The following is a 72,089-nucleotide window of genomic DNA, read 5'->3' on the forward strand; positions in this document are numbered from 1 at the left end:
ATTGAACCCCAACTTTACAAGTGGTAAAATCAACAAAACTAATTTTCTGGAAAAACCATTTTGATTAAAACAAACTTAAGTGTTTTGAAATCATAATGGGAAAATAGTTTGTTGTAAGGGGGAGTTCTGATTGTTAATGCCAAAGTGAATGGAGAATTGAAACAATTCACAACATTTGTCATTTTACTTGTACAGTTTGTTTTCAAAATTTTTAAATGTGTTTGCATTTTAGGGGGAGTAAAAATTTCAGAAAATCCAAAAACATTAGAAAATTTGAAAAAGTAAAAAACATTTAGAAACTTCAAAAAGAGTTTTGTTGTGAAAAAGAGGAAATGATAGTACATCAGTGGACTATCACAACACGTTAAAGAAATGGAAAGTCAAAAATGTGATAAACGATTTCACTGCGGATGTGTCAGTAGGTTTTTATACATTTAGTAAATTGTTTTCGAGATATAAACCTAAATTCAAATACTTGCTTATCTCGTGGGGAACATCTCTCGGATATATAGGTAACCCCTGAAATCTTGTTTGAAAGATTCCTCTTTCTGAAATACTAGGTCTTTATGCTTGGTGATATCTGGGGTATTATCCCGGGACTTCTGATTTTGCGGAAGTAATGGCCTAGTCCCCGAATAATCCTTTGCATTTGCTTTAATCTTAAAGCTCGCCCTCAGTACATAAAAATGATGAAACATTGCAAAATGCTAATCATGTGCTGTTGAAGAAAAGATTCTCTAAAGGGAACACACCTAAAGTCGAGCCGTCATCTCTCTGCACGAACGGAAGTTCTGACCTGAGCTCTCACGGTTTCGCATTTACCCCTTTATAGATATCATCTAGGTATATTCACATGTAAGACTGAATATTGGGATCTGGATACGAGAGTATATTCAAGAGGTGGGACACTCGAATAAGTTCAAGTTCTTAAAACACTAATCTCGTATCTTGAAACAATTGAAATTTGTGTGAAAATTTAAGTGGATCAGTATACTGACAATCTAGGTGAATTGTTTAGAACTTAAAATGTTTAAAGCTTAACGGTGTTAGTGATTTGTCTCAAAAACTGATATGATCCTCTTACACAAACTCACAAAAATATTGTTTGTAAATATTTCTTTACTGCATTCCATTAAATTCAAAAATCCAAAAAGATTTTAGTGTGTTTTAGCATAAAATTTTGAAAAATTCAAAAAGATTTTCGACAACTGATAGTGGAAAGCTGATTTTCAAAATTCCAAGTGCTAAACATGATAAACTGGTTTGGGAGAGTTTGAAATAAGATGTTATTTTTACAAGTGGTCATTAAACAATATATCTATCTCATAGTAAGAGTGTTATTGTTGAATGATACCTGCAAGAGGTTTCTAAATTTGCAAAATTTTAAATTTGTAAAACTTATGTTTGTGGTAGAGAATGTGCAGGTTTGAAGGTTGAAAATAGCCAGGTTCCGATACCTGAAGATTGTGAATTCCAGACTGCGATCCCAGCATATTGAAAGGGGGAGTCTGAAGACATCGAGAGGGAGTTTGAAGATGCAAAAAGCCAGGCTGTGGTGCAGATCCTGTGGAGATAAGAAAAGAAGAGAAAGAGATTGATTGAGGATGCTTACAATGGAGAATCTTTGGAGAGAGCGAGCAGACTGATAAAGACTGAAGGTTTGACAACCGAAGACTCGACACTGAAGACTCGTCAACATCCGAGGGGGGGTCTGTTGGTGCATACGTCTGTCGACTTCGTCTTGTATTGAGTCTTGTATTGTAATAGTTAGATCAGGGCACGGAAATCGAGAAATGGTTTTATAGGTAATTTTCGCATGAAATGACACTTTGGTCATTTCATATGAAATTAGGTAATTCCGCAAGAAATTGTAATTCCGCATGAAACCTAATCTCGCTTGAGTTAATTTTGTGCGAAATTAGATTTCGCTTGGACTGTTTCAAACGGAATTACTCACCTATAAATACTTGAAGTGCCTGTCTCATTTGAAACGAAATTAGTTCCGACGGCGAAGCTCTGTCAAAGTGTCTACAGCATTGTAAACGATCTAATATCAATCAAAAGACAGTCTAAAGTGATTTCTCGTGCAATTCAGCTGAAATAACACTGATACATCTGTTTCCGCCTTTTGTATTAGTGGAGACCTCTTCTGATCGACTCGTTTGGGTCCCAAAACGATCCTACAGACAATATATCAATTAATATTCTGAGTGATTTTAGAAATGTACTTAGCTAAAAAAGTAAGTAGAGTTGGAGCAGTTAGTAGTGGGGCTATAAATAGTTAAGTCTTAGATTGTAAACACAACATTTGAGAGATTTAGAGGGACTTCACTTGAATATCTTTGTAATAAAATCTCTAGGGTTTGACAAGTTTATCACACCCCGCTTTCCCGGTGGGCCCGGATGTAAGGTTTAAGCGTAACGATTGTATACCAGTTTCACAATGCAGCAGAAGTAGAGAGTAGAAGATAAAGTACAAATATTAATACGCCAAATTATATTCAAACTTAAAATACCACAATTCGGTACATGGTCTCCCAAAGGCAAGATCTAAATAAAATGGTCTTTGAGACATCATAGGTCTTTTGCCTTTGGAGTTGTAAATTCCAAAGCTTTTCACCGTACCTTATCCAGCCTACTGTTGAGGTTTGTCACCTGTAATTTAATCTTTAAAAATACGTTAGCTTTCGCTGGTACATACAGTTAATCGACACGTTTGTAAAACATTTGGAAATCATTTGATAGTCAATAGGATAGTATTCTTGTTACCAGATTTACATGCTTGTCACATTTGGGAACCGGTGTTCAAAACCAGTTTTGATCAATATACACACCATATATTTTGTGCCTGTCAGGTGTATGCCTACACCCCGCACTTAATGGCCATTACGATAAATGAATTGGGACACCCATATACGGTATTATTAACCCCCAAATGCTTTGTTAATCAAGCAATACAAATTAAATCGGATTATCAATATTCAGAAAGTATATGCCTATTGCAATACCCGAACCAAGTGCTTTTATACCATATCCCAAGTTTTTATAATAAAAGTGGTTAAAAGTATTTACCTATACTAGTTGTGCTCACAGCGTATTTGGATCGTAGTAATTGAGAGTTTATTATCCTACGGTGTGATTACTGGAGGGCTCTATTGTCACACCCCCAAAATACCACATGCCGAAACACCGCGGGACGTGTGACGTACCAGGATCCAAGCCACCAATCACATTGAACCATAATAAATATTTAAGCAAAACATCCCATTCATTTCATAATATAATTCCAAGTCATAAGTTAAAATCAAAGTAAACGTTCAGCGGAAGCATAATGTAAATTGTTATTCAATTGTTTCAAAACAAGTGTTCAAAACCAACGAAACAAGTATCCAAGAGTCTCGACCCATGACCACTCCAGCACTCCCAGATAGCAAGTCCATAATCAAGAATCTAACGACCTGCAAGCATGCAGACAAGTGTGTCAGACGATGCTGGTGAGTTCAAAGTTTGTAACACGTTTTAGTTACCAAATATAAGTATAATTCAATGATTTGATGTTGTTATTAATTCGATTACCGCAGATGGCTCTAGATTATTTGCCCAAACCCCAATGCTCTATCATACATTGGTCAAGTGGTTAAGGTAATTAGTTCACGACCGTCCTCCCCGGTACGGTGTGAGGGTGCCAAGCCTAATAGCGCTATCAACTAATAACCCCGTTGCCTCCCCGGCAACCAATCGGTATATGGTGGGACTTAATGATAGAAATGAGTGTAATAACCAACATCCCAATAACCCGACGTTCTTCCCCGGAACGATTACCAGATGTCCCTCCCCCGGACGTATGCTTGGAGAAAGAGCAGTGAACTCACCTTGGTTTGCTCGGTATGTTAATTTACCTGTCCAAGTTGGTCAACCCAAACCCTACCGTGGTTACCAAACGTTATCAGTTACATAGCCAAACAAATCGCGTAATACACATAATAGACAGGTTTGCTATTCACACAATGATTAATGTTAACATGCAGCATATACTCATTTCTCAAGCAAGTCCACCTCTCCTGTGCTTGTTACCAACATAATAATAATAAGGGAGTGTTCAGTTTACACAAGTCTAGGTCCATCCTCAGTTAGTATGGTCATCATGTAACATCAGTATTCCATGAATATAAGTATACATCAACCACGTACATTTCAATATGTTATTGTAACAGTTCTAGTGCACGACGAAAGACCCATATGGCAAAAGACTATCCGACGAAGAACCCTATGATTCGTCGTGAACAGTCCGATGAAAGATCATTATGTTTCGTCGAGATGTGGAGTGACGAAAGACTTCCCAAGTTTCGTCGAGGTCTACTTTCGTCGCCCCTCATCCAGTGATGAAACAGTTTCAACCCCTAGATCTCTAATAACAGTTAACCATTCCATAATTTCAACCGAACATTAATCCTTCTACAATTAAACATCACAGTTACAGGCAATCATTCAGCATTCATATTCATTCTACCCATACCAGGTTCATCAACCACTAACACGTAACATCTACTGATCATATAACATCAGATGCTAATCTACCATGTCATCGACTAATTACACGGATTCGACAGATCACAATACTAACATATAGAGTACACATCATCAGAAACACTGCATCACATGGCATTCAGATCCACAATCTATAACCGGAACCCTAATTCACATAAAGTCATAACAAAACAACCTCAAAATCATAACGCACCATAAATGAGAGAACACTAACCGTGATTTTAAAGTGTTTAGATAAACCGGAATGACAACGCTTTGAGTTCTCTACTGCCGTCGCACAGAGAGTGGGGAAAAGACTTTTAGGGTTAATGTTTACATAACTGTTTACAAGAGAGTTATATAAATAACTTGAGATGTTGGGCCGTGGACTGGGCCGAGGCCCGTTTCTGACGAAACACCCTCCTCGACGAATAACCACCATCTTTCGTCGAGTTGGTGATGGCGAAAAACCCAAGGGTTGACTAACGGCGAAAGACCTCATATTACATCTTAATTAAACTATGTTAAATTATATTACACACCACACATTAAATAACCAAATATTACACATAACTGTAGATCATTCACATAGCTACACTCGACACCACATGAATCAGATTGTAAAACAGGATTAATGAAATCAGTGAGGTGCATGGAAAAGACCTTGAAATCTCGGATTGTCACATCTATAGTCTAGGGTGAATGAAAATAGTATCCATGAGAACTGTTTATGAGTCTTTATAAGTCATTTAGACTTTGACCGGTTAACGTAGATCTGAGCATGGTTCCGCTAGATTAAGCGTTGACCGAATAGAATGTTGGTTATAACCATACGAGCAAGGGGTCTCGTGTATTATGCTCAAATAACCTTACATTCTGATTTGAAAGTGTTTTGAAAATGTTTTGACCTGTTACGACTTGTTTATATGGTTTATGTCATTTTTAAGAGTCGTATGCGTAATTACGGGTTCGAACGATAAAATGAGTTTGTGACAAGTCAAATATGTTAGAACATATTTTTGTTATGTTGTACAAACTGTTTTGGTGTCAAAACATTAGATTATAAGTGCTTAAAAGTTCATTCTTTGATATTTACGTAAAGCTGAGTTTGATTTTTTATAAATTCATGTTTGACATGCCAATATGACCCATTTAGTCGTGATGATCACGTGACATAAATGCAGGGTTTTATACCCTACATTATGAGGACCATTTGGGTGTAATTAATTTGAAAATGGTTGACCAAAGTGGTCAGAATCGAAAGTCAAACAGTATGGTCAAACTGTTGACAATTCTCGACGCTCGGGAATAATTAAACTATGAAACCACTTGCTATGGAAAGAGCTAAAAGAAAAGAACTTACTAGATTTAGAAGACTACTCAATTAATCAAAGGAGAAGCTTGAATGTAGAAAGAAAGAACTCTTCACAAGACTTGTTTGTGTTTTTTAGTTGGTGTGAAGAAAATCGTGGATCAAGGTGGTATTTATGGTGAATAAGGAGTGCATAAGACTTGGACAAGTGTCTAAGGATGCTTAGAATACTGCTTAGTGTCCAATGATGTGTCAAAACCAGGTTAAGGGTGGCAAGAATTGAAGATAAATGTCAAAATGAGGAAGAAGGCTGCTACTAGCGATTTTTCTGATGTGCAGGCACCCCTTGAGGACCGCAAGGACCTTTAGCGCAGTAGATTTTGGAATTTGACCATTTTAACCCCTCAACTTCGTATTTCTCCCTTTTCTGGCGATTTTAACACTTCCTTTTCAACATAGTGAATTATGTCGAGGGTTTCTAGACATGTGTCGTTTTAGGATTCAATTGATAATTATCAGGGTGTCACAAAGTTCATAATACAAGCTTCGATTATATTTAGATCTAATGTGCGTGCCTGGTTGTTTGTTTATCACGTCGTGTTCATCGAATTTCATTTTTTGTATGTTTCGCGATGACGTTAAACAAGAACCAATTACAATTGCTATCAAAAGTTGGTTTGTATTTTAAATACCCAGTTTTCTCTCATGGTCAATAACACGTTGCTTTATCAAGAATAAAAAAAAACATAGCCGATGTTAAATTATGAATATTAGAGAGGGACGACAATGTTACAAGTATACAACCAATTTTATATACAAAAAGATATTACCCATGGCATTATAGCCTAGTGGTATCTTGGAGGTGGGATAAGGCTTATGACCATTAGGTCATGGGTTCGATTCCCACAAAGGGGGTTTTTCCCAGATTTATTGGGTTTCCTCCTGAATTGGTGTATAGGTATTATTGTCTAGTGGAGATGGATATGATCGGGTGGTTCTGCTGGTGGCACGATGATACTCCAGTGGTCCGTCAGTGATCCAAATTTTTGTCGTTCAAAAAAAAAAATACAAAAAGATATTTAGAAATTTGTGAATTTATTGTATTTTTGGGAATTATAATATATATTAAATTTCTCAAGTATTTACATTAATATGTTACCTCAGTTACTTTAAACTTTATATATTTTTTTATTACACCCGCGTATCACACTACTAAATAACCTAGTACAACATTTAAATAGAGCATTCCAAACGGTTTAAAAATTTGATGGAACTAGATTTAACCCACAAAAAAAGTCAATAGTTATCTTTTTTTTTCTGAGTTAATTACTATTTTCGTCCCTGTGGTTTGTCAAAAGTCACTATTTCAGTCCATTGGTTTAAAAATTGCGATTTCAGTTCCTGTGGTTTCACTTTCGTAACCATTTCAATCTACCTCCGTTAACCCCATCCATTTATTCTGTTAAGTACACGTGAATTGACCATAATGCCCTTATTAATAAAAAACAAAAAGATATCTAAATGAGTTAATTACTGTTTTCGTCCCTATGGTTTGTCAAAAATCACTATTTCAGTCCCTGTGGTTTCACTTTCGTAACCATTTCAGTCCAGTCTCCTAACACTGTCTATTTTACCGTTAAGTTTTTAATGAAATACCTAAATTACCCTTGTGTTAATTAAATAAAAAACCATGGAAATTTAAAAGATTGTATTCTAGGACCCACTTGTTAAAACACAACCCCACGCTACCCCACCCCACTCCATCCTTGCTCTCGTTTCCGGCAAAAGTTTCCGGTTATCTTCTTAGGCATCACAACCCCACCCTCTTAATATCTTCCTAGCAGCATCAGTTAACATGATAACTTTGAAAAATAATGCTTACCTAGACATTTTCTCATTCTAAAATCCAAAATTAAAATTTTGGAACCATATATGTAAAAATAGTGCTAGACTTCTACTTCTACCGAAGCCATGGTGGGTCAAACCCTACAATCCAATTTAAGTCCATATGTCATACAACAATAAAATCATATAAATCCAATAATAAAATCATATAAGTCCATATTTAATTAACACAAGGGTAATTTAGGTATTTTATTAAAAACTTAACAGTAAAATAGATGGTGTTAGGAGATTGGACTGGAATGGTTACGAAAGTGAAATCATAGGGACTGAAATCACAAATTTTAAACTAATGGACTGAAATAGTGATCTTTGACAAACCACATGGACGAAAACAGTAATTAACTCATTTAGATATCTTTTCGTTTTTATTAATAAGGGCATTACGGTCAATTCACGTGTACTTAACAGAATAAATGGATGGGGTTAACGGAGGTGGACTGAAATGGTTACGAAAGTGAAACCACGGGGACTGAAATCGTAATTTTTAAACTAATGGACTGAAATAGTGATTTTTGACAAACCACAGGGACGAAAATTGTAATTAACTCTTTTTTTCTCCTCATCTGGAATCCTGGTGACTTTATACACTTCCTAAGATAATAAGCATTCTTCACCCTCTACCCCCCCTCTCTATATATACTACAACAACAACAACAACAACAACCATACCTAGTAAATCCCACAAATAGCAAAGCTACTTATAGGGTCTGGGGAGGGTGGGATGTAGACAGACCTTGCCTCTATCCCTAAGGATAGAGAGGCTGCTTCCAGAGAGACCCTCAGCTCCAAAACGAACCGCATGCCAATACACCAAGTCAAAGAATATAGAAAATAGAAAAAGAAGCCACCAATAGCAAGACCAATACCAAGAAAGTGATAAGAGTGACACAATACAATGTAAATCATGTATAATAGCACGCAACATCATTTGGGCATAACACAAGGAGACAATCACCGGTAAAGTCACTTAAAAGGATAAGAAAACCTATGTCCCTAAAATACACCTAAGACCTTACTATAATATCCTCTAGAGGTCCTGAACCCTAATCCTACGCCTCCACGAAGTCCTATCTTGGACCATGTCCTCAGAAAGATGCAACTCTAGTAAATCATGCCTAATCTGCTCATCCCATGTCAGTTTGGGTCTGCCTCTTCCTCTCCTCCCCTCCCCTCCACAGTAAGAGTTTCCACTACTCTAACTGGTGCCGTCGTTTGCCTCCGCTTCACATGCCCAAACCATCTCAACCTCCCCTCCTTAATCTTATCCGATATACTAGCCACTCCTAATCTCTCCCTAAAAACCTCATTTCTTATCCGATCTAACCTCGTGTGTCCGCACATCCACCTCAGCATCCTCATCTCTGCTACCTCCATCTTGCGCGCTTGTGTCTTCTTAATAGCCCAACAGTCTGTCCCATATAGCATAGCGGGTCTAACTGCTACCCTGTAAAATTTCCCCTTTAGTTTAGTTGGGAACCTCCTATCGCACAATACTCCACTGGCTGCCCTCCATCTACACCAGCCCGCCTGTATGCGATGGGTTACATCACTATCCATGTCACCATCTCTTTGTACAAATGACCCCAAATACTTAAATTTAGTTACCTGCGGGACCAATTGATCCTCAATTGTGATTTGGGTGTCATCGTCATCGGCTGCACCACTGAAATCGCAGTGTAGATACTCAGTCTTGGATCGACTAATCCTTAGGCCCTTTCCCTCTAGAGCTACACGCCACTCCTCTACCCTTGCGTTCAGGCACTGTTTAGTCTCCGAAATCAAGACAATATCGTCTGCAAAAAGCATGCACCACGGAACTGTCTCCTGAATCAACTTGGACAACTCATCCAAGACAACCGCAAAAAGAAAAGGGCTCAACGCAGACCCTTGGTGTAGTCCTACCTCCACAGGAAAGAAGTTTGTATCCCCTACAGGCGCGCAAACACTAGTTTCTATTCTATCGTATATATCCTTAATTATGTCTATATACTTCCTAGGTAGCCCTCGACCCTCCAAACTATCCCAAATCAGTTGTCGTGGGACACTGTCATATGCCTTTTCAAGGTCGATAAACACCATATGTAAATCTTGCTTCTTCGATCTATATTTTTCCATCAATCTTCTTAGAATATGTATCGCTTCTGTAGTTGACCTCCCTTTCATGAAACCAAATTGGTTTACTGAAACCTGAGTTTCTCTTCTAATTCTAGTTTCAATTATCCTCTCCCAGAGTTTCATAGTGTGACTTAGCAGTTTGATTCCTCAATAGTTCCCACAACATTGAGCGTCTCCTTTATTCTTGTATAACGGCACTACGACACTACTCCTCCACTGATCTGCATTTTTCCAGTCTTAAAAATACGATTGAACAAAAGTGTTAACCATCGGACTCCTTCTTCCCCCAAACACTTCCACACCTCAATCGGTATGTTATCCAAACCCACTGCCTTGCCTCTTCCCATCTTCCTAAGTGCCATCCTCACCTCTTCATGTGTGATCCTGCTGCAGTAGCAATTATTCTGTTGTCGCCCTTGAGTCCTGGGATTGCTGCTATCTTGTTGGTATGCCCTACCGTCATTGAAAAAATTATGGAAGTAGGTTTGCCATCTGAGTTTAATGTCATGTGCCTTGGCTAAAACACGTCCATCCTTTCCTTTGATAAACTTTACTACTCCTAAATCTTGTCTTCTTCGCTCCCTCTCTTTGGAAATCTTGAACATATCATGCTCCCCCTCTTTTGTTTCCAAACGTTCATACATTTGTTTATAGGCTGTGTTTTTTGCCTCGGTCACCGCCTTTTTCGCTTCCCTTTTTGCCTTCTTGTATAACTCCCACACCCTCAGCCGCTCCTCCTTATCTGTGCACCTCAAAAGATCTCTAAAACTCTGTTGCTTATCCTTTATTTTGGTATGCACGTCTTCATTCCACCACCAAGACTCCTTATGCCCACTCGTCTTTCCTGTTGTGACCCATAGCGTCTCATTCGCCACTGTAGTGATCGTAGTCGCCATATCCTCCCACATCCGGTTTGCGTCGTCACCTGGTTGCATCGATGTCATCGAGTTAACTTTATCTCTAAACATCATAAGTTTTTCTCCCTTCAGGTTTCCCCAACGGGTCCTGGGTCTGGTTTTCCTTTCCCCCTCGGTTAACCTTACTTTTAGGGCTATGTCTGCTACAAGCAAATGGTGCTGAGTCGCTGCAGTCTTCCTTGGTATAACCTTACAGTTCATCCACATCCGTCGATCTTCCTGCCTCATCAAAAGATAGTCGATTTGCGTGTTACGTCCTCCGCTACTAAAAGTGATCAAATGAGATTCCCTCTTCTTAAAGAACGAGTTTATAATACCTAGGCCATGAGCTGTCGCGAAGTCTAAAAGGTCTCTACCAGGGTCATTCCTATCGCCAAAACCAAAACCCCCATGTACCAACTCAAAGCCATCACTATCCTTACCAATGTGCCCATTAAAATCTCCTCCTATAAAAACTTTCTCCTCCCTGGGTATGGCCCTTACTACTACATCTAGACAATCCCAGAACTCTCTTTTCTCTTGATCTCCTAGTCCCACTTGCGGTGCATAGGCGCATACCACTGTCACTACTTGCTCACCTAATACTAACCTTAACACCATAATTCTGTCGTTGTGTCGTGTCACCTCAATTACATTCTTATGCAATTCTATAGACACCAAAAATCCTACTCCGTTCTTTGCCCCATCAGATCCGGAATACAACAACTTATACCCATTGCGCTCATCTGCTCTCTGTCCTTTCCACCTAGTCTCCTGAAGGCATGCTATCTGTACCCTACGTCTTTTGAGTGCGTCTATCACTTCCAACAATTTACTACTAAGAGTTCCTACGTTCCAAGACGCCACACGTAAACTACACCTTCTAGCTTTACCTTTACCTGCATCTCTCGTCCTTGGACATGATCTCACGTAAAAGTCATTGCTTCTATTGTCTATGATTACAACTAACAACTAACCACAAGATAACAAACAATGGGCAACACAAAGTACACAAAGGGCGAAACTATACAATACGCAACGGCAAGCATACAATGACAATAAATAGCATAGACGACTATGCCCAAGTAATACTTTATAGTGGGCAACTAGGGTATCTAATGATAGCTGTAAATACTAATAATAATAAAAATATAGTGATAATTGTAAAATACTAATAATAATAAAAATATAGTGAGCACCTAGGGTATTTAATGATAATTATAAAATACTAATAATAATAAAAATAAGTATAATAAATCTGCCACTAAAAAGAACTTAACAAGGATAGAGTGCACCTGGGTTGGAAGAAAAATAACGGAGAACCCGCTCCGGAGAATCGATAAGGGAGGCTGTTACTGCTTCCAAACGATGCCTGCTGGAAATATTTTGGTCTGGTCCAAGTTGTTGCCTCCAATTGTCTTAAAAATTGGCGCCAAAAACGTATGGTCTGTATGAGGGAAGTGGTGGTTGCGGTGGTTCCGGCCAAACTGGTGCGGTGGTTCCGGCCAAACTGGTTAGAGCTTCAGGCCGGCGGTTAGCAGGGAGAGACAAAGTGGCAGCGGGTTTTGGGTTTTGAGGCCGGCGGGTGGTCGATATGGCAAGCAGAGAGAGAGAGGGAGAGAGAGAGAGAGAGAGAGAGAGAGAGAGAGAGAGCGAGGGATAAAGAGAGAGGATGAGAGGGGGAGAAAATAGGGGTTTAGCTGGTGGTTGGTTATATCTCCGCCGGCCGGCGTGTTGGTCGGTATGTAGAGAGAGGTAGAGAGAGAGGGGGAGGGGGATAGAGAGAGAGGAGAAGAGGAGGAGGAGGGAAGGAGGAGACCTCACCGGTGGTGTAGGGGTGGGCGGCCAGCCGGCGGTGGTAGCGGCACTGCGGTGGTGTACTCCGGCCGGTGACGGTGGTGGTGTTGTTACCGTTAACAGTGTACGGAGATAAAGTGGTGGTGTAGTGTACGGAGAGAAAGTTGGTACCGTCTCTGACTCTTCTCTCTCTATATATACTAAGTTGTTTAAATGACCACTTCTCTTATTATATCTAAACAACGTCATATACGTGTGTTTCTATTCTTTATGTTAAACTGGTTTTGTATTGAAGCTGCCCATATGTTTTTTTTTTCAAACGACGGCATTTTATAACTGAAAGATAAAATACAACGAAGGGGCCAGCCGGAAGCTGGAAGTCCCGAAAGAGAAACATTAATTGGCATTTAGAAATTTACAATACTTTTGTAGTTTTGTGCATATATTAAAATAGTAAACTAATTACAATCATGTAGTTTTATCCTTTTAAACTCAAAACAAACTCACCAACTCCATAAACAAAATTGATAACATGATAATCATAGTTATTAACGCTCCACCTTTCCTAGTTATTGACTAATCGTGCATATATCATGATTAACCTCACTTAAAGCCATTATATAATATATTACTTGCTCGTGCGAAATTTATTTCACTCCAATTATATAGAAATCATATTAGCAATCACAGCATCAAGTTTAAAGAATAAAATATATATATCTAATCAATATATTAGCATGAAAAAAGTTAAAAAAAAAAACGAATTAGTATAATTATAAATACTTTTATTGAATTAATAAATCGTTTTGCGTATTTGGATGTTTGGCATAGATTTTACTGATTTCTCTCTTGGATGCTTTACAAGGGAACCGAATATTTTGTCTTATTTTACCAGGAATATCACATCATAACATACATTTTTAATATATTCTTAATGTGGGTTGTGAATAAGTTCTGTCAAATATTGTAGTAGTTTCATATCAATTTATATTTGTGTGATTTGGATTGTATATGGGACTTTCATGAACCTTGCAAGGGTCAGGTTTGTCAGATGTACTGATACTGTTGGCACCATAACCAATTTAGAATTCATTTTAATTTTGTCTATACATTTGCTTCATTGTCCATTACATTTTCATCACTTAGCTAAATATTTTAAATTTTTTATTTGTTTATATATTCTTATTTGATCACTTTATCATGCCAAATGCCCATATCAAAACTGAAAGTATGAATTTAGTCATTAAAAAGGTTTATAGAACAAAATTTATGAAAAATACCACAATTTAAAATTTTGTTTTAGATATCGAAAGGTTAAGTCGACCATGTGTATAACATCAAACAAGAACTTAAATACATGTTAGAAACGTTATAAGCAAGTTGATTTGTTAATTCTATAAAAATTATGTATAATTATATAACAATTTTTTATCTTTAGTTTTTCACATGATTATAACAATTATATTTATATATATTGAGATGGAAAAAGGAAAAGCCATGTTATAAGAAAAAAAAACTTTGTTTAAAACTTTAATATCCACTAACTGAACCACCCTACCACCATCATCAAAAAGGAAAAGAACATGTTAATAACCTTTGAATTAGTTCAAGGTCTTTAATTTCCACCCAAACATTTATATTTAGGCTATGTGTAGTCATAAAGCCCTTTTGTGGGCGTTATGCGACACGTGTCGTGCCACGTCACACAGGGGCTTTATGGGGCGTTATATCACTAGAGCCCGTAGTCATAAAGCCCCTACCTCATCATAACCAAAGTGTAAAATGCAGGGACCAAAGTGTAAAATGCAGGGACCAAAGTGTTTTAATGCAGGGACCAAAGTGTAAAATGCAGGGACCAAAGTGGAAAATGCAGAACAAATAAATACCTTCTCACGCCGCGAAAAATCTCACGCCATTTGTTTTTTTTTGGTCATGGCGCCCCGGGGGGCGGTGTTCTTGGCGCCATAGCGGCGCTATGGACCTTTCTCGCGCCCCATTACACATAACCTTATAATGTATTATATTTGAACTCTAATTAAATAGCTTGTTGTAAAAGCTAGGCAATTCCTTTTCAAACAATTCCAAATAAATCTTTCAACATTGTTTTAATTGATGTGGAATTTATTTAATATATTATTTGTTGCATTTTGCACACAATGGTGATGCATATGTTTGTCTAATACCATGAAAATTATTCCAAATATGGGCCTACCAAAAGAGCCCACAAAAGAGTTGGTACATACCTGTATTTTACCAGTATAATATCAGTGTGCTTTTGGAAATTTATAAAAGGGCAACAATATACAAAACTTTATTAATAGAAAAAAAAAACAATATACTTTCAAGAATTAAGAATATTATTCATGAGGTATTACAAAATGTCTTATAAGACCTTTGTTTCTAAGAGGATTCACATCCAAGGAATCATATTATGTGTGTGGTGTTTTTAAAATATGAAAAGTATAAACAATGGTTGTGAGTAGAGGAGAGAGAAAATGTTACTGTTCATCTGTATATTTGGGGAGACACTGTTTCCACCCTATAAATTTTTTAATATATTTTGAAAGTGGTTGTGAGTGGAGGAGAGAGAAAAAGTAATGGTAAAGGTATAAAAAATATTATTTAATTAAAAAGGAGAGAAAAAATGTAGTGTTTTTTAGTGTAATTTAGGGTGAAAATATAGTGAGATGGATGTGAATGCTCTAAGACATTACCTTTGTCTTTAAAATTGCATGCTTTTTTTTTTTTTTAGTTTGGACTTTCTTCTATAAGCTACCGCACTATTCAAATTGGAGAGTCCCGTTGCCCCATTTCGGTCAGACTATGTTGTCTTAACCGGACCCACGTTGGCTTCAGAGTTTTGCTTGGACGTCCCCCCAAGAAACCATACCACCGGGCACCGGCTGCCACTTAACAGTCGTTGTGCCACTAACAAGCGATGGGACGAAAACCCGGGTTAACTCATGATAAAGACTGGCGCCTCTGCAAGGAAGCTATGTTCTATCCTTCATTTCGTTATTTTATAAAGAGTAAATTGCCATTTTAGTCCATGAGTTTTGTCCAAATTTGCCATTTTAGTCCAAATAGTTTTTTTTGCCTCTGCGTCCCTGACTTTTCCCTTTTGTTGCCATTTTGATCACATACACTAACTCCATCCAAAAACTTCATCTTTAACCAGGGGTATTTTGGGGATTTTCATTTTAAATGTTTTCAATTGCCATTTTGATCCAATTCCAAAAAATCAAAAAAATTCCAAAAAATTCTAAAAAATCATAAAAATTCTAAAAAATTCTAAAAAATCCAAAAAATCCGTTTCGGCGCGAACCGTTTTGAACCCGAACCGTTTCTAGCTGAACCGTTTCGAAGCCGAACCGTTTCGAGCTGAACCGTTTTGACGCGAACCGTTTCGACCCGTATCGTTTCGAGCTGAACCGTTTCGACGCGAACCGTTTCGAGCTGAACCGTTTCGAGCTGAACCGTTTCGAGCTGAACCGTTTCGAGCTGAACCGTTTCGAACCGAACCGTTTCGAGCCGAACCGTTTCGAGCTGAATCGTTTCGAGCCGAACCGTTTCGAGCTGAATCGTTTCGACCCGAACCGTTTCGAGCTGAATCGTTTCGACGCGAACCGTGCCTCGAAACGGTACGGGTCGAAACGGTTCAGCTCGAAACGGTACGGGTCGAAACGGTTCAGCTCGAAACGGTTCGGTTCGAAACGGTACGGGTCGAAACGGTACGGGTCGAAACGGTTCGGTTCGAAACGGTTCAGCTAGAAACGGTTCGGTTCGAAACGGTTCGGCTCGAAACGGTTCGGCTCGAAACGGTTCGGCTCGAAACGGTTCGGCTCGAAACGGTTCCGCTAGAAACGGTTCAGCTCGAAACGGTTCCGCTAGAAACGGTTCGCGTCGAAACGGTTCAGCTCGAAACGGTACAGGTCGAAACGGTTCGCGTCGAAACGGTTCGGCTCGAAACGGTTCGGGTCGAAACGGTTCGCGTCGAAACGGCTCAGCTCGAAACGGTACAGGTCGAAACGGTTCGCGTCGAAACGGTTCGGCTCGAAACGGTTCGGGTCGAAACGGTACGGGTCGAAACGGTTCGCGTCGAAACGGCTCAGCTCAAAACGGTACGGGTCGAAACGGTTCGCGTCGAAACGGTTCAGCTCGAAACGGTTCGGGTCGAAACGGTACGGGTCGAAACGGTTCACGTCGAAACGACTCAGCTCGAAACGGTTCGGGTCGAAACGGTTCGGGTCGAAACGGTACGGGTCGAAACGGTTCGCGTCGAAACGGTTCAGCTCGAAACGGTTCGGGTTCGAAACAGTTCGCGCCGAAACGGATTTTTGTATTTTTTTAGAATTTTTTAGAATTTTTATGATTTTTTAGAATTTTTATTATTTTTTAGAATTTTTTGGAATTTTTTTGATTTTTTGGAATTGGATTAAAATGGCAATTGAAAACATTTAAAATGAAAATCCCCAAAATACCTTTGGTTAAAGATGGAGTTTTTGGATGGAGTTAGTGTATGTGATCAAAATGGCAACAAAAGGGAAAAGTCAGGGACCAGAGGCAAAAAAAAAACTATTTGGACTAAAATGACAAATTTGGACAAAACTCAGGGACTAAAATAGCAATTTACTCTTTTATAAATATTATGATAGAGACATCCATATCGATTTATATATAAATAGAGTCAGGAAATGCCGAGGACGGCTCAATCTTTTAAAAAACTAAAATGGATTTAAGATTGTAAATTTTTCGGGAAATAAAAAACATTTAACTTTTGTTTTGTTTTGCAATTTTATTTTGAATAAACTCCCGTTCTACGTAAACAATCGTTACGTTATGGTTAAAGTGATCATCACAAACAATTAGCCTTGGTAAGCAAAAATCAGACAATACCAATACCAGACCACGAAAAAATCAACTACATTTTTTTATAAACTAGTGTGAACACTAGTGTATTTGTGAACTGAGTGAATAAATCCTGGTCATTAATTACATCATCAAATCGTAAAATATACTGATGTATTTTCAACATCAAATCCTGAACAAATCTTGGCCATTGATTTACACTTGTGTATTGATAATCAAGGGCTAGGATTAGTTCACACAGTTCACTATCAAGGGGGTTATTCACAAATTAACCTAACCATATATATATATATTAATTATAGAAGATTTTATTACAAACACTAGTTAAACGTAGATATTATGCATGAACCCCTATATCCTTTTAATATATTATGTATCATATATATCGCAATCAAGTGATCAAGTCTATGAATTAGGGCAATTGTGATCAATTAAAGACAAAACATAATTGCAAATATCAAAGTTACATGATCATCGATCTATGTCTTACAAATGACTTCAGATTTCTGTTATAAAGAAATCCCACTGTAGTAATCAAAATCATCGATATCGGTTGAAAATCTTTAAGGTATGCATAGGTGTTATGTGGCATTTATTGGAATTATTTTTTTTAAAGTAGGATAATATATATATCAATAAACTTTCACCCTAAAAAATTAGTCAATTTTTCTAATAACATTAACTCTTAGGTAACGTTTGGTATGCAGGAATAAGAGGGGGAATGGAATGGACCATTGCGAGGGAATGAAAAAAAAGAGTGTTTGGTTGGTCGATGGAATGGAATCGTCCATTCCAAAATGCATTTATATCTTATCATGTTAAAAAAAGATGTTATGTAATATTATTAAACTTTAATTTGAATATTTAAATATCGTGTATTAGTTAAAGAAGTTATCTATATTAAAATGCCGTGTATTAGTTAGAGAAGTTGTCTTAACACTTAAAGTTATAGTTTTAAATATTGTAGTTTCCTTTTTTAACACATAGTTTATTTATTGTATGATTTTTTTAAATATGCAATATTTTATAGTAAGATGGTATTCGTATCGTCCATGCCATTATAGCCTAGTGGCATTTTTGGGATGAGATAAGACTTAGGACCATTAGGTCCTGGGTTCGATTCCCACAAGGGAGGTTTCTTTCCAGATTTGGGTTTCCTTCTGAATTGGTGTATATGCATTATAGCCTAGTGAAGATGGATAGGCCTGTAAACGAACACGAACATAGGCATGTTCGTGTTCGTTCATTAAGAAATCGGGCATGTTCGTGTTCATTTTTGTTCGTTCGTTTAAAGCCTAAACGAACAGTTCATGAACGTAAACAAAAAAATTTAACTAAACATATTTGAATAAACATGAACAAACATAAATTAACATGATTGAACAAACATAAATGAACACAAATGAACATAATTGAACAAATATAAACAAACACAATTTAATATAAGTGAACACAAACAAACAAGATAATAAATTACAGTTCATTCGAAGACACATCTAAATTAGGGTTCATAGATATACTAATATTAAGTAATTTTTTGATACAAATACTAAGTAAGCGATCAATTACGATCTAATACACATTTTAAAATTTCATTTTCCATTACTAAAAAACTCAATTACTAATTAGTTATATCTATATAAGTAGTTGGAAAACCTAATATTTATATAACGATAACTATTTATGTATTTCGTAAAATTTAAACGAACATAAACGAACGTTCACGAACATAATCTGTCACACCCCGATTTCCACGTGTATCACCGGTGGGCCCGGTGGGGGATTACCGTGACGTAGTTGGCAACAATATAGTCAAACCACACAATGTATAAATGCACAGCGGAAGCATAAAAATAAATATATTTAAACTATTGAATGTAATATTCAAGGATCACAATCGTCGAAATATAATCCACAGGGGATCAAAATAAGATATAAAATATTGTTCAACAGATTATTGGCATCCCAAGCTTGCGAGACTCTAACGATGCTAAGGAGTGACCAGCCTATTACGAGTAGAACCTGCATTAATTTTTTTGGGGAAAAATACGTCAGTTTACACTGGTAAATACATTCAACCGACACTTTTGTAAAATGTTTAATAAAATTGATTTGAATGCACAAGGCACAAACTCTTTATAACTTGGGATAATTTATAATTAAATCTTGTAAAAGAATTACATGTTCACTATGCGTTCGGTCGCCCAGGTCGTGCCGGGTTAAAGGTTAATAGACACGCCACAAAGCATAAAGCCGTGGCGGGAACACCAACGGTTATACCTTTAATAATATAGACACATTACGGGTGTACGCCTACACCCGTGTGTCGGGTCGTGGCCATTTCGTAAAATGATGCCAAGGATATCCGGGACATGGTCATTAAGCTCCCAAAGGCGTAAAGCCAACAAAACCAATTTTTAAACGGGTCACATTGAAATCACCCGACTACTAATGAGTTGGGGTCAATTGCCCGACCAAGCGGTATTTTAAATACCGTAACCCAAGCCCGTATAACGGAAAATAAGTTAAAGTATTTACCTGAGCAAGTAATATCCTTAATAAACAAATGCAAGTTTCTTTTACTGGTCTCCTATTCTGGAACGAAGGTTTAAACAACCTATTAGAATCCTAATGGGTCTTTAATTTAGCCTTAGCTTAGACCGGTCAGTTTCAAAGGATAATTACGGTTTAATCACGTGAAAGGCGAAAACTGGGAATGGAATGTAGTTTGGACCCAACAAGTTTGAAGACTTGTTTTATATGGGTAATATAACCACACTCTGGATTTTGAGGTCAAAACAATAAGGTTTGACCCGTTTCGGCTAGTTTATGTAAACTAGTTACATAAACCGAACCGTGCGCGCAAAAGGCGTAACGGGTAACCGTAAGAGTCCTACACAAGTTTCCTAAGTCAATATGCTTTAAAAAGGTTGTGGTATCAGTAGGATACCTTCCATAATGCCCGTAACGAGTTTAAATCCAATATATGCCCCGTAGGGGTATTTCGGTTATTTTAAGGATTATAAAAGAGGTTTCTGAGTTCTACAGGAAATCTGAGTTTTCCCAACAGTTTATAAAATCCAAAATACTCTATTTATTATTTAAAATCAGTAGCAACTGGAATCGGGTCAAAATACCATGTAGAACTCAAGTTATGTCCGAAAAGGGTATATTCGGTATTTACCGAACCGATGCCATAACCGCGGGTTAGGAGCAGGTTAAAAATAATTAAAAATCTTTAAAAATTCCAAAATATTATTTTACATCAGTGTATAAAAGGTTTGGTGTCGAAATCTGGGTTTAGATAGGCGTTATGCTAATTGTGCCGTTTAGTTACTAAAGTTTCCGTAATTGCGCTATTTAGCATAACTCCTATTCTGGACCTCGGATTGACGTGAAATTTTTAGAGACATGATTAGAAATCAGCAACTAAGGTTATTGTCCTTTCACGTGTCCAAAATTCTCTTTTTAAAGTAAAAAGGGTGTTACGGTAAACTTTTAAGCATTTAACGGAAATGTGCTAAAGACTTGGACAAACAACGAACCGGTCACAGAGGGTTATACCATCATGTAACCTGGTCCTAAGAGAGTCCTAAGGCATATCTAAATCATACCATAACGGGTCAGAACTGAAGTCAAAGCAAAAGTCAAAGTTTTGCGATTTTCGGTTCCTAACCGGGACAAAACAGCAAATGGTCGGATCAAACAATCTTAGACTAGTTAATATACTTATTATCATGTTATATGAGTGTTAAAACAGGTTACACGCTATCTACATTACTGATTATGCATAAAATTGCAAAATAGCATTCTGTTGATTTTTTCTAAGCAAGTTTGACTCGACATTCGGACTAGTTAGAGTGGGAATCAGAGGGTGACCTTTTTGGGGTTTAAAGCCCACATGATTACCAACATATAACTACCTTTGATTCGACAAACCACTGGACCATTTGTGATTTATCGTAAAGTCAATCGTTAATTACGACGGATTGACTTTTAAGCTAAAACTATGTAAAAACTAAACCACAAAGGGTTAGGCATACTTACAGAAGCTTGGTACACGACCAGAGATGTAAGAAGAGTTCTCTTGAGCTCCAGATGTGATCAAGAAAGAAGGTTTGAGGTGTGGTTACAATATGCACAACTTATGGCCTTTTATAGTGAAAATTGGTGCATTAGATCATGACAACAAGGTCTATAATTGATCATGGATGTTCAACAACTGTCCCTGAGTGTTAGGGGACGTGTAGGGGGCGCCCATGCTGCCATAATTGCATCCAAGGTCGGTTAAAACAGCAAACATTGAACCTGTGCACGTTTTCTGCAACTGGGGCCTTGACGCGGCCGCGTGAAGGACCAGGCTACCCTTACGCGGGTCGCCTGGATCCTATTGTCAGCAAACGAATCTGCACATGGCTCGCGGCCCGCGTGAGCTTCCTTGTTTCATCGACGCGGCCCGCCTGAGGCCTGATTTCCAAGATTTTCAAATCTTTTGCCATTATTGCCTTGGCCTTTCGGTTTTGAAGGGGTAACTTTGCGTTTTGGGCCTCGTTTATTTACGAATAAGGGCCTCGTGACTTTTACCCGCGCCGTTAAGTCCCCGGTCAGTTTAATTACTATCCGAAAAGTCTTATCTTTCAATGTTTGACGCTTTTAGCCCTTTTTAACGAATTCGATCATTACTTTCTCGTTTTGAATCGGAACTTCGCGAAATTTATATCGCGCATTCTAGTGAGTATAATTTACCATTACAAAGCCTTGGGTATGCCCAAAGGTCACTCAGAGGTATAACTTAAACATGTTGACACATTTGGCCCCTGTAGTTTGTAATTCCTCACTTTCTTCCATAATTCGTTCCGCACGATCCATGATTCATTCGTTTGAAGGTACGAGCATCATTTAGGGCTACTGTACAGTATATTTATCCCTCGTTGACATTTTTAACCCTCGAATTTGCATACTTTCAATATTTGTCAACTTGGGTCCTTTAATTAGTATTTAATACGACGTGTATACTTATGACACGTGTCAATACATCATTGGACGCAAAATTTCGAGCATCATTTAGGGCTACTGCGAAGTTTCTTAACCTGTCGATCCTCGATCGACACAGGTTTCTCAACGAACTTTAAGCTCTCGTCGATATGTACATCTGTATGCGGTATAACCAGTGATTCGTCAGCGAAGCACTTCTTCAGGTTACAGATGTGGAACACATTGTGGATACCACTGAGCTCTTCCGGTAAGTTTAATTTGTAGGCAACCGATCCGACACGTTCGATTACCTCGAAAGGTCCAATATATCTCGGGCTTAGTTTGCCTTTCTTACCGAATCGCATCACCCCTTTCCAGGGTGATACCTTTAGCAATACCTTGTCGCCTACTTCGAAATTGAAAGGCTTACGCTTCAAATCCGCGTAGCTCTTCTGCCTGTCCCGGGCAGCTTTCAATCGATCGCGAATTTGGACAATCTTGTCTGTTGTTTCAAATATTATATCAGGTCCTGTCATCTGGACATCTCCAACTTCTGCCCAACAAACGGGCGTTCTACACTTTCTACCATATAGGGCTTCAAAAGGTGCAGCCTTAATACTGGTATGGTAGCTGTTGTTATAGGAGAATTCGACTAATGGTAGGTGGTTATCCCAACTGCCACCTAAGTCGATCGCACACGCATGAAGCATGTCTTCTAACGTTTGGATTGTACGCTCACTCTGACCATCTGTCTGAGGATGGTAAGCCGTACTGAAATTCAAACGTGAACCCAAAGATTGCTGGAAGCTTCTCCAAAAGTGTGACGTGTATCTGGCACTCCATGAAGGGCTACAATCTTATCTACAAACAACTGGGCTAATATGTCGGAGCTATGAGTCTCCTTTATGGGTAGGAAATGTGCTGACTTAGTCAGTCTATCTACTATTACCCATATTGTATCGTTTCCCTTCTTTGTCTTTGGTAATTTGGTGATGAAATCCATCGTCACCATTTCCCATTTCCACTCGGGAAGTTCAGGCTGTGTAGCAAGCCTGACGACTTTTGATGTTCAGCCTTTACTTGCGCACAAGTCAAACACTTTGCTATGTAGGTGGCTATAGACTTTTTCAAGCCTATCCACCAAAAGTTTGCCTTCAAATCCTGGTACATTTTGTCAGCACCAGGATGAACGTAATATCGGGAACTGTGGGCTTCCTGAAGGATAACGTCACGAAGACCTCCATAAACAGGAACCCATATCCTCCCATTCAATCTCAGAATTCCGTCTTTGCCATAAGATAACTGCTCTTCAGTTACCCCTAGCTTTTCGTTTGGATAGTTAGCTTCCAACACAGCTTCTTTCTGTGCAGCTAACAATCGTTCATTCAGGCTGTTCTTTATTTCAATGCTCTTGGCATTGATCCTTATTGGCTTCACTCTTTCTTTCCTGCTTAAGGCATCTGCGACTACATTGGCCTTGCCTGGATGGTATCTTATTTCACAATCATAGTCGTTCAGAGTTTCCATCCAACGTCGCTGCCTCATATTCAGATCCTTCTGATTGAACAGATGCTGAAGGCTTTTGTGATCAGAATAGATCACAAATTTAATGCCATAAAGGTAATGCCTCCAGAGCTTTAGTGCAAACACAACGACACCCAAGTAGTTCTTTTCATGCACTTTCAATTGTCGCGAAGCATAGGCAATCACCTTGCCCCTCTGCATAAGCACACAACCCATACCGGTGTGTGATGCATCACAATACACGACAAATTCTTCCATTCCGTCTGGCAATGTCAACACTGGAGCATTGCTCAGCTTTTGTTTGAGAATATCAAAAGCTTCTTGCTGCTTAGGGCCCCAATTATACTTTATTTTCTTTCTAGTTAAAGAAGTTAGGGGTGCAGCAATTCTTGAAAAATTTTCGATGAAGCGTCTGTAGTATCCTGCTAGACCTAGGAAACTGCGAATCTCCGTAGGTGTCTTCGGCTCCTGCCAGTTCATGACGGCTTCAACTTTAGCGGGATCTACTTGGATACCGCGCTCGCTGACTACATGTCCAAGGAATTGGACTTCTCGTAGCCAAAAGTCACATTTAGAGAACTTGGCATAAAGCTTCTCTTGATGAAGCAGTTTGAGAATACATCGAAGATGCTTTTCGTGGTTAGCTTGACTCTTCGAGTAGATAAGGATGTCATCGATGAAGACAATGACAAATTTATCCAAATAAGGCTTGCAAACGCGATTCATGAGATCCATGAATGCGGCAGGTGCATTAGTGAGGCCGAAAGGCATCACTAGGAACTCGAAATGACCATAGCGAGTCCTAAACGCAATTTTGTGCACATCTTCATCCTTGACCTTCAATTGATGGTAACCTGACCGTAGGTCAATCTTGGAGAAATAGCTCTCTCCTTGCAATTGATCGAACAGATCGTCGATCCTGGGCAAGGGATACCTATTCTTGATTGTAACTTTATTCAGCTCACGGTAATCGATGCATAGACGCATCGAACCATCTTTCTTCTTGACGAACAGGATTGGTGCTCCCCAAGGAGATGAGCTGGGCCTAACAAAACCTTTGGCTAGCAGATCATCTAGCTGCGTTCTTAACTCTTTCATTTCCGTGGGTGCCAATCTATAAGGTGCTCTCGCAATAGGCGCGGCTCCTGGAATGATGTCGATACTGAATTCCACTTGCCTGTCTGGTGGCAAACCAGGCAGTTCTTCCGGGAAAACTTCAGGATAGTTAGAGATGACTGGAATATCTTCAATTCTGGGTTTCTCCTCACCGATGGTCACCTGTGCCATATAAATGACACATCCTTTCTTCAAACATCTGGATGCCTTTAGCATAGATACATGTGCAGGCAATCCATGTCGAGTATCTCCTTGGATCGTAAATGGTTCGCCAGACGGAGTCTTGATTACCACTTGCTTCTGGTAGCACACGATTTGGGCTTGGTTATGCGATAACCAATCCATACCCAATACTACATCAAAACCAGCTAATTTAAAGGGCAACAGGGATAAAGGAAATGAGTGATTCCTAATGGATATAACACATCCATCTAAAATAGTTGAGACTGTTCCCATAGTCCCATCAGCTAGTTCTACTTCGTATTTTACATTCAAGGTTTTAACAGGCAATTTTAACAACTCGCAGAACTTATCATCCACAAAGGATTTGTCTGCTCCAGAATCAAATAATACTCTTGTGAATACATCGTTGATAAGAAACGTACCAGTTATAACGTTGTCGTTCTGGATAGCCTCTTTAACATCCATCTGAAAGACCCTCGCATTGGTCTTTTTCCCTTCATCAGTCTTCTTCGCTATCTTCGGGCAGTTAGTCTTGATGTGCCCTTTCTCGTTGCAACTATAGCAAGTTGCATCCTTGAGTTTCTTTCACTCAAGAGTCCTATGCTCAGAGGACTTGCATATCCCACACGCCTTCGGCTGGGATTTCTTTTCGAACCTGCACCTTCCAAAATGGTGCTTCTGGCAAACCTTGCACAAGGGCTTATCGCCCGACTGTCGATCATTCTTCTTGTTCTCTGACCCCTTCCTGTGTTCACGATTGTCTCGGTGCTTCTTGTTGGATCTTCGTGAATCATCATCCTCACGTTTCCTCTTTTCGCTATCGGCATTTCTCAACGATCTCTGCCTCACTGCATCAAGCGTGAGAGACAGAGATATATCTGCCACGGATCTAAAGGTAGCATGCCTTGAAGCCTTCACGCTAGCTTTTATTTCTGGGGCCAAACCCCCAATGAAGCGCGCGATCCGTTTGGGTTCCGGTGTAACAAGATACGGAACCAATCTCGACAGAGTGTTGAAAGTCGTGAGATATGCCTGGCAATCCAGGTTCTTCATGACCAATGATAAGAAGTCAGACTCTATCTTCTCAACCTTGTGCTGAGGGCAGTAGTTTTCCTTGATGAGAGCAATAAATTCCTCCCACGTTATGCCATACAAAACAGCCTTCCCAGAGGCTTGAACCAGAGATCTCCACCACGCTAGGGCTTCACCCTTGAATGACTGGGAAACAAACTTCACCACGTCTCTCTCAGCACAACCACTGATGTCCACAACGGTGTCTATTTCGTCTAACCAGGTCATGCAATCTACAGCGCCCTTTTCCCCAGTGAAATCTCGGGGTTTGCAAGATACGAAATACTTATACATGCAACCCCTGGCGCGAGGCGCATCTTCGACCACTTTCTTCTTAGGGTGGACGCTATTCTCATTTGATGAGTGCCTATCATCGTCCTTCTTAGGCTTAGATGGAGTCGAGGGTGGTTTGCTGTGAGATTTAGAATGGGTTCTTGGCTTTGAGTGTGGTGTAGATAAGGTCCTGCTCCGAGACTCGCTGTACTCTTCATACTGACGATCTAAGGCCGTCTTCACAGCGTTGTCTACCAAAGCTTTCAATTCAGCGCCCGTTATATGAATCTGGGCGTTATTATTGTCATCCTCCTTTGATTAACTATTAACTCCACTTGGGTCAGCTATTGCAACTTGAATCTGCTACAGAAGATAATGACAAAGTTTTATTTAGGAGTCTATTACGGAATTGTCTTTTATGGCAATTCATTAACCATGGTAAACATAGACCATATTTGGTTAATTTGTTACTCACTTTTATTTAGGATCTGAATATAACTTATCCTAATTACAAACAATATTGTTAGTGGCACATAAGCCTAGTCACAAGGACGTTTTTATATTATCAGCCAGGATTTCAGAGAATCAAGGCATGAAGGTTTGAACCGCGGTCCTTTTACCTTTTCTGACAAGGAGTCATAGACTACAACTGCCTTTTGTCTTATATGACAATAAGTATGGCCCGTAGGCACTACATCACTAACGGATGTTTAATAAATGATCATCTTTATTGACGATTTAACCATTGATTTACAAATCATTAATTTGGGTTTTGGAATCCCTTGATGGATTCGTATATAAGAATGACGCGTGTGATTTTAACGAATCACATCTGCCAAGGATGTTAACATGTTTACAGAGGTTAACTGGAATCTGAATCTTTTAATTAAGTCTTACCATCTTGGCCGGGTCTTATAATGACACCAGGCTAGGTTTCACCATTTAGATTCTTTATTTAGGCAGATTAATTTAAAAAGGAATAATCTTTGATTCATTTCATATAACAAATAACAAAAATGAAATTTATAACATATATTCCATTAATCATAATAATGATTACACACTGCCTTAAACGGGACTTTTAAATAAATAAATACCTACGCAGAGGTTTACAGAAAACAAGTCCACGCAGGGACCAAATACATATATAGATGTCCGCACAGGGACAAAAAGATAAGTCCACGCAGGGACTGAAAAGCAATTGTCCGCGCAGGGACTAAACACGATAAATGTCCACGCAGGGACTTGATTGTAATAGTAAATACTATAGTACATAAGGAGACTAATGATCTCGTTTCTTCCTCCCTTTTAGTAGGTTTGCTAGGCCTTTAAGGAATCCACGATTACTTTTACGTTCTTGCTCAAAGTCTCGTTCCACTCGGTTTAGACGGTGGAGGATTTCTTCTTGCTCCGGTGGAGAAAAACGTGGCTGCTGCGATAGCTGCTGAACCGGAGGTCTAGGAGGTACTGGATACCCATGAGCTGAGTAATCTGGTCCCCAAAGGTTTCCATAAGGTCTGTCGGGATGGAGGGCATTGTAATTAGCTGTTACCACGTATGGGTCGACATCATAATTATAGTTGTAGTGTGTGTGAGTCGGCTGCTCAAACGGGTTGTACGCGGTGGAACCGGCGTACGCTGGTATAGGGTTATCATATCCAAATGGTGGCGGAGGTGGCGCAACTGGTGCAGAATTCACCTCTGCAGGGTGACCAGAAGGTTCCCCTAACTGTGGTTCTTCAGGCACTGGCGGAAAGTGACTTGCACTCGAGTGGCGAGGGGTGCTAAAGTGGAATTCCCCTCCTCGGGTAGACATCCGCGCGCCTGATCTCCTATGCCTTGGCGGATCAGGAGGTGCTTGTTGAACTGGTGGCGGTGGAGGCGGTGGCGTAACTGCCACAAAGCGCGAATCCTCGGAAGGATCCTGTTGCTGCTGCTGCTCATGAGGCGAGAAGTGGTGAGAAGGTGTGAAGTACCAATCACACTGGTTAAACCTCGCCTGGTAACTGTCGGGACCTTGATAGGGTGTTCCATGAAAGGATGACCCATCAGAGATCTCGATAGGGTGGTTGGGAGTACCCCTTGCAGGCTCGACGGGATCTGTATCCTCGTCCATATCCATATCCATCGCGTTGTCTTCGGAAAAGTGATCCTCTGGTCCTAAAGGGTTATAACCTATTGGTTCTTGGACATAATCAGCCGGGTTAAATCGGCCTTGAAAGAAAGGAGTAGGATCGTCATAGGAACGGTGCGAAGCAGATCGCTGGAGAGGTATAAACGAAGGTTGAGGGTTACTGGGATTGTTTTCCGAATCTGGTCCAAAAGAGTGACGGTATGAAGGTGTCGAACTGTGTGAGGTAGACCGTCTTGCTGGCTCAAAGAGGTTTCTTCTACGTCTCTGAGGTTCTTCGCTCCTCGTGCTGGAAGGAGCTCGCATGTTCGAAGGTCCGGCCTCGTGATCATTATGAGTAGTGATCGGCCCTTTGCCTCTTCCTCCTCTTTTAATTGCTGGTGGCATAATTCCTGCTTAACAAACTTTTAAATCATATTAAACAATAAAAGACAACTGGAATAACAATTCGAATTTGTCCTATGTTCTTGTCTAGACTCAAGTATGTGCAATTGTGTCATTGAGATTAAACACATAAGGATAGTGTTTAATTCACTCAACGTTGGCTCTGATACCAACCTGTCACACCCCGATTTCCACGTGTATCACCGGTGGGCCCGGTGGGGGATTACCGTGACGTAGTTGTGTCACACCCCTATTTTCCACGTGTCACCGGTGGGCCCGGTGGGGGATTCCGTGACGTAGTTGATATCGTCATAGACAAACATACAAAAATATAAATGCACAGCGGAAGCAAAGAAAGATTTATTTCAACTTAAAATATTGTAATATTCAAGTATCACAAAATAGTCGAAATAGATCCACAGGCAGATCCAAACAAAAAGGAACTTCATTTCAACAGACTTCATGCATCCTAAGCTTGCGAGACTTCTATGGATGCTTAAGGAGTGACCAGCCTATTACGCGTAGTACCTGCACTTAGCCTTTTTGGAAAATACGTCAGTTTACAATGGTAAATACAATTTAACTGACTCATTTTGAAAATGTTTAAAATTGATTTAAATGCCCGTGGCATAAAACTTTTTATAACTTGGGATAATTATTTGCTTAATAATCTTGTAAAAGAATTACATGTTCGTTATGCGTTCAGTGGCCCGGGTCGTGCCGGGTTAAAGATTAATAGACATACCACTTAATATAATTCCGCCGCAAGACTTCTCTCGACCGACGATTATACTTTAATGAAATGCACTACGGGTGTACGCCTACACCCGTGTGCTAAGGTCGTGGCCATTCTTTGAATGATGCCAAGGATATCCGGGACATGGTCATTAAACCCCCAAAGGCGTTAAACAAACAAAACAACATTTTTAAATGGGTTAATTTGACAACACTTAGCCATCAACTGGTTAAGGTCAATTCCCCGACCAAGCGGTATTTTATATACCATACCCCAAGCCCGTATAGGGAAAATAAGTTAAACGTATTTACCTGAGCAAAGTATAAATAAAAAACAGCGAGTGCACATAGCTTTTACTGGGCTCCTAGATCTGGAAATGAAGGTTTTAATAACCTATTAGAATCCTAACGGATCTTAAACTTAGACCGGTTAGTTTTATATGAAGATTACGGTTTTAAACGCACAATAAGGCGAAGACCGTTTTAGAATGTGGTTTTGACCCAACAAGCTTGCATACTTGTTTAATATGGGTAACATAATCACATTCTGGATTTTGAGACAAAAAGATATGGTTTGACCCGTTTCGGCTAAAATGGCCAAACTAGTCATATAAGCCGATCCGAACGCGTATAGTGCGTAACGAGTAACCATAAGAGTCAAATTCAAGTTTCTGAAGTTAATATGCCTAAAATAAGTTGTGATATCAGAATGATACCTTCCATTATGCCCCAAATGGTTTTAAACCAAAACTATGCCTCATAAGGGCGTTTTAGTCATTTTATAAGGTGAAAAAGGGTTAAAATAATAACCTGAGTTACAGGTCTGAATAAATTAGTAAATATACTTAATTTACTAAGTTATAACAGTAGGGTAGCAAATCTATGTGAAATTTATTACCTTTAACCTTACTATGCACCGTAGGGGCATTTTGGTAATTTCACATGTGCCTAAAAGGTTAATTCTGGAATTCTGAGTTCAAAACATTTGCCTACTGTTTAAAATATAAAAATTCACTGATTACATCAGTAGATTCAATCCCTTAAGCTTAATAAGGTTCTAATGCACACTTATGCGTTAAAAATGCCTAAAAAGGCGATTTGGAGCCATTTCCGGGTTTTCTGTAAAAAAGCTGATATTTTTGATATTCCAGAAGGCTCAAAATACTTTATTTATCATAACAAATCAGTAGAAATTGGTTTGAGGTCAAAAGGATTTGTAAAACTCATTTTATAGCTTAAAAGGGCAAAACCGGTATAAACCGAATAAATCTTAGAACGCTAAGTTATGCTCAGCCTAAAAATAAATAAAAATCTCCAAAAATCCCAAAATATTATTTTATAACAGTGGGTAAAAAGTTTGGTATAAAAATTTGGGTTTTGATAGGCTATACGTAATTTACGCCATTTAATTAGTAAGGAAGCTCTTAATTACGCTATTGAGCATAACTCTTAATCTAGACCTCAAACTGATCTCAAATTTTGGGTGCAAGTTTATAAATCAGTAGGTAAGGTGTCTACCCTTTTACATTTTCAAAAATCACATTTTAAGGTCAAATGGGCATAATGGTCAACATATAAGCGATTAACGGAAACATGCATGTGAATAGGATATCTAATGAACCAAGTAGTATAATCTCAGAGAGTCATACTAACATGCAAATAGGTCCAAAAGAAGCTCTAAGGAAATCCTAAACTTGGCTTAAACGGGTCAGAACTGATAGTCAAAGCAGAAGTCAAACTTTGCGACTTTCGGTTCCAAACCGAGCCTAAACTGAAAATTGTCGAGTTGAATATGTTGGAACATATTCTTACATTAATTACCAAGTTATTTTAGTGATCAAACATGTTGCATGTATCCTACATTGCTAATTATGCATTAGTTCGCAAATAACCTTTCTGTTGACTTTTTATAACAAGCTTTGACTCGACAATTAACATAGTTAGAGTGGGAATCTGAAAATACCCTTTTTAGGGTTTGTTACCCACATAATTACCTACTTAAAGGTACTTTTAATTCGTGATTTGACAGAGCACATTTTAATTAATCACGGAGTCAAACCTTAATTATGACGGTTTGACTTTTAGCTAATTAACTAGGCTAAAACGAACTAGGAAGGGTTAAGGACACTTACAAGAGTCCTAATTAGGATTAGGGATGCTAAGGATGAGTGCTTGCTGTCCAGAGAGCTCCAGAGAGTATACTTGTGAACTTTGCAAATGGATGAACACTTGGTTCACAACTCATGCTCCTTATATACAACATTTGATCTTACAAGATGGTGCCAAACAAGTCTACACTTGTTGTAGGATCATCCCACATGTCCCTAATGCATGAAAACCAGTTTGCACAGCCCCTGGTATCATTTCATAGGTTCATAAGTCGGTTAACAGCTTTAAACAGGCAGCTGCAGGTGAATTTTGTCGCTGGCACCGTGACGCGGCCCGCTTGAGGTTATAGGGGATTCTAACGCGGGCCGCCTGGACCGGCAAAACCTGCCAAACAAGTTTCAAAGTTTGCATTTTCAGTCCCTGGTCCTTTGTAACGTGGTTTTAAGTCCCTAATTTGCATTTTCAGCCCTCTAACTTGATTTTTAAGGGCCTTGGGACTTTTACTAACTTGGTTAAGTCCTTGACTAACCTTGTAACCACTCATAAGGCCATAGAATTCAATGTTGACGCTTTTAACCCCTCGAACACGAATTTGATCATAACTTTCTCATACGATAACGAAACTTTATGAAATTTTAACCACATATTCTAGTGAGTATATTTTATCGTTACAACGTTTCGGGTCTGCCAAAAGGTCACTCAGAGGTATACTTTGCACATGTTGACACTTTTAGCCCCTGTAGTTTGTAATTCCTCACTTTCTTTCAGGTTTAGCTTCGTATGAATCCATGATTTATTCGTTGGAAGGTATAAACATTATGTAGGGCTATTTTAGAATATATTTATCCATTGTTGACACTTTGGACCCTTATGTTCACATAGTTTCCTCGTTTGTCAACTTTAGTCCCTCCAAAGTATTCTTTCTCACGTTCAGAGCTTATGACACGTGTTTATACATTATTGGACATGAATTTTCAAGGTGTTACATCCTTACCCCCTTAAAAGAAATCTCGTCCTCGAGATTTAAGGAAACAGATGAGGGTATTTCTCTTTCATTGTGGATTCTAGCTCCCACGTGTATTCAGGACCTCTACGGGCATCCCACTTCACCTTGACAATAGGCACAAGCTTTCTCCGAAGCTTCTTTACCTGTCGATCCTCAATCGACACAGGTTTTTCCACAAATTTTAAGCTCTCGTCTATATGCACATCTGTGTGTGGTATGACTAGCGACTCATCAGCTAGACATTTCTTCAGATTGCAGACGTGAAATACATTATGAATACCATCGAGCTCTTCAGGTAAGTTTAACTTATAAGCCACTGATCCTACACATTCGATGATCTCGAATGGTCCTATATACCTTGGGCTTAACTTACCTTTCTTACCAAATCGCATCACCCCTTTCCAAGGTGATACCTTGAGCGAAACTTTATCGCCAACCTCAAACTTGAGAGGTTTTCGCCTTTCATCCGCATAGCTCTTCTGCCTGTCTCGAGCAGCTTTTAGGCGGTCGCGTAACTGGACGATCTTGTCCGTTGTCTCGAAGACTATGTCGGGACCTGATAATTGAGTGTCCCCTACTTCTGCCCAACAAATGGGCGTTCTGCACTTCCTACCATATAGTGCCTCAAAAGGTGCATCCTGGATGCTGGTATGGTAGCTATTATTGTAGGAGAACTCGACCAATGGTAGATGCCTGTCCCAACTACCTCCTAGATCAATTACACATGCACGCAACATGTCTTCCAACGTTTGAATAGTACGCTCACTCTGCCCATCCGTCTGAGGATGGTAAGCTGTACTGAAATTCAATTGAGTGCCCAGAGATTGTTGGAAACTCTTCCAGAAATGAGATGTGTATCTAGTATCCCAATCTGAGATAATAGATATTGGTACGCCATGTACGGACACAATCTTATCCACGTATAGTTGGGCTAACATGTCAGAGCTGAAGGTCTCTTTAATGGACAGGAAATGTGCTGACTTAGTCAATCTATCAACTATGACCCATATAGTATCATTTCCCTTCGGCGTCTTAGGCAATTTGGTGATGAAATCCATCGTCACCATTTCCCATTTCCAAGTGGGAATCTTAGGCTGTTGTAGCAAACCAGACGGCTTCTGATGTTCAGCTTTGACTTTAGCACACGTCAAGCATTTAGCTACATAAGCAGCTATAGACTTTTTCAAGCCTATCCACCAATAATTCGCCTTTAAATCCTGGTACATTTTATCAGCTCCAGGATGAACGGAATACTTGGAACTGTGGGCTTCCTTGAGGATAACATCCCGAAGTCCTCCATATACAGGAACCCATATTCGTCCATTCAATCTCAACATCCCGTCCTTATCGTAGGACAACTGTTCTTCAGTCACTCCTAATTTCTCCTCAGGATAGTTAGCTTCCAACACAGCTTCCTTTTGTGCAGCTAACAACCTTTCATTCAAACTGTTCTTAATTTCAATGCTCTTGGCATTGATCCTTATCGGCTTCACTCTTTCCTTCCTGCTCAAGGCATCTGCGACTACATTGGCCTTGCCTGGATGGTATCTTATTTCACAATCATAATCGTTCAGGGTTTCCATCCATCGTCGCTGCCTCATGTTCAAATCCTTCTGATTGAACAGGTGTTGAAGGCTCTTGTGGTCAGAATAGATTACACACTTTGTTCCATATAGGTAATGCCTCCAAAGCTTAAGTGCAAATACAACGGCACCCAATTCCAAGTCATGGGTGGTGTAACTCTTCTCGTGCACCTTCAGTTGACGTGAAGCATAGGCAATGACCTTGCCTTTTTGCATTAACACACAACCCATTCCGGTATGTGATGCATCACAATACACCACAAATTCTTCCATACCTTCAGGTAGAGTCAGCACTGGAGCGTTACTCAACTTCTGCTTCAAGATATCAAAAGATTCTTGCTGCTTAGGCCCCCAGTTAAACTTAATATTCTTACGTGTTAACGAAGTTAAGGGTGCAGCAATCCTTGAGAAATTTTCAATAAAACGCCTATAGTATCCAGCCAAACCTAGGAAACTACGGATCTCTGAAGGCGTCTTTGGCTCTAGCCAGTTCATAATAGCTTCTATCTTTGCGGGATCCACTTGAATTCCACGTTCACTCACAACATGTCCAAGGAACTGGACTTCGCGAAGCCAAAATTCACACTTTGAAAACTTGGCATAGAGCTTCTCTTGATGGAGCAACTTAAGAATGCATCGAAGATGCTTCTCATGGTCAGCTTGGTTCTTCGAGTAGATGAGGATGTCATCGATGAAGACGATGACAAATTTATCCAGATAAGGCTTGCATACGCGATTCATGAGATCCATGAATGCGGCAGGTGCGTTAGTGAGCCCAAAAGGCATCACTAGGAACTCGTAATGACCATAACGAGTCCTAAACGCGGTTTTATGTACATCGTCCTCCTTGACCTTCAATTGATGATAGCCTGACCTGAGATCTATCTTGGAAAAGTAACTCGCTCCCTGTAGCTGGTCGAATAGATCATCGATTCTAGGCAAAGGATATTTGTTCTTGATAGTAACCTTGTTTAGCTCACGGTAATCAATGCATAGACGCGTTGATCCATCCTTCTTCTTAACGAACAAAATTGGTGCTCCCCACGAAGATGAACTAGGTCTAATGAAACCTTTAGCTAGTAAATCATCTAGCTGTGTTCTTAATTCCTTCATTTCCGTTGGCGCTAATCTATATGGTGCTCTGGCCACTGGTGCAGCTCCGGGGATGATGTCAATCCTAAATTCCACTTGCCTATCTGGTGGCAAACCAGGTAGTTCTTCCAGAAAAACTTCGGGATATTCAGAAATGACTGGTATGTCTTCGATCCTGGGTTTCTTCTCGTCAATGGTTACTTGTGCCATATAAATGACACAACCCTTACTCAGGCATCTGGATGCCTTAAGCATAACCACATGTTCAGGCAATCCATGTTGAGTATCTCCCTGAATAGTGAGTGGCTCACCAGATGGAGTCTTGATCACTATCTGCTTCTTGTTGCACACTATCTGGGCTTGGTTATGCGATAACCAATCCATTCCTATTACTATATCAAAGCCTGCTAGCTTAAAGGGTAACAAGGATAAAGGAAAAGAGTGGTTCCTAATGGATAGGACACATCCATCTAATACAGTCGAAACTGTTTCTATTGTTCCATCAGCTAATTCCACTTCATATTTCATACTTAGAACTTTAACAGGTAATTTCAATAGTTCACAGAACTTATTATCTACAAAGGACCTATCCGCCCCAGAATCAAACAATATCCTTGCGTAGACATCATTAATGAGAAAAGTACCTGTTATGACATTGTCATCCTGAATAGCTTCCTTCGCGTCCATGCGGAAGACCCTTGCATTAGTCTTCTTTCCCTCCTCTGCTTTCTTTGCAAGTTTCGGGCAGTTGGGTCTGATATGCCCCTTTTCATTACAATTGAAGCATGTGGCATCCTTAAGTTTCTTACAGTCTATTGCCTTGTGATCTGGGGATTTGTAGATTCCACACGCTTTTGGCTGGGACTGCGACTCTTGCCTGCATTTCCCAAAGTGGTGCTTTTTACAAACCTTGCACCAGGGTTTATCACTCGACTGATGATCACCCTTTTTAGATTCCGACCCTTTCTTCTGGTCATTGCTTCCCTTACGCTTCTTGTCTGAGCGTCGAGAACCATCATCTTCGCGTTTCCTCTTCTCGGCATCCGAATTCCTCAGTGATCTCTGTCTCACTGCGTCCAGCGTTAGAGACAGAGATATGTCAGCTACTGATCTGAATGTTGTGGGCCGAGAGGCCTTGACACTTGCTTTTATTTATGGGGCCAGACCCCCAATAAAACGGGCTATTCTCTTTGGTTCAGGCGTCACAAGGTAAGGAACTAGCCTCGACAAGGTATTGAAACTTGTGAGATAAGCCTGGCAGTCCAGGTTCTTCATCACCAGAGACAGGAAATCAGACTCTATTCTTTCGACCTCGTGCTGAGGGCAGTAATTTTCCTTGATCAGGGCAACAAATTGTTCCCAAGACATGTTGTACAGAGGTATCTTTCCAGTGGCTTGAATCAACAACTTCCACCATGATAGGGCTTTACCCTTGAAAGATTGTGACACAAACTTCACAATATCTTTTTCAGCACAGCCACTTATATCTACCACCGTGTCCATTTCATCTAGCCAAGTCATACAGTCCACTGCCCCCTTCTCCCTAGTAAAATCCCGGGGTTTACAAGACACAAAATATTTATACGTGCAACCTTTGGCACGTGGGGCATCATCAAACACGATCTTCTTGGAATGATCACCATTTTCATTTGAAGAATGTCTATCATCATCCTTCTTAGTTTCTTCCTTTTTAGACTTGGGTTGGACAGAAGGTGGCTTGCTGTGAGACTCCGAATGAGTCTTGGATTTGATATGCGGTGTAGACAAGGTCCTACTATGGGTCCCACTGTACTCACTGTACTGTCTTTCTAATGCCTTTGTAACCGCATCATCAACAAGCGCTTTCAGCTCTGCGCCAGTTAACTGTATTTTCACATTATCGTGATTCTCCACCGGACGGCTGTTTACTTCGTCCGACCCCGCCATGTATCTTCAGTTGCTACATATAGACAATAATATGCAAGGTTTTATTTAGAAGCTAATACAGCATTTTATATTTTATTAACCATGGTTTTATATAGCCATTGCTGGTTAATTTGTTAATCAAGTATTTATTCAGGATCCTTATTAAAATCCTATTATTATATTTAAGAATTAACATGTAACTTAGTCACAAAGACAGTGTTAATCTATAACCTGGATTCTTACAGGATCAAGGTGTTAGGGTTTGAATCACAGTTCATTACCCTATTCTAGACAGTGAGTTGCAGACTCCAACTGTCCCTTAGTCCCTAGGACATTAATTTATTACCCGTAGGCACTTCATCCTCAATGGATGGTTATTTAAATACAGGGAATTTTAAATTAACCCAATTTAAAGATGGCTTATGTGATTTATATTGCATCACAATTTGCCTGATATGGTAACATACATACAGATGTTAACAAAGTTTTGGAATCTTTTAGACAGGTTCTACCATCTTGGCCATGTCTGCGACGACACGTGGCTAGGTTTTACCCCTAAGATTCTCTTTTTAACATAACGCAGATCAATCCTAAGTTGAGACGTTAATTATGGACCTGAATCTAATTATGGAGATACCATCTTGGCCCTGCCTTAAAATGACACGTGGCTAGGTCTTGTCCCTTTTTAGATTTTGCCATTTTATATAAATGGTAGGTCTTCTTTATTTTAGGAAATGTCATTTTCATTTTACTTTTTATTTTAAGTTTATTCATATATTTATTTATAATAACAATCATGAAAATTTAAATGCAATATTCCACTAATAAAGATTTAACAGTACAATCACTTGCCCTAAACGGGACTTCTACAAATAACATGCCTACGCAGGGGCGAAATACAACAAACAACAAACAAACAAACAACCAAACAAACCCACGCATGGGTCAACTGAAAGACATGCCCACGCAGGGGCAGAATACTAAAAGACAAGCTCGTGCAGGAGCTGAATACAGAAACAACAAGTCCACGCAGGGACTGATTACAACTAAACAAATAAATAACAAGGTCTTCAATGACCCCTCCTCTTGGACTTTCCCTTGAGCAAGTCTGACAGGCCCTTGAAGAAGCCTCGGTTGCTTTCGCGGTCTTCACGGACCTCTTGCTCGACTCGGTTCAACCGGTCGAGTACTTCCTGCTGGCGCTCTGGCGGGATAAGCTGCGGCTGCGGCTGCGGCGGCTGGTACAGTGGTTGAGGAGGTGGTGGACGCTGGTACCCATAAGTTGGGTAACCAGTGGTCCAAAGACCACCATAAGGTCCCTCAGGGTGACGTGCGTTGTAGTCCCACGCTTCCTGATATGGGTCTACGTTGGCATAGTCGAACTGGGTATGAGCCGGCTGCTCAAAAGGGTTGTACGCCGCTGAGCCGGCGTAAGCAGGTATTGGGTTGTCAAAACCCAACGGAGGTGCCATAGGCACTGAGTCGACCTCCGGAATGGGGTTTGATGGACCCCCCATTTGTGGTTCTTCTTCTTCTTCCTGGAGTGGCGGATAATGACTGCCACTCGATGGTTGGGGAGTGCTGATGCGGACTCCCCCTCGCACGGACATCCGTGCGTTTGACCTTCTCCGCCTCGGTGGCTCCGGAGGCGGTTGTTGCTCCACTGGTGGTGGTGGTGGCGGAGTGACTGCCACAAAATGGTGATCCTCGGAAGGATCTTGCTGCTGCTGCTGGTGGTGATAAGGGGACGAGTGCTCGGATGGGGTGAAATACCAGTCCCACTGTTTGAACCTCTCCTGGTAACTGTCCGGACCGCGGTACGGCGATCCGTGGAAAGATGACCCATCTGAGATCTCGATGGGGTGGTTCGGCGTCCCTGTAGCAAGCTCCATGGGGTCAGTATCTTCGTCCATGTCATTCTCACCAGAAAAATGATCTTCTGGTCCAAGTGGGTTAAAACCCACGGGTTCTTGAAGGTAGTTAGCCGGGTTGAACCGGCTTTGGAATGCGGGGGTAGGGTCACCAAAAGAGTGGTGAGAGTTGGACCTTTGCAGAGGTATGAAAGAGGGTGGTTGATCATTGGGCTCATTTTCTGATTGGGGCCCAAAAGAATGTTGATATGAAGGTGAGGAGCTGAGGGAGACTGACCGCCTCCCGGGTTCAACATAGAGCCTCCACGGCTCTTGTGGGCTCGTACTCATAGTAATGGAAGGTGTTCGCCGGTGTGAGGGTCTGGCTTCGTGGTCGTGGCTCGTGAAAGGAGCCTTTCCTCGTCCGCGTCTCATACATGGCGGCATGATTTAGACCTGTCAACAAAAATATACAACAACACATATATAAAATAAAACAAAGACAAAATGAAATAAAACAAAACAGAGTTTGTCCTATGTTCTTTGTCTAGACTCGGAACTCGAGGATTGTGCATTTATTTATTTAACTGAGATTAAACACAGAAGGCTAGTGTTTAATTCACTCAGCGTTGGCTCTGATACCAACCTGTCACACCCCTATTTTCCACGTGTCACCGGTGGGCCCGGTGGGGGATTCCGTGACGTAGTTGATATCGCCATAGACAAACATACAAAAATATAAATGCACAGCGGAAGCAAAGAAAGATTTATTTCAACTTAAAATATTGTAATATTCAAGTATCACAAAATAGTCGAAATAGATCCACAGGCAGATCCAAACAAAAAGGAACTTCATTTCAACAGACTTCATGCATCCTAAGCTTGCGAGACTTCTATGGATGCTTAAGGAGTGACCAGCCTATTACGCGTAGTACCTGGACTTAGCCTTTTTGGAAAATACGTCAATTTACACTGGTAAATACAATTTAACTGACTCATTTCGAAAATGTTTAAAATTGATTTAAATGCCCGTGGCATAAAACTTTTTATAACTTGGGATAATTATTTGCTTAATAATCTTGTAAAAGAATTACTGTTCGTTATGCGTTCAGTGGCCCGGGTCGTGTCGGGTTAAAGATTAATAGACACACCACTTAATATAATTCCGCCGCAAGACTTCTCTCGACCGACGATTATACTTTAATGAAATGCACTACGGGTGTACGCCTACACCCGTGTGCTAAGGTCGTGGCCATTCTTTGAATGATGCCAAGGATATCCGGGACATGGTCATTAAACCCCCAAAGGCGTTAAACAAACAAAACAACATTTTTAAATGGGTTAATTTGACAACACTTAGCCATTAACTGGTTAAGGTCAATTCCCCGACCAAGCGGTATTTTATATACCGTACCCCAAGCCCGTATAGGGAAAATAAGTTAAACGTATTTACCTGAGCAAAGTATAAATCAAAAACAACGAGTGCACGTAGCTTTTACTGGGCTCCTAGATCTGGAAATTAAGGTTTTAATAACCTATTAGAATCCTAACGGGTCTTAAACTTAGACCGGTTAGTTTTATATGAAGATTACGGTTTTAAACGCACAATAAGGCGAAGACCGTTTTAAAATGTGGTTTTGACCCAACAAGCTTGCATACTTGTTTAATATGGGTAACATAATCACATTCTGGATTTTGAGACAAAAAGATATGGTTTGACCCGTTTCGGCTAAAATGGCCAAATAGTCACATAAGCCGATCCGAACGCGTATAGTGCGTAACGAGTAACCATAAGAGTCACATTCAAGTTTCTGAAGTTAATATGCCTAAAATAAGTTGTGATATCAGAATGATACCTTCCATTATACGCCAAATGGTTTTAAACAAAAGTATTGCCTCATAAGGGCGTTTTGGTCATTTTATAAGGTGAAAAAGGGTTAAAATAATAACCTGAGTTACAGGTCTGAATAAATTAGTAAATATACTTAATTTACTAAGTTATAACAGTAGGGGAGCAAATCTATGTGAAATTTAATACCTTTAACCTTACTATGCACCGTAGGGGCATTTTGGTAATTTCACATGTGCCTAAAAGGTTAATTCTGGAATTCTGAGTTCAAAACATTTGCCTACTGTTTAAAATATAAAAATTCACTGATTACATCAGTAGATTCAATCCCTTAAGCTTAATAAGGTTCTAATGCACACTTATGCGTTAAAAATGCCTAAAAAGGCGATTTGGAGCCATTTCCGGGTTTTCTGTAAAAAAGCTGATATTTTTAATATTCCAGAAGGCTCAAAATACTTTATTTATCATAACAAATCAGTAGAAATTGGTTTGAGGTCAAAAGGATTTGTAAAACTCATTTTATAGCTTAAAAGGGCAAAACCGGTATAAACCGAATAAATCTTAGAACACTAAGTTATGCTCAGCCTAAAAATAAATAAAAATCTCCAAAAATCCCAAAATATTATTTTATAACAGTGGGTAAAAAGTTTGGTATAAAAATTTGGGTTTTGATAGGCTATACGTAATTTACGCCATTTAATTAGTAAGGAAGCTCTTAATTACGCTATTGAGCATAACTCTTAATCTAGACCTCAAACTGATCTCAAATTTTGGGTGCAAGTTTATAAATCAGTAGGTAAGGTGTCTACCCTTTTACATTTTCAAAAATCACATTTTAAGGTCAAATGGGCATAATGGTCAACATATAAGCGATTAACGGAAACATGCATGTGAATAGGATATCTAATGAACCAAGTAGTATAATCTCAGAGAGTCATACTAACATGCAAATAGGTCCAAAAGAAGCTCTAAGGCAATCCTAAACTTGGCTTAAACGGGTCAGAACTGATAGTCAAAGCAGAAGTCAAACTTTGCGACTTTCGGTTCCAAACCGAGCCTAAACTGAAAATTGTCGAGTTGAATATGTTGGAACATATTCTTACATTAATTACCAAGTTATTTTAATGATCAAACAGGTTGCATGTATCCTACATTGCTAATTATGAATTAATTTGCAAATAACCTTTCTGTTGACTTTTTATAACAAGCTTTGACTTGACAATTAACATAGTTAGAGTGGGAATCTGAAAATACCCTTTTTAGGGTTTGTTACCCACATAATTACCTACTTAAAGGTACTTTTAATATGTGATTTGACAGAGCACATTTTAATTAATCACGGAGTCAAACCTTAATTACGACGGTTTGACTTTTAGCTAATTAAATAGGCTAAAACGAATTAGGAAGGGTTAAGGACACTTACAAGAGTCCTAATTAGGATTAGGGATGCTAAGGATGAGTGCTTGCTGTCCAGAGAGCTCCAGAGAGTATACTTGTGAACTTTACAAATGGATGAACACTTGGTTCACAACTCATGCTCCTTATATACAACATTTGATCTTACAAGATGGTGCCAAACAAGTCTACACTTGTTGTAGGATCATCCCACATGTCCCTAATGCATGAAAACCAGTTTGCACAACCCCTAGTATCATTTCATAGGTTCATAAGTCGGTTAACAGCTTTAAACAGGCAGTTGCAGGTGAATTTTGTCGCTGGCACCCTGACGTGGCCCGCTTGAGGTTATAAGGGATTCTAACGCGGGCCGCCTGGACCGGCAAAACCTGCCAAACAAGTTTCAAAGTTTACATTTTCAGTCCCTGGTCCTTTGTAACGTGATTTTAAGTCCCTAATTTGCATTTTCAGCCCTCTAACTTGATTTGTAAGGGCCTTGGGACTTTTACTAACTTGGTTAAGTCCTTGACTAACCTTGTAACCACTCATAAGGCCATAGAATTCAATGTTGACGCTTTTAACCCCTTGAACACGAATTTGATCATAACTTTCTCATACGATAACGAAACTTTATGAAATTTTAACCACATATTCTAGTGAGTATATTTTATCGTTACAACGCTTCGGGTCTGCCAAAAGGTCACTTGGAGGTATACTTTGCACATGACGACACTTTTAGCCCCTGTAGTTTGTAATTCCACACTTTCTTTCAGGTTTAGCTTCGTATGAATCCATGATTTATTTGTTGGAAGGTATAAACATTATGTAGGGCTATTTTAGAATATATTTATCCATTGTTGACACTTTGGACCCTTATATTCACATAGTTTCCTCGTTTGTCAACTTTAGTCCCTCCAAAGTATTCTTTCTCACGTTCAGAGCTTATGACACGTGTTTATACATTATTGGACATGAATTTTCAAGGTGTTACAAGTTGGAAACAATATAGTTAAACCACACAATATATAAATGCACAGCGGAAGCATAAAGATAAATATATTTCAACTATTGAATGTAATATTCAAGTATCACAATCGTCGAAATATAATCCACAGGGGATCAACATAAGATATAAAATATTGTTCAACAGATTATTGGCATCCCAAGCTTGCGAGACTCTAACGATGCTAAGGAGTGGCCAGCCTATTACGAGTAGAACCTGCATTAATCTTTTTGGGGAAAAATACGTCAGTTTACACTGGTAAATACATTCAACCGACACTTTTGTAAAATGTTTAATAAAATTGATTTGAATGCACAAGGCACAAACTCTTTATAACTTGGGATAATTTATAATTAAATCTTGTAAAAGAATTACATGTTCACTATGCGTTCGATCGCCCGGGTCGTGCCGGGTTAAAGGTTAATAGACACGCCACAAAGCATAAAGCCGTGGCGGGAACACCAACGGTTATACCTTTAATAATATAGACACATTATGGGTGTACGCCTACACCCGTGTGTCGGGTCGTGGCCATTTCGTAAAATGATGCAAGGATATCCGGGACATAGTCATTAAGCTCCCAAAGGCGTAAAGCCAACAAAAACAATTTTTAAACGGGTCACATTGAAATCACCCGACTACTAATGAGTTGGGGTCAATTGCCCGACCAAGCGGTATTTTAAATACCGTAACCCAAGCCCGTATAACGGAAAATAAGTTAAAAGTATTTACCTGAGCAAGTAATATCCTTAATAAACAAATGCAAGTTTCTTTTACTGGTCTCCTATTCTGGAACGAAGGTTTAAACAACCTATTAGAATCCTAACGGGTCTTTAATTTAGCCTTAGCTTAGACCGGTCCGTTTCAAAGGATAATTACGGTTTAATCGAGTGAAAGGCGAAAACCGGGAATGGAATGTGGTTTGGACCCAACAAGTTTGAAGACTTGTTTTATATGGGTAATATAACCACACTCTGGATTTTGAGGTCAAAACAATAAGGTTTGACCCGTTTCGGCTAGTTTATGTAAACTAGTTACATAAACCGAACCGTGCGCGCAAAAGGCGTAACGGGTAACCGTAGGAGTCCTACACAAGTTTCCTAAGTCAATATGCTTTAAAAAGGTTGTGGTATCAGTAGGATACCTTCCATAATGCCCGTAACGAGTTTAAATCCAATATATGCCCCGTAGGGGTATTTCAGTTATTTTAAGGATTATAAAAGAGGTTTCTGAGTTCTGAAGGAAATCTGAGTTTTCCGAACAGTTTATAAAATCCAAATGACTCTATTTATTATTTAAAATCAGTAGCAACTGGAATCGAGTCAAAATACCATGTAGAACTCAAGTTATGTCCGAAAAGGGTATATTCGGTATTTACCGAACCGATGCCATAACCGCAGGTTATGAGCAGGTTAAAAATAATTAAAAATCTTTAAAAATTCCAAAATATTATTTTACATCAGTGTATAAAAGGTTTGGTGTCTAAATCTGGGTTTAGATAGGCGTTATGCTAATTGCGCCGTTTAGTTACTAAAGTTTCCGTAATTGCGCTATTTAGCATAACTCCTATTCTGGACCTCGGATTGACGTGAAATTTTTAGGGACATGCTTAGAAATCAGCAACTAAGGTTATTGTCCTTTCACGTGTCCAAAATTCTCTTTTTAAAGTAAAAAGGGCGTTACAGTAAACTTTTAAGCATTTAACGGAAATGTGCTAAAGACTTGGACAAACAACGAACCGGTCATAGAGTGTTATACCATCATGTAACCTGGTCCTAAGAGAGTCCTAAGGCATATCTAAATCATACCATAACGGGTCAGAACTGAAGTCAAAGCAAAAGTCAAAGTTTTGCGATTTTCGGTTCCGAACCGGGTCAAAACAACAAATGGTCGGATCAAACAAGCTTAGACTAGTTAATATACTTATTATCATGTTATATGAGTGTTAAAACAGGTTACACGCTATCTACATTACTGATTATGCATAAAATCGCAAAATAGCATTCTGTTGACTTTTTCTAAGCAAGTTTGACTCGACATTCGGACTAGTTAGAGTGGGAATCAGAGGGTGCCCTTTTTGGGGTTTAAAGCCCACATGATTACCAACATATAACTACCTTTGATTCGACAAACCACTGGACCATTTGTGATTTATCGTAAAGTCAATCGTTAATTACGACGGATTGACTTTTAAGCTAAAACTATGTAAAAACTAAACCACAAAGGGTTAGGCATACTTACAGAAGCTTGGTACACGACCAGAGATGTAAGAAGAGTGCTCTTGAGCTCCAGATGTGATCAAGAAAGCAGGTTTGAGGTGTGGTTACAATGTGCACAACTTATGGCCTTTTATAGTGAAAATTGGTGCATTAGATCATGACAACAAGGTCTATAATTGATCATGGATGTTCAACAACTGTCCCTGAGTGTTAGGGGACGTGTAGGGGGCGCCCATGCTGCCATAATTGCATCCAAGGTCGGTTAAAACAGCAAACATTGAACCTGTGCACGTTTTCTGCAACTGGGGCCTTGACGCGGCCCGCGTGAAGGATCAGGCTACCCTTACGCGGGTCGCCTGGATCCTATTGTCAGCAAATGAATCTGCACATGGCTCGCGGCCCGCGTGAGCTTCCTTGTTTCATCGACGTGGCCCGCCTGAGGCCTGATTTCCAAGATTTTCAAATCTTTTGCCATTATTGCCTTGGCCTTTCGGTTTTGAAGGGGTAACTTTGCGTTTTGGGCCTCGTTTATTTACGAATAAGGGCCTCGTGACTTTTACCCGCGCCGTTAAGTCCCCGGTCAGTTTAATTACTATCCGAAAAGTCTTATCTTTCAATGTTTGACGCTTTTAGCCCTTTTTAACGAATTCGATCATTACTTTCTCGTTTTGAATCGGAACTTCGCGAAATTTAAATCGCGCATTCTAGGGAGTATAATTTACCATTACAAAGCCTTGGGTATGCCCAAAGGTCACTCAGAGGTATAACTTAAACATGTTGACACATTTGGCCCCTGTAGTTTGTAATTCCTCACTTTCACCCATAATTCGTTCCGCACGATCCATGATTCATTCGTTTGAAGGTACGAGCATCATTTAGGGCTACTGTACAGTATATTTATCCCTCGTTGACATTTTTAACCCTCGAATTTGCATACTTTCAATATTTGTCAACTTTGGTCCTTTAATTAGTATTTAATACCACGTGTATACTTATGACACGTGTCAATACATCATTGGACGCAAAATTTCGAGGTGTTACATAATCAAACGTTCATGAACATAAATTAACGAACACAAGGTGTGTTCATGTTTGTTCATTTAATTAAACGAACAAATATTTTTGTTCGTGTTCGTTCGTTTATTAAATAAACGAACATAAACGAATTTCCCGCCGAACAAGTTAACGAACAGTTCATGAATGTTCGGTTCGTTTACAGGCCTAAAGATGAATATGATCGGGTGGTTCTGTTGGTGGCATGATGATACTCCAGTGGTCCGTCAGTGATCCAAATTTGCATTCGTACCTTGTCTCATTATCCCTATTTTCTAAAATAACGTGGTCCGTTAGTGATCTAAATTTGCATTCGTACCTTGTCTCATTATCCCTATTTTCTAAAATATATTTAAATCAACGTATTTGTTATATTATTAATATACGTAGTGAAATTTAATTACAATATATTTACCATAACCTAATAACTTAAAATGTATTTTAAAAGACACTTACAGTTTTATCATTATTATTTTATTTTTTATAGTGTTACTGTTATACAGTCATAAATAATAAGATGGATTATACTTATTAAAGATAGGGTGAAAGTTTAGAAAATTATATTTTGGTTGTTGCAAATTTAACTTTTCATTTTCTTTCGTTATTTTATGTAAAAAGTCATTTCACTAATGAATGTTAATATAAAAAAAGTTGTTCAATCCGTGTGTCACACATATTTATAAGCTAGTGATTTAATAACCAAATCAATGTGCACTTGTGCTAAAACAATTGTTAAAATAAAAGAAAACCCACATAATCGGGCCCCCCAAACAGTCCAAGAATCAGGCCCAAAGATTCTTCTTTCCCCTGTATGATGACTGAACATGATGCAGAAACAATTCACCAAATTGGTCAATTTTCGGCCCATATTGAATAAAAGCTGGACTTGTAAGTTGTAAACTTGTATATAACGACTACCAATTCTATAACTTTTTGATAATTTTAGGTTTTTAACAATTTTATCATGTGTATGTAATATCGTCATAGATTTTATATTTTCAAAATTTTATGAGAGAGAGCGAGAACAATAAACAATACATTTATGCTCTTTTCTTTTAGTTTTAATTTTGAGTTAAATGTCATTTTAGTCCTTGTGGTTTGGGATATTTTGTCAGTTTAGTTCAAAGGCTTCATTTTTCGTCTGTGGGTCCAAAAAGGTTTCATCGTTGCCATTTTAGTCCACTGGGTTAATTTCATCCATTTTTTCTGTTAACGAGAAGAGCGATTCGGTCATTCTATATGTAATTTTGTTAACTAGAAGGGCAATTCGGCCATATAAAATGACCGAATTGCCCTTATCGTTAACAGAAAAAATGGATGAAGTTAACTCAGTGGACTAAAATGGCAACGATAAAATCTTTTTGGATCCACAGGCGAAAAATGAAGCCTTTGGACTAAACTGACAAAATATCACAAACCACGGCATTTAACTCTTTAAAAGTTTAATATTAAAAAATGATGTATTTTTGTTTCATGTATTAAAATAATATAAAGTGCACTGAATTGATATTCTATATAATAAATAAATATATAATAATTTTCTTACTGATTGAAAATGAAAATCAATTTAAGAAAAGAGTGTTAGAACATGTACTAGTGACCACTTTACATACTCTAACTGTTACTCTTGCTTTATTATTGTTTGGATCAGATTAGTCAAAAAAGATAATTTGACTAATCTAAATGCTCTAGTTAAAGATGAGAAACTAAAGAGAGATGCTTTATGTGCTTGCTAAACAGTCCACAAGGCCTGCTTTTGGTACATCTTTAAGAATTCCTTATTCCAAAACAAGTGTCACTAAAAAGTCAACTTACTCTTTTTTAAAGTTTTTTTTTTTTTTTTTCATTCTGTAATTATCTTGAAATTAAGACTACATTTTCACACAAAAGTTGTTCCTTTATAACATAAAAGATATTTTCTAAAAAGCTGGAATGCTTTTCTTTTCTTCTGGCATAGTTGAGTGAAATATTAAAAAGTTAAAGACCAAAGCCCCCCACTACCATTAAAGTGATTTCAAATATGATACTCAATGATCACCACCACCTACACCTTGGGCCACAAGTAACTTTACATTACCACTAATCACTTTCATCACCGTAAAAATCACATTAGTTTCAACTACTCTAATTATAATATCATGAGAGTTAAAAAGTATAAGAAAACAACAACGTTAAATATTCACATCAATAAAAATTTTACTGGTCAGACTAAGGACCTCTCTAACTCAACCTATGTATCATCTTAAGATTAGAGAGATCTCGTCTTGAAAAAGGGATGAGTTGTATAATATCTGGTATCTCATGTCAGCCATTATTGTCTGTTTTGCTCACAGGTACCTCACATATGTGTTTTTAGTTGTTCAGATGAAGACTTCACCCATCCTTGGATTACCCCCACCGAAACGCTTAACCGAGGATGTTTTTTATTATCCATAAGCAATGCACCGAAAATGTGATTTTCCCCACCGAGCACGCTTACCTAAGGGTTTTTCCTATTATTCATAAGGCCAGGGGGTGTGGCTTAGCGCCACCCCACCACATCAATATCTATAGCACCCCGGGGCGCCATCAACCACCCCGTGCTTGTTAAAAGGGGGGCGCTACCCCTTGTCCGCCATGGTGCTAACGAGCGATAAAGGGTGTGCAGGTGGGGCCCACCTCTTTTCAATCAATATTTTTTTTTTTAATTTTGTTTAATAGGGGGCTTTAAACCATTGCATGCAAGTTACAGGTATTAGCCGAGAGATTATAGGCCATGACAGTTGCCGTTATATTTATTATTATTAACTGATACTGATATATTCTGTAATTAGGTGATTGTGTTTATCTTTACCATATTTAGAGATAGGGTTGTATCCTATATAAGGGGATGTATTGTATCATTGTAATTCATTCAGAAATAATATTCACAATCACTTTTAAAAGGGAGGGGCTTTAAAGCCCCCCATATGACGTGGCGTATAGGTGGATCTAACGTGGCGTAATAAAGCCCCTAGGGGCTTTATACCACACCCTCCGGCCTAAGCAATGCGTCCAAAATGAATTACCCATGAGCGCGCTTACCTGAGTAATTTGTCTATCATCCATAAACAATGCATCCAAAATGTGTTGGTGCGAAGAATTTCTTGTGGCTCAGTACCACTTACATTATGTAGGATTCACAATGTCCAGGTTGGGTCCACTACTCCAATATAACTTTGGTCAACCATGTAGTATGATTGGCTAAACAAGATTAAAGGGCATAGTGCTACAACAAGCAGAATATATTCAATCAGAAGTTCAAAACACATCTCAAATCAGAGAGACAATACAGTCTGATACAACAGGTTGCAATGATGAACATGCACAAACTTTTAACCCATTAGATAAATCACACACAAACGCCTTGCTTGCGGTATGCGCATATAATGTATATATGTGTGGGTCATTGGGGGGCAAAAGTGAAAGTGCACTAATTTTAACGTTATTTTACTAATTTCGTAAAAATAACGTTAAAAGCTGAGGACGGTTAATCATGCATCATGTGGTGGCGTTGATAGCTGAAAGACAAAAGGGTTCATGCACTAATCGGCCTTTGTCGGGATTGCTGAGTGTTATGTGCCTTATGTCCAAGGCTTGATGCAAAACTACTATCGAGCCGGGGGTCTCACTGGAAGCAGCCTCTCTATTCCTAAGGGTAGAGGTAAGGTTGTCTATATCTTACCCTTCTCAGACCCTACCTTTGCTTTGCTATTGGTGAGATTTACTGAGTATGATGATAATGATAAATCCCACACAGAACAGAACTCTCTAATAATAATATTATTATTAAAAATGCAGAACTTAATATTCACATAACAATAAAAAAAAAAGAAATAGCAAGATTTTATCAATTACCAAAATTTTGAAAGAAAACAGATACAGAACAGGAAAAGGAACACAAATCCAAATGAAACTTATATTCTGGTATATACAAAACCAAATTGGTAGGAAACAATCTAAGGTTTCCATGATCTTAACAACATTAATGATCTCAACTGTGATCACCCAAAGGTTCTTTTTCTTGAGATTCATCAATCACTGAACTTTTCATTGACATCCCATCAAGAATATCACTGCCTGAATCTTCTTGCAGCTCCTTAAACATAGCCATTACTTGAATCATTGTAGGCCTCTTCCAAGACTTGTCATCAACACACTGATATGCAATCTTCAAACAATGAAACAGTTCCGATTCGCACGATTTATCTAACAGCAATTCGGGGTCCAACACGTCGCGAATCCTTCGTTCTCTCTGCAGCTGTTTAGCCCATCCGACGAGGTTGTTGTCGTCCCCGAACTCCATTGTATCGATCGGTTTTTTCCCGGATAAAAGCTCTAACAACACGACTCCGTAGCTGTATACATCTCCTTTTGCGGTGCAGCGAAAACTTTGGTAGTATTCTGGTGGGACATACCCGGGCGTCCCGGCTAGTGTACTGACACTGAGATGTGTTTCGAGTGCATTGACTAGCCGGGCCATCCCGAAGTCCGATACTCGGGCTTCGAAGTCTTCGTCTAGAAGGACATTACTCGACTTCATATCGCGATGAATTATGTGAGGAATGCAGCTATGATGCAGGAATGCCAGCCCTCTTGCTGATCCAATGGCTATCTTCTTTCTTGCTAACCAATCTAGCCTCGGAACACAGTTTCCGCCTTTGACCCGATCGTGTAAAACCGCTTCTAAGCTTCCCCATTTCATGTACTCGTATACCAGAAGCCGCTCTTCGCCGATCTTGCAGTAGCCCAATAAGGGTACGAGGTTTCGGTGTTTGATCTTGCCTATTGTTTCCATTTCAGCCATAAACTCTCTGTCCCCTTGACTAGTGACATGTATAAGTTTCTTGATTGCAACAACACTCCCATCTTTTAACTGTGCTTTGTACACGTCCCCGAACCCGCCCGACCCGATTAATGTGTCGGCGCTGAACCCGTTTGTCGCTTCGAGTAAATGCCCGAACGTGAGCTTTCTTAACGGCTTCTCAAATGTGGCGATGTTAATGCTTAATGGTTCGGGTACACCCGATAGTTTCCAGCTGCTGCTTCCGGAAGTCGATAGGCTTTCGATGTATTTATCTCGGGTTTCGACTTTCTTTTGGTATCTTTTCATTCTAAAAAGAAAGAATGTGAGAATGATGATGCAAAGGAGAGATACTAGTATCCCAACAACCACCCCGGTCGCCATGGAACTCGTCCTCTTTCCTTTATGTTTAAGCCCGGCCCGTTTGTTCCCCGACCCGCAAGGTTCCAAAGGCAGCCCGCAAAGGCCCGTGTTGTTATCATATTTGGATGCTGGGAAAGTAGTAAGCTGTCCACCTGATGGGATCGGGCCCGTGAGCTTATTATGTGACACGTCGAAATCGTTGAGAAACGAGAGACTTACCAGCGAGCCCGGGATGAAGCCCGTTAGCGAATTATGCGACAGATCAAGAAGCAAAGCGGTCTTCAAGTTACCGAGACTAAACGGGATATCGCCACTAAGATTATTGTAGCCCAAATTCAAAACCTGTAAGTAACTCAATGATCCATAACTTTCAGGAATGCTGCCAGTTAAATCATTGTAAGACAGATCAAGATAGATCATACTACCATTACTTGCATAATTGTACATTGTCACGCCCGAATAGATTCGGGTCGAGGGGCAAAAATGGTAATTCAAGAACCCTTCAAGTCTCTCCTTTCTAATCCCCTCAAACTCCACAAGCCCACCAGCAAATCTACAAGCAGTCCCCCCCTCATTCCTCACAAAAGCAAACTGCTTCCCCGAAACGGGCCCGGGAGACACAAGCCCAGCCGAATCCGCCAGCTCCTCGGGAAGCGGCCCATTAAGCAAATTACTATTCAAATCAAGCCAAATGAGACTCTTACACTTGCCAAAGCCAACCGGAACACCACCCGTTAACGAATTGTTTCCCAATTGTAAAATAGCAAGATTGACAAGATCCCCAACACCCGCGGGGATTTCCCCGCGGAGTTGATTGTTGGAAAGCGAAACCCACATCAGATTCGTGCATTTCGCTATCGACAAAGGGATAGTACCCGAAATAAGGTTGTTGTTAAGGATCAAAGTTTGCAGGTTACCTCCTTTAACACAAATCCCTTCTGGAATCTCACCAGTTAGATTATTAGCCCACATTACCACATCCAGAATCTCTGGAAGATTCCATATTTCCAACGGTATATCACCTGTAAGACCGTTGAAACTAAAATCAACCGTTTGCAGACTTTTGCACCCTCCTAGGTTGTTAGGCACTTTCCCAGATAAATAATTATTGGCTAACAATAACTTCTGAAGCGACGAAAACGGCGACGTTTTAGTACAATATTCAGAAGGTATCTCACCAGTAAACTCATTAGAACTCAAGTCAACTATTTCAAGTTGACTACAATTACCTAAACTCACCGGTAAACTACCGGTAATGTTGTTGAATGAAGCAGAAAAATACTTCAAACCCGACAAAGTACTAACAACAGTTGATAAAAAGTCCCCGGACAAATAATTATGTCCGAGGTTAAGACTCGAAAGAGATGAACACGCGGCGAAAGCCGCGGGTAGTCCTCCGGTCAACTGGTTGCCGGAAAAGTCAACCTGTTGTAGAGTACTGCAAACATTCCCGATTTCCGGCGGAATCTCGCCGGAAAAATGATTGTAACCGATAGAGAGGGTTTTCAAATTCTTAAAACTTCCGATTATTGTTCCCGGAATATTCATCCGCAGAGCATTGTGGCTGACGTCAAAGGTTTCGAGAACTTGACAGTTTGTTAAACTCACCGGAAACCCAGTTCCGGTGAGATCATTTCTTGAAAGATTGATCACGGTGAGATTATTGCAAGTTCCGAAATCAATGTTTTGAAACTTTCCGGTGAGGTTGTTGCCGGAGAGATCGAGAAGTTTTAAACTGGATGATGATATGAAACCGGTGGGTATGTCACCGGAAAGAAGGTTGTTTGAAAGGTCTAAAGATGAAAGATAGTTACAAGAACTGAGAGAACTCGGAAGTTTTCCGGCGAGTTTGTTGCCGGAAAAGTTTAGCATGTTAATATTCCGGCAGTTGGAGAGAGAAACCGACAACAGTGAAGAATCTGATAATTTATTTTTTGACAAACTAAGAGAATAAAGATTATTACACGTGAGAAACAACGGTTGAAGATCTAACGTGTCGGAGAAGTTATTTTCCGACAAGTCAAGCGTGTGAAAGGGGCAAGAACCGGAAGAAAAAGACAAGTTGCCGGAAAAGTAGTTGCCGGAGAGAGTGACGTCAGTGAGAGTGGAGATTTGCATAAGTTGGGAGAGGTTTAGAACACCGGTAAAGTACATGTTGGTGAGATTGACGGCGGTGATACGGTGGTTGTTAGAACAAACGACACCGTTCCAAGAACACGGGGTTGATGAAAGCTTCCAAGTTGATAACAAGCCGTTTGGGTCAGAATTGATTGATGTTTTCTTGAATGATAATAGCTTTGAAGCGTCATCATCTTCTTGACTTGTTACCAAGATACTAAAAAGTAGAAGACAAAATACTAAGGAAAATTTGTTCATCTGGTTTTTCAACATGTTTGATACAACCAACATTAGTGATGAACATCTATATGGTTTATCTTTCAATATTCTCTCATGGCATGCAAATGAACAAGAGAAAAAGTGGTTTTTTTCAAGAGAGAGTAAAATAAATAAATAAATAAAGATGGTGGTGGTGGACAACAAAACAAAAGAAAAGGTTTTGGGGGGAGGGAATACACAGGTGTAGGTATATGAGTAGTGGTGGGGTTTGATTATTTGGAGAAGGAAAATATAAAAGAAAACCTTAAAAAAGTTGAGTTTCGTTGGATACTATGATCAGGAGGACATAAATGTATTTGTACAGGAACAGGTCGGGGAAGGGGATGGATTATTAAATGGTTGAGGTTGTGGGCTCTAGATGTAGATATATTAATTCTTCACATGTTATCCATGATTCTAGTTAGTTTTGTTATATGGTTAGCCATGTGAATGTAAATGAGTAGAGCATACCCAGCATAGACCCGATCTTTGATCGAAAACATTATGTTAAGTCTTTTTATTAAAGAACGATTAAAGCTCGATTAAGAATTTTTGCAATATTTCACTAGATGACTGGATGGTGTGCTTTCACGTCCTCCTCCCTTTAACGTCAGATGGAGGGTTTTGATTGGTTGGCCATCAAATCACATTCCCTCTCCCTTAAACCCCCGTTAATCCACTCATGAAGACGTGATTGGCGCCCTAGGGCGGTGTGCCGGGCGCTAAAGCGTTAAGGTCGAAGGGGGCGCTAGACCACTCCGTATAAACTAAACAAATATTTAGCTAGTGAGCTTGATCTAGCTTAAATCTAGAGTTTAATAAGTTTTTTTTTTTTTTTTTTTTTTTGAATCAAAGTATGAGTAACTTGACCAATTTTGAGTTTGTTTTTGTACTTGAACAAGCTCAATCAAGAGCTGGTGAGGTATACCGGAAAATTTCATTATGCATACACGATTACCATTTTTTTTATTATAAATAGTTGTAGTGACACCTTGCATATTAGGGTACATGGGGCAAAACCTATTCATCACCAAATCAACGGACGACGCCTCATCTCCCCCAAGGGGTACCCACCGGAACCCGTTCTACATGCGTCTGTGTTCCCGTGAACCCACCTACTTGTGTCGCCTTGCAAGCTCAACGGTCACACACACACAATCAACCCTACATGACTCGGTTACTAGTCCCCTCTATCCCTACTCGCCCGCCCCTACCCAAAACTTCAGCGTCGGTGTTGCCAAGATACCCCACCTAATCGATGACCACTCTTGAAGGACGCCCCTTGTACCATTACTTTTAAGGAGAAAGTGTAGTGATCTACTGATCTATCATATTATAGAAAAGTTAAGGTGATATTTACCATATATTGTTTATGGGTGATGTTATCTACACATCTCCTAAAATTTTTGTACATCCTCCAATAGGAACTGTATAGCCCAATAAGCTTCCTATAGGGTTTGAAGCATTAAATGCGACATACGGTTCCTATTGGTACAATATTCTCTGGCATGCACACAGTTCAAAACTGAAAAGGTCTGAAAGTGACCCGATAGGTGAACAGATTATGGATTTTTAAATGTTAAAATCCGCACGAACCATTATAAAATTTGTGACTGTATGATTTTATTTTATCAATCACATATTTTATAAACTAATGTTCTATTGAATTGTTATAAAATCAATAATAAGTCTTATAAAAATAAGAAAAATAATGTATCCATCTTTCCTGAAAAGGTAAAATCGATTAGTTATATATAAAAAATGTGGATGATATTATCAAATGATATCACCATGGTGGGATTGAAGATGGATCTACATTTAGAAGGAAATGGGGTTGCTTTCACAATTTTTTGGGGGAATGGGGGCCAGTCAAACTTTGGAATTGATTATATTTATTTTCCTCTTTATGTCCCTCAGCCGAATAGGACCACTTTCAAAAGTCTTCACGTCTTGGGTATTTTGGGAATAAATAACAAGGGGGGTGGGGTTTTAGGTGGCATCAAGCTTTCAACAAAAGGGTGCATTGTGTCAAAAGAAATAGACCATTGTGTATTGAGTGCACCCAACTCCCAATTTCATATTTAAAAACCGTTATTACAACGTTTATTTATAAATTTTGTATGTCTTTCATTTCAAAGGGTAATATATTTATATTTATATTATATCAATTAGTAACAATTGTGGGCATAAGAAGTTGTAACTTAAGCTTATTTGGTGTTATGTGCTTTGTGATCTTGTAACATCTTGGTGTATATGTGAGTTGTACATAGTGCAATACAAATGTCTATAACAAGGGTTGTTGTACTTTTAAGTTTTAGGGTTTGTAAATATACAAGCTTTTTAACCAATCCACCACTACCTCATTGGCACCTATTAAGTGTTGCTGACCGCCTCGATGAAGGTTTACTTTCTTGCAAAATTTATACCATGGTTGGGTTTCGATGTCGTATCAGTTGGATGCTATAATAAGGGCTTGCTAAATGGATTTATTGGGCTTTGTTTGTATCGTTTTGATATGTGAATGTGACCCGTCCGCAACGCGGCGGGTACTAACATCTAGTTAAATATATTATGTAGGGTGAGAGTTGGCTACAAAATACATTTTTCCTACAAAGTGTAAAAAGTCATAAAACACCATAATGTTAACCATAAAACACATTTAAAACCTACAAATAACAAAGTGAAGATTACTAAAATGTCATATTTGTGGGTTTTGTGTTGTGTTTCGGATGATAAGGCTTTGATTATCGAATGACTAACATTAGTATGTTTTATGTTGATTATCATGTTGTGTTTTATATTCATAGCTCTACGATGGTATGCTCGAAGTTTTAATGGATTTTTAGGGTTTGGATATTGTGTTTTAGTGTTCTTCACTTTATAATTTGTGGATTTGGAGTGTGTTTTACGGCTAAAATTGTGGTGTACGTTTTATGACTTTGTACACTTTATAGCCGAATCTCACCCATATTATGTATATTGTATTACTAATAAGGTGTTTGAATGGGTCAAACTTTTATGTCAATTTTAACAACTATAGATTCTAATACAGTACTTAGACGTGTTAACTGATTCAAACTAGTATATTACTTGTGAGCGTTAATCCGTAACATGATTTATCATAGATGAAAATCTAACAACATTAACATTATAGCATGCTAAAACCTACCATAAAGGCCTTTACATTGATTGAATACTAATATGATACAAAATTGTCAACCAATTATCCGAAGGCATGTTATATAAAAGCTAATTCTAAGGTTTAACATCTTTTTGATCTTAGTAACACTCATTAAGCGCGTCAATGGACAATTTTAACACTGTCTGAGTTTTTCGTATGTTAGCCACCTTGTACGTCAACTCGTTTATTTTCTCTGTTAGCCTACGATCAGAAACGATTATATCTCCCAACATCTTTTAAAGTTGTTGAAAGATGTTAGTGTCTTCGTCTGTAGACGAGATTGTTAGATTGTTATGCAAAGTGAAACACTATTATAAAAATAGTAAATTTACCTAATTTAGAAATTATAAATGTCCAAATTAACTTTTGTTTAATTGGCTCAGAAATCATGGTTGCAATTTATAGCTTATGTCAAGCCAACCAGATGCTAAGCCAACGATAATGTGAAGTTGGTCATTTTTGTTCGTAGACACATAATGTTAATACCAAATGCATAAAATGATCTGTATAAAAAGGGAACAAAACCCTTAGATAACAAAAACATGAGGCTTTAATAAAAGATAATCGTATAAATATAAAACAACCAAAGTCAACCACAAAACATGAAGATACAACACAACACAAAGTAAGTAAACATTGTTTAAGTGTTGAAGACCATGTTATCTGCAAGCAACATCTTGCAAGTCTAAAACCCAAGCAAACACGTTCCAAAGCCAAACATTTAGAACGTGTATGTGTAGCTCAAAATCTAGGATGAGTGGTTGCTGCTGTCAAGCTATAGCAGATGCAAATCCAAGACAACCATCATCACCGTTATAACAAAGTTATATCACACACAAAATATGTCCAAAGCCACTAACAAAGGAAAAACAAAAATACATGTTTCAAACAGTATGTTAAGCATGTATATCTGGCCAGCACAAAAAGGAAGCCCATGATGTGTGCAAAATGCAACATATAAATTACATTAAATGAGGCATAAAACTAACCCTTTTTAGTACTAATGTTGGAAAAAACTTATTTCTTTCTTCCTTTTGAATTTACAGGACCAAATGAGCTTAAACGAACAAAAGGAGCAAATAAGCAGCCAAAACCAACATAAATACAAAAAGAATGAATAAATGTGACATGCCCGACCCCTCGACAGCATCCCCAAAGAAAAAACAAGGCAACAGAAGCCTGACCACGGGGCCGTGCCCAGCTGGGCATGGGGCGTGGTCACAGGCTTGCACAAAAGACAAACCTGTAGAAGTTTCCAAGCCCACCACGGGAGCGTGCCCAGCTCAGCACGGGGCGTGGTCAACGCAAAGATACGCAAAATCTTAAAAGTACAGATAATAGTTGACCACGGGGCCGTGCCCAGGAGACACGGGGTCGTGTGGGGCCCTCTGCTGACAATTGCAATAAATGAAGGAAGAGAAGATGCTGGCCACGGGGGCGTGCCCGCTGGACACGGGGCCGTGGCCAGAGCTTTATACTGGCTATAAATAGGGGTGCTTGGTTCACTTGAAAGGCATCCCTTGGCAAACCACTACTCTCCCACTTTGCCACCACCCCACCACCACTACAACACCAACACCCACCACCATCATCCATCATCCATCTTTAGAGTGTGTAGTAGTGATGTGTGTAAAATGCAACATATAAATTACATCAAATAAGGCATAAAACTAACCCTTTTTAAGTACTAATGTTGGAAAAAGAGTGTTTTTGTCTTCCTTTTGTATTTTCAGGATGAAATAAGCTCAAATTCACAAAAGAAGCAAAAAGACAGCTAATTCTAACATAAATACAAGAAAAGGAATAAAAGTAGACTGCCCGAACCTTCAACGGAATCCTCCCAAGCAAAGAAGAGAAAACAGAAGCCTGAACACGCCCCGTGCTCAGCCAGCATGGGGTCGTGCCCAAGAAGCAGCAGAAAAGACAAACCTGTAGAAGCTTCTATTGCCCACCACGGGGCCGTGTCCAGTGAGCACGGGGGCGTGGCGAAAGTACAGCAGGCGCATTAATTGTAATTGCGAATTACAATTAATGAAGAGAGAGAGTGTCAGACGGGCACGGGGGCGTGTCCAGCGGACACGGGGCCGTGCCCAGCCTTCTGTTCAGCCTATAAATAGGAGTGCTTGGTTTCATTCCAATCCATCCCTTGGCACACCACCTCTCTCACACTTCATCCACCACCCACCACCACCATAACACCATCATCCACCACCATCATCCATTGTCCATCGTAGAGTGTGTGAGTCGTCTCGGGAACCAAGATTGATAGTAAGAGTTCTTGACAATCAAGGCCATGTTTGCCTAAGTCTCTTACATCACTTGGTGAAGACAAGTGTTTAGTATAATACTTTTTATTTTTAATCTTTTGCACTTTTTATTTGGTTTTGTATTAATGACTTTAATAACTAGTTGCTTATGTTGAAGGTGATCTTTCCTTATCGTTTGTCCGTGGTGTCTTAGCATTATTTTACTGTCTATATAAAATAAAAGATTTTCACCATTCATATCTCCACGGTCTATATGGAGGTATGTTGGCTACCTGGTCGGGGGTTAAGGGAACGGTTTGGTAAGGGTCTTGCCCTTGTTCAGCGTTTAGAGGTCCTGCAAGGGACCTGGGTCAAATTTAGTAGGATCTCCTTCAATGCCCATAGGTATTGGATGGCGGGGATCCAAACTCTTTGACTCCCTCATAAGTTAACTACTATTAATACCATAACCCGGCTATTTAGGACTGTATCCCTGCTGACTCAGACTACTTAGCCGAGGGTAACGTCACCGCCAAAAGCGGGGCCTACCACAATTTGCATTAATAACTTAATTCATTATCTTCCAATAATCCAACCCTTTAGGATTGTATCCTTGCTGACTCAAACTACTGGGTTGAGGGTAACGTCGCCTTCTAAAGAGGGGCCTACTACAATAACTAAGATAATCTCTTAAACAAGTGCAAAAGTGCGAAAATAATCAAAGGTTATACTAATACACGAGTCGGATCCAAGTGATTCATCTTGTCTATCTGTTTTTATTTTATTTTTATTTTTCAGCATTTAGTTAGTTTTTATATTCTTAGTTTAAAAACATTTTTCTAACTTTTTGATTTGATTAGACGTTGAGGATAAACCGGTACTAAAAGCTCTTGTGTCCTTGGACGACCTCGGTATCTTACCAACACTATACTACGTCCACGATCGGTGCACTTGCCCATATGTGTGTTTAGTGTTAGTAAATATCGTGTTTTATAAATTTAAAACTTGACTAAAGGTGTAAAAAGGGCTTAATAATATATCTAAATTATATACACACTACACACGCATCAAGTAGTCTCGGGATCCAAGATTGATTGCAAGGGTTTTTGCCAATCAAAGGCCATGTTTGGTTAAGCCTCTTACATCACTTGGTGAAGACAAGTCTTCTATATATTACTTTTGATTTTTAATCTTTCGGCACTTTTTATTTGGGTTTGTATTAATGACTTTGATAACTAGTTTCTTATGTTGAAGGTGAATTTTTCTTATTATTTTGCCGTGGTGTCTTGAAGTTACTTTTCTGTCCATATAAAGTAAAAGATTGCATCATTCATGTCAAACCCAAACCGATGGCGGAATCATCGGGACGCGGCACTGAGCGAAACAGATTGTCCAGAAGTTTCCACAACAACTACTATTACAAATTCAGTTAAATGATACGTTCCATACCGTATCCCAAATAAATAAACAAGTTATCATAGAAAGCAACTAGGCAAATAAATTCCGTTCCGACAACTCAGATTCCAACATTATTACAACAATTGTTTATCTGCTTCTAGACCCCTATTTTGTTGACTTTCTGGCTGTAATGCCAGAGGACAAGATCTACAGACAACTATGCCTTAGACGCTTGTTCTTGGCAGACAACTATTTGTTGGGGGCTTCTAGAAACTTATTCAAGCCTCGCTTTCCTAGCAGATAAGCATCCTAATTACCTGTCACATACGTTAAAATAAAGTCAATACATAAAATGTAAAGGTGAGCACACAAGTTTAATAATAGCATATAGAGTTCGAATAGTTTACGCATAACCAGGCACGTACACAGAGGAAAATGATGCATGTTAATTATCGACATGGGACCATCGATACCAACGACTGCGGGTTGACCGTCCGAGACGGTTCGCAATACATGATTACCACCGTAATCCAAGCAAGTAATTGTCCTTAACAACCCCCGTGTGAACGGGTGCTGAGTCCAAACTATAGTACTATGTTGCTAAGGCAGGTAGATAGCACTCCACGTGTAAACATAATAAACAGCATTCATTTAGTCAAGTAGCACATGCAATTTGGTTAGCGTTCAAATAGTTTGTGTTCGATTGTGATTTGATAGGTAACGTATGTAACACCCAAAAGTGCTTAAAGCAAAAAGGGATCGAGTATACTGACAGTGATTGATTGTGGATTGAAGGGAGCGCTGAGAGTAAGATTAGCCTGAATCGTTCGATAGCACAACAATAAGTAACACGGAAAAGTAAACGAGTGTGAAGGGATCGAATGGGCTGGTCGATCGAACGGCAGGTTCGATCGAACGGGCTGTTCGGTCGGCTGGTATGTCCGGTTGGACAGTCCTGTTCGATCGGCCGGTAGGCTCGATCGGCTGGACCATTCGAGTGGATTGTTTCTTCCTCTGGTGTGTTTGTGTTTGGGGATTTGAACTTTTGAAGTTTTCGTTGTAGTATATGAGAACACTAAAGTGTTCTTACCTTTCACGTCGATCGATCGAACGGTTCGTTCGATCGGCTAGCTCACTCGATCGGCTAGCTCACTCGATCGGCTAGAAACTTCAGAAATGGGTCCTCAACTGAATGTCACTCGATCGAACAGTCTGTTTGATCGGCTGGCATTCCCTACTACGAACGAGTTGTGAAAACGATTAAGTGTTGAAGCATAGTATCTCATGATCCGAACAGTAATGTTTATCAATCGAGCGCCATATTCGATCGAGCACTACTTCGTCAATACTATACTTCAAAAGTTTGGAAAAGTGGGACGCCATGTGCTAGCTGATCGGCTGGCCCGGTCGATCGGCCGGTGTGTCCGATCGGCTGGGCTGTTCGATCAGCCTAGCCGTTCGGCCAGCAAGTCTGACCTGGTCGGCCTTTCGTCTAACACTTGGTCGTCTGGTTACTTATCATTATATCGAGGTAGTTTGATAACGAGTTGAACTATGATACTTTCGTTCTTACCCGTCTCTCTGGCTCGGACAGGAATCACCCAAGTCCGGCCGGCGAACGGTTCGGAACGCTGGTTTAGAGTCTAACCCAAAATCGGTGAACCTTGTTCATAGAACCCGAATCTTGATCCTTTTAACTTGTTAGAATGATTAGTTAGTCGGTTCAAGCTCCGTTTCTATCGGTTTGAAGGCATTGAGTGTAAAAGAGTTGAAAGAAAGTTGGGATTCCTTCTTTCAATCCTTCACAACTTGTGGATGTTTAGATCTTTGATAGATCTTAACTTGTTTATGTGGAATCGGTTAGATCTAAGCTAATCATAGTCGAATGAGGCCAAAACATGATGTTCTTCAAGAACACCATGATGACATCACCCAAGAACACTTAGATCTTGGTGATTTCACGGTTAGAATCCAAGTTTTGAAAGATAGAAAGGTGTAGAATCAAGTAATGATAAAAAACGTACAAGAATTAGAGTGAAAACTTACCGGGATTGAGAAAAATCTGAGAAAAGGTGAAGAAGATAGCTAGTTCGGTCAGAGCTTTCCAAAAGTGGAAATAAAGACAAGGACAGCCCTATTTATAGGCTTCCAAAAGAGGAAAGTGGCAGCCGATCGGCCAGGAGCTCCGATCGAGTGGGCTGCTCGATCCGGATGCTTCCTGTTCGATCCGCGACCCACTTCGAGTATTTTGCGACGATTTTCAACGTTTCGATTTCGATGGACGCTGATACGAATACGATAGGGTTCCTAGTCAAATTACTTTTAATCCCAACCACTATATCTAACATACAATCTTCTATAAGTCACGTTTCGATGTCGGTTTCGATTGAGTTCGATTGCCTTTCGAGTTTCGATTCGATTTTTGATTGATTCGCTTGAATACCACACCAAACATAAGGTAAACACGCACAAGTAACACATAGGGCACACACACACGTATAACAATACCACAATTCGCATAATTCGAGTCTCGAGTTCGATGATTGTTAGATCGGTTTGATTACTGATTAGTTAACTTTATCGCATTGTTACTTCCTATCATCCACAGTCGTAGATCGGTTCGCGTTAAAACACGTTCGATTACTTCGATTCTTGCTGATTACAACACGTACTCCACATAATACAACTAGAACATAAAATAGACTATCTACAGTCAAAGAAAGTCAAAATTGACTTGGACTTTGACTTTGACTTTGACATTCAAAAACACGGGGTGTTACAATTCATGTCTTTACGGTCTATATAAAGGCATGTTGACTACCTGGTCGGGGGTTAGGAGAATGGTTTGGTAAGGTTCTTGCCTTGTTCAGTGTATAGATCCTGCAAGGACCTGGTTCAAGCTTACTAGGACCTCCTTCAATACCCAAAGGTATTGGATGGCGGGGGTGCGAATAACTTGAACCTCTCATATGTAAACTACTATTAATACTTTAAACCGGCTTCTTAGGATTGTATCCTTGCTGACTCAAACCACTTAGCCGAGGGTAACGTCACCTTCAAAAGAGGGGCCTACCACTTTTCGCATTAATAACTTACTTAATTATCTTTCAATATTCCGACCCTTTGGGATTGTATCCCTGCTGACTCAAACCACTTGGTTGAGGGTAACGTCACATTCAAAAGAGGGGCCTACTACTATAACTAAGATAATCTCTTAAAAGGTCCGAAAGTGCGAAAATCATCAAAGGATACATTAAAGACGAGTCGGATCCAAGTGATTCTATCTTGTCTATCTATTTTTATTTTATTTATCTTTGCATTTTTAGTTTTAATTTTTATGTTTCAAAACTTTTCTCAAAAATTTAGATTGATTAGACGTTGAGGATAAACTGGTACTAAAAGCTCTTGTGTCTTTGGACGACCTCGGTATCTTACCAACGCTGCTATACTACGCTCACGATGGGCGCACTTGCCCAAGTGTGTGTTTAGTGTTAGTAGAATATCGTGTTTTATAAATTTAAAACTTGACTAATGCGTAAAATGGGCTCAAAATATTAATAAAAACATATCACACCTAACGCACACCACCCACAAACAACAAAGTAAACGATACAAGCAACCAATGCAATAAACTCAAACAAAGCAAAAGGTACAAGACCATAAGGCTTACAATTCTTACAAATTGATAGTATTCATAAGTTAACTAGAAGGTCGGGCTCATAATCTAGGAGGTGCGGTTGCTTGTGACAAGCCATCTCACTCGCTAATCTAAGACACTCATCATCAGCCTGAACTCAGTTAAAACATACATAAAACACGTCAAAAGTAACAACAAATACTTGCTTTAAAAAAACTCAGGTGATCATCACTACCGTTGAGGCTCAACTGCATATCATAGTTTCAAGAATCTCAAAATTTCCAACCACAAATCTGAAACTTTAACCGTAATGTTCCATATTTCTTTATTTCTTTTTCAATTTACTGTAATTCATAATCCAATATTCAATCCTTGTAATGCCGAGACTTTGATCATTGGCAAAGGTATTTTATATCAATCTTGTTGGATCATACTTGCACAATATGTTATCAATCACAAATACACACCTTTTATATAAAAACCAAACCATACTTTAAGTTTATGTACGGTTCGAAGTGTGATCATACATGTTTTATATTTACACATACTTGCATATACCTTAGATACCAAAAACATGCTTAATTATGGGTTTCTAGCTTGGAAAACTAATAAAATCAACTACATGGTGTAAAATGACCATTTTGCAAAACTTTAGAAAACAGGTCTTCTTCGCGCCACATGAAGAAGCACTAAGTACTTTGTCGCGTGGCGCCAAGTTTTTCAACCAATTGTTTTAAATTCGCTAAAATTGGGTTTAAACCCATTTTCCTTCCTCTTAACTGCCAACCACCTTCTTAGTTACCCAAACCCTAATACCTATTTATAAATACCCTCCTGCATACCTCCTAAACACTTTTCACACTCTTTAATAACTCTCAAATCCATCCAAATCATCAAAACCTTCAAGTGCTGGCAGATTACACCAACTTTCAAAATAGTGAGTTTTGAACACTTTTTCTCCCATCTTCTTCTTATTTCTTGCTTTCTTCCAACTTGGATAACCTCTAATAGTGTTACCACAAGTTTACTATGGTAAACCAAGTTGGTACAACACCATTTTGAGGTCCAAAGTTAGGTTTATTTTCTGTTTTGATAAAAACTTACATACGTGTTCATCTTCTTTAACATTGGGGACATCTTCAAGTTGCCAAAAAATCCCTATGTTGGAAAGGTTTGGATTGAAGATTTATTCTAGAAATGTTATGCTTTTAAGTTCACATTTCAAATAATCTAAGTCACCAAGTAGCTTTCAAGTAATTAAAGTGGACAAACTACACCAAGTCTCCAACCATTATCATGTTGGAAGCACTCGTCTGGTTAAACACACTTGGTTGATTGGTAAATTAGTTAGGTTAAGTGATGCGTGTCAGTGTGTATATTTTAGATGTATATTTTAAGCCCTTTTTACACTTTTAACCAAGTTTTAAATTTATAAAACACGATATTCACTAACACTAAACACACATATGGGCAAGTGCACCCATCGTGGACGTAGTATAGTGTTGGTAAGATACCGAGGTCGTCCAAGGACACAAGAGCTTTTAGTACCGGTTTATCCTCAACGTCTAATCAAATCAAAATGTTAGAAAAGATTTTTAAACTAAGAAAATAAAAACTAACTAAATGCTGAAAAATAAAATAAAAATAAAAACAGATAGACAAGATGAATCACTTGGATCCGACTCGTGTATTAGTATAACCTTTGATTATTTTCGCACTTTTGCACTTGTTTAAGAGATTATCTTAGTTATTGTAGTAAGCCCCTCTTTTGAAGGCGGCGTTACCCTCAACCCAGTAGTTTGAGTCAGCAAGGATACAATCCTAAAGGGTCGGATTCTTGAAAGATAATGAATTAAGTTATTAATGCAAATTATGGTAGGCCCCTCTTTTGGAGGTGACGTTACCCTCGACTAAGTAGTCTGAGTCAGCAGGGATACAGTCCTAAATAGCTGGGTTATAGGATTAATAGTAGTTAACTTATGAGGGGGTCAAAGAGTTTGGATCCCCGCCATCCAATACCTATGGGTATTGAAGGAGATCCTACTAAATTTGACCCAGGTCCCTTGCAGGACCTCTAAACACTGAACAAGGGCAAGACCCTTACCAAACCATTCCCTTAACCCCCGACCAGGTAGCCAACATACCTCCATATAGACCGTGGAGATATGAATGTTGAAAATCTTTTATTTTATATAGACAGTAAAATAATGCCAAGACACCACGGACAAACGATAAGGAAAAGTCACCTTCAACATAAGCAACTAGTTATTAAAGTCATTAATACAAAACCAAATTAAAAGTGCAAAAGATTAAAAATAAAAAGTATTATACTAAACATTTGTCTTCACCAAGTGATGTAAGAGACTTAGGCAAACATGACCTTGATTGTCAAGAACTCTTACGATCAATCTTGGATCCCGAGACGACTCACACACTCTATGATGGACAATGGATGATGGTGGTGGATGATGGTGTTGTGATGGTGGTGGGTGGTGGATGAAGTGTGAGAGAGGTGGTGTGCCAAGGAATGAGTTGCAATGAAACCAAGCACTCCTATTTATAGGCTGAACAGAAGGCTGGGCACGGCCCCGTGTCCGCTGGGCACGGCCCCGTGCTTGTCTGACAATCTCTCTCCTCATTAATTGTAATTCGCAATTACAATTAATGCGCCTGCAGTACTTTCGCCACGCCCCCGTGTTCACTGGGCACGGCCCCGTGGTGGGCAATAGAAGCTTCTATAGGTTTGTCTTTTCTGCTGCTTCTTGGGCACGGCCCCGTGCTGGCTGAGCACGGGGCGTGTTCAGTCTTCTGCCTTCTCTTGTTTTGCTTGGGAGGATGCTGTTGAGGGGTCGGGCAATCCACTTATGTTCCTTTTCTTGTATTTATGTTAGATTTAGCTGTCTTTTTTCTTCTTTTGTTAATTTGAGCTCATTTAATCCTGAAAATACAAAAGGAAGACAAAAAACTCTTTTTCCAACATTAGTACTTAAAAAGGGTTAGTTTTATGCCTCATTTGATGTAATTTATATGTTGCATTTTACACACATCATTAAGTTATATTCTTGTACTTATGTTCATGACCATCCAAATCATCCATGTGATGATTTATGCATTAGTGAACTAAAGGGTTAAAGGAATCATCATACCCATGCATGGCAATCCACGACTTGATACATGACCATATACTAGACTATAGCATATATATATATATATACACACACACACACACATACATACATACATACATACATACATACATACATACATACATACATACATACATACATACATACATACATACATACATACATACTACATACATACATACATACATACATACATACATACATACATACATACATACATACATACATACATACATACATACATACATACATACATACATACATACATACATACATACATACATACATACATACATACATACATACATACATACATACATACATACATACATACATACATACATACATACATACATACATACATACATACATACATACATACATACATACATACATACATACATACATACATACATACATACATACATACATACATACATACATACATACATACATACATACATACATACATACATACATACATACATACATACATACATACATACATACATACATACATACATACATACATACATACATACATACATACATACATACATACATACATACATACATACATACATACATACATACATACATACATACATACATACATACATACATACATACATACATACATACATACTACCTAATCCGAAACCAAACCATGATACCAACTAAAATAATGGTTGAATGCTATGGTAAGTGGGATTTGTCTTTGTTTTAGTGTCCTCATTTTGGACTTCCTATGAGTGCAATACTCATGAAGAATACCAACTAGCAATGGTGTCCAAATGAGTTCCTAAAGCAAGATATATTTTCGTATTTTATACTTGTAAATTCTGAATTTATTCGTACGACCAATTCCATAAACTCATACACCTTGTTTATCCATTTTAGGATAACCTCGGTGATCCATCCTCAAAATCGTTTAAGCTAACTTGTGGAAAGCATTTGCAAACCGTGAGTATACTTGACCCATTTACGCTTTAAAACACTTTGGGTTGCAATATGTATCATTATGAAACTCATAATCACACATAAAATCATGCTTTAACAAACACTCAAGCCATCAACATGCTACTTGTTATGTTATTTGTTAAACATGCTAAGACACATTATATGCATGCTATCTATCATTAACTTTCAAAAGCCTCCCTTAACATGTATAGTGCTTTAGGAGTAGCACACCGCCCGTTGTGGGTCATTATTAAGTAATCATTCTTTACGGTCTTATTCATGTTGATGATAAGACTATGCTAGTGGACACTTTTGTTTGATTTATAGTTCATGAAAGCTAGTTTGGTTCATATAACATAGTATACATTTCACATGTGGATTTGAGACTTTTTCTATACTTATGCTATGTAGACAAACTTGTATGCTCACTGACCATTTTGTGTTGACATAAACTTTAATACATGCCGTAGGAAATTGAAATGATATGACAAGAATCTATTTAGGGTGGATTAGAAACTCACTCTAAACTTTATTTATGAATTTTGTACTTGTTGTATTTCAATATGTGTTGTGTTGTACTTTCATTTTCAAGACAACGTAAACTTTAGCAATAGAATAAAATATGGTATTTAAATTATTGTCATTATTATAATGTTATGTTATCTTTGAACAATCACGTTCGTCTCACTTCGATGTTTCCACCATCGGTTGGGGTGTGACATTAAATATCAAAGGAATGTAACTTCATCATCATCGAGTCATTTACATAAAGTAAATAAGCATCTTCAAAATAGTTGTAACAATTTTAAACAATCAACTTTATACTAAAACTGAATCTTTTACCAACAAAGTGATCTCTCAAATAAATCGATCTTCACCATCATAGAGTTACATTATGTTTTTATAATTATAGTCGGTACAACAACATTGAAAAAAAGAGACATATTTGTTACCCAAGACTAACAAATCATGCAACATCATCGAGCAAAACCATAGATCTCAAATAAGGTAAACAAACCCCCAGATGTGCCTAATCTCACACAATCATCAAGTGAAACAACAAACAAACTCTTAGATGTGCGTAATGCCACACTTTAATCAAGTCAAACAACAACAGTCACCCAAAATAGATGGCGCCGATACACAACTCCGACAACCAGAAGTCACCGGAACTCCCACCAGACAAACTCTAAATCAAACCAAATGCATCACTATTTTTAACAAAAAAACCAAACTTTCAAACATCAACAAACAAAATTTGTTATACCTGATAATCGGAAGGGAACGGAAGAGAGAGATGGAATCAGAGCAGTCTGATCTCGAGTTTTTTTTAGAGAGAGAACGGAAGAGATAGGTGATGTTGCTAAATGATATAATAAACCCTATTAATAGAAAAGAAAACCAACATAAAGAGCAGCAATACACGTTTCAAACCGTATGTTAAACACGTGGGTCTGGGCCAACACAAAAACAAGTCCATAAACAACAAAGCAAACACTATATGCAACCAATGCAATAAACACCAGCAAAGCAAAAGGTACAAGACTATAACGCCTATAATTGTTGCTAATTGTTAGTATATAAATTTGGGTTTATCAAGTAAATTGTATCATGTTATTTAACTTTAAAAGGTTGAATTTGGGTTTATCAAGTAAATTGTATCATGTTATCTAAATTTAAAAAGTTGAATATAGATTCACTTCCATTAAGATTAGAAAAAGCAACTCAAATTCAAGATAATTTGATTCGCATTCAATAACAAAGATATAGTATACTTTAAAAGGATGTGGGGTTCTAGCTTTGCCCAAAGAAAAAAATGTATCTTAGAAAAATTCTAGGTGGGTTGTTGTTAAAAAAAAACCTTTAAATATCTTGTTTTTTTTTATTTTTATTTTCATAACCGGTTTAAATTAAGATTTGTTTTTTCTATAAAAAAGTAAATATTTAAAACTAATAAAATAACAAATGACTCTATATATGGTGTAGTTAAATAATCAAAATAGAGTAGCAACATTTGTTTCTCTAAATTTTGTATTAAAAAGATGAGAAACTTTTTAAAGAAACCTTATAAAATGGATTTAGAAACCCATATATATACATACATACATACATACATACATATATATATAAGGTGGGTTCTAGAGTGAACACTAGTGTATTTATGAACTGAGCGAACAAATCTTGGTCATTGATTTACACTTGTGTATTGATAATCAAGGGCTGGGATTAGTTCAATAGTGTTCACAATCTAGGGGGTTGTTCACAAATGAACCTAACCATATATATATATAGGTAGAGGATCCTGTAAAAAGTGCTCAAAGTGTGAGAAGTGTATTATAACACTATATATAATACTATATAACACCATATAAACACCGTATAACAATATATAACACCATATAATACCATATAACACTATGTAACACTATATATCATTATATAACAAATATAGCACTATAGGTTGTCTGATAGCATGTCTATGATAGATGTATAGTGTTATATTTGTTAAATAATGATATATAGTGTTACAGAGTGTTATATGGTATTATATGGTGTTATAGATTGTTATACAGTGTTTATAGGGTGTTATATAGTATTATATATAGTGTTATAATACACTTCTCACACTTCTCACACTTTGAGCACTTTTTACACTATCCTTACTCTCTCTCTCTCTCTCTCTATATATATATATATATTTTTTGGAGAATTCAAGTGAGAAGAAGTTTTTTGTAAGAAGAAATTTCAATTAATAAGAATGCTTCATTTTGCTTAGTTTAATATTTGTATCTAATGTTCTCGTAAGGGTATATTGGTAAACTTACATAGATCATTATTTTGTAGTATTTATTTTGGGTAAATTACTTTTTGAGTCCCTGTGTTTTATTGGTTTTAACTAGTTGAGTCCAAAAGCAAAAAGTTTAACGACCTGAGTCCCTATAAGCATTTTCCTTAACCATTTGAGTCCAAATTTCTAACTCCATCCATCAAGTCTGTTAACTATGAGGGTAATTTGGTCATTTACACAGATAGTACAAGTCTTATATGCATAAGAATACAAGAAACAAGTGTCTAATGCATAAA

The 72,089-nt window shown here is 38.8% G+C and overlaps 2 protein-coding genes across 2 annotated transcripts; both read right to left on the minus strand.

The window, feature by feature from the left end:
• Positions 1–10,056: 10,056 nt before the first annotated feature.
• Positions 10,057–37,528, minus strand: LOC110888116 (craniofacial development protein 2-like). Its single transcript, XM_035979867.1, has 3 exons — positions 37,418–37,528; positions 36,512–36,664; positions 10,057–11,727 (listed from the first exon to the last, which is right to left on the minus strand). The coding sequence occupies exons 1-3, from the start codon at positions 37,526–37,528 to the stop codon at positions 10,057–10,059; spliced, it is 1,935 nt and encodes a 644-aa protein (XP_035835760.1).
• A 13,190-nt stretch (positions 37,529–50,718) lies between these two features.
• Positions 50,719–54,742, minus strand: LOC110890102 (receptor-like protein kinase BRI1-like 3). The gene has a single exon (XM_022137668.2). It carries the CDS (start codon positions 54,468–54,470, stop codon positions 50,889–50,891), a length of 3,582 nt encoding a protein of 1,193 aa, XP_021993360.1. The 5' UTR covers positions 54,471–54,742; the 3' UTR covers positions 50,719–50,888.
• Positions 54,743–72,089: the final 17,347 nt, after the last annotated feature.

The sequence above is a fragment of the Helianthus annuus genome, chromosome 11, assembly GCF_002127325.2.
Source record: "Helianthus annuus cultivar XRQ/B chromosome 11, HanXRQr2.0-SUNRISE, whole genome shotgun sequence".
NCBI lineage: Eukaryota > Viridiplantae > Streptophyta > Magnoliopsida > Asterales > Asteraceae > Helianthus > Helianthus annuus.

Excerpts from the sequence above, each read along its gene's own strand:
- LOC110888116 (XM_035979867.1), bottom strand. The coding sequence starts at position 37,528 with ATGGCGGGGTCGGACGAAGTAAACAGCCGTCCGGTGGAGAATCACGAT. Across the intron at positions 36,665-37,417 it reads TTGATGATGCGGTTACAAAG|AGATCACTGAGGAATTCGGA; the intron begins GCATTAGAAAGA and ends GCAGTGAGACAG. Across the intron at positions 11,728-36,511 it reads GTGATAAACCCTGGTGCAAG|TTGTTAGTTGTAATCATAGA; the intron begins GTTTGTAAAAAG and ends TCTTGTGGTTAG.
- LOC110890102 (XM_022137668.2), bottom strand. The coding sequence starts at position 54,470 with ATGTTGGTTGTATCAAACATGTTGAAAAACCAGATGAACAAATTTTCC.